Source organism: Oncorhynchus masou, unplaced genomic scaffold, assembly GCF_036934945.1.
Source record: "Oncorhynchus masou masou isolate Uvic2021 unplaced genomic scaffold, UVic_Omas_1.1 unplaced_scaffold_1971, whole genome shotgun sequence".
Classification (NCBI taxonomy): domain Eukaryota; kingdom Metazoa; phylum Chordata; class Actinopteri; order Salmoniformes; family Salmonidae; genus Oncorhynchus; species Oncorhynchus masou.
The window spans coordinates 27751-97108 of record NW_027008464.1 but is presented as its reverse complement, the minus strand read 5'-3'; the positions used below and the strand labels follow the sequence as shown (position 1 = coordinate 97108).

The 69358-nt window shown below is 41.6% G+C and overlaps 2 protein-coding genes across 4 annotated transcripts; one reads left to right on the top strand and one right to left on the bottom strand.

Moving 5' to 3' along the window:
• Positions 1-11103: 11103 nt before the first annotated feature.
• On the bottom strand, positions 11104-17726 carry LOC135532652 (lysosomal cobalamin transport escort protein LMBD1-like). Its single transcript, XM_064960118.1, has 3 exons — positions 17619-17726; positions 15158-15334; positions 11104-11175 (listed from the first exon to the last, which is right to left on the bottom strand). Exons 1-3 carry the CDS (start codon positions 17682-17684, stop codon positions 11104-11106), a joined length of 315 nt encoding a protein of 104 aa, XP_064816190.1. The 5' UTR covers positions 17685-17726.
• On the top strand, positions 16677-66666 carry LOC135532655 (collagen alpha-1(XIX) chain). 3 transcript variants are annotated; one of them, XM_064960119.1, is made up of 11 exons: positions 16677-16809; positions 31912-31989; positions 32089-32180; positions 39000-39124; positions 40571-40651; positions 41301-41400; positions 56766-56889; positions 57299-57574; positions 62377-62457; positions 65283-65450; positions 66176-66666. In XM_064960119.1, exons 4-11 carry the CDS (start codon positions 39013-39015, stop codon positions 66272-66274), a joined length of 1041 nt encoding a protein of 346 aa, XP_064816191.1. In that variant the 5' UTR covers positions 16677-16809; positions 31912-31989; positions 32089-32180; positions 39000-39012; the 3' UTR covers positions 66275-66666. The 3 variants fall into 3 exon arrangements, with proteins under 3 accessions (XP_064816191.1, XP_064816193.1, XP_064816192.1); XM_064960121.1 differs by lacking the exons at positions 31912-31989; positions 32089-32180; XM_064960120.1 differs by lacking the exons at positions 16677-16809; positions 31912-31989; positions 32089-32180 and adding an exon at positions 37834-37917.
• The last annotated feature ends 2692 nt before the right edge of the window (positions 66667-69358 follow it).

Here is a 69358-nt window from a genome sequence, read left to right as displayed (position 1 = left end):
GTTATATCACAGTAGAGACCTTATATAGAGGATGGTAAAACACTGTCTACAATATCTGATTCTAGTTATATTACAAAACATCTCACTCTCTAAGTCCCTAGTCAGATTTACCTTGACTCATTGAAAGGATTGCAAGCTCTTTGATTCACTAGCTACCAAATAAATGATTTCTCCCTCATAAAAAAAGCTGTTTTCGATTTAAAGACAAAGTGTTGACTCCTCAGTTTATTTTGAGAACTATTTGCTCCTGATACTCCTCCCACTCTGTTTCTGGCTGCCATGACAACATCCATTTTATCAAGACAGCCATTTCAATTGTTCTCACTACAAGGGGACAGACTAGTTCAGCTGAAAGAGTCTAGACACCAAATAAGACACTTGTTATCAGAAACACCAGTGACAGAAAGACACTTGTTATCAGAAACACCAGTGACAGAAAGACACTTGTTATCAGAAACACCAGTGACAAAAAGACACTTGTTATCATAAACACCAGTGACAATAATACACTTGTTATCATAAACACCAGTGACAGAAAGACAATTGTTATCAGAAACACCAGTGACAAAAAGACACTTGTTATCATAAACACCAGTGACAATAATACACTTGTTATCATAAACACCAGTGACAGAAAGACAATTGTTATCATAAACACCAGTGACAAAAAGACACTTGTTATCATAAACACCAGTGACAGAAAGACAATTGTTATCATAAACACCAGTGACAGAAAGACAATTGTTATCATAAACACCAGTGACAAAAAGACACTTGTTATCATAAACACCAGTGACAATAATACACGTGTTATCATAAACACCAGTGACAAAAAGACACTTGTTATCATAAACACCAGTGACAGAAAGACAATTGTTATCATAAACACCAGTGACAGAAAGACAATTGTTATCAGAAACACCAGTGACAAAAAGACACTTGTTATCATAAACACCAGTGACAATAATACACGTGTTATCATAAACACCAGTGACAAAAAGACACTTGTTATCATAAACACCAGTGACAATAATACACGTGTTATCATAAACACCAGTGACAAAAAGACACTTGTTATCATAAACACCAGTGACAATAATACACGTGTTATCATAAACACCAGTGACAAAAATACACTTGTTATCATAAACACCAGTGACAATAATACACGTGTTATCATAAACACCAGTGACAAAAAGACACTTGTTATCATAAACACCAGTGACAATAATACACGTGTTATCATAAACACCAGTGACAAAAAGACACTTGTTATCATAAACAAGAGAAACCAATGCATGTTGCTGATAATGCACATAAGCCTCGTCAATGGCTTTGAAGAGTCACATCATTTATATATGTTTTATGTACTGCATGTTTTTGAACCAACAGCCTTGAACCTTCCTGATCGACTGCCGAAGGTTATTTCCACAGCACAAAACACACACACACACGCTTCTGCAGCATAGACAGGCTCCCTTAGTCACCATCACATTGACACACGATGTCACATGCTAGGGTATGCAAGCTCTTTAAAGCCTGCTCCCCTGCTCCCTCCTCCTTTCTGGGTAAAAAAGGAATTATAGTCTCTCAACCATGACAAAACAAAACAACTGCCAGCCAGCCCAGCGGATCTGTCCAGCTTCTGTCAAACTCAACGCTGTAATTGGAGGAATGACACATCCTCCATTTAAAACTGGACTTTTTATATAGATAATACACAATCACACAGTAAGTTTCTAGAGAGACAATCTCGCTTTAAAGATTAATAATCCTGCTCAACAGGGATTTTACCCCACTGTTCTGTTCTCTCTGCTTCACTTTGCTTTCTACAGCTCTTATTTAACCCATTACATTGTCAGCCCTGTCTAAGCTGGGGCAATGTTGGAATAATCGATATGGAATTGTCATACGAAGGTCATATGAAGGATCATTTTGCCATTTGATTTTGAATTTTAAGACCTTTTGAAGTATCCAAAAAATATATACATTTAATAAAAACATTTGGCCTTACTGCTATTAATTAGCCTAAACAAAACGCATTGAATAACAGATTCACAACACTGAACAAGAGATAGTCCCCAAACGTTTGTTCTGAAGTGTCTGTCCTATATATCTGAGAGATAAAAGAAAGATCAGGAAACATGTTATTTTATTTTTTTACTTGAATTCATCCCCTTATTTTTGGAACTAAACGGTCTCCATATATACAGTGGGTATGGAAAGTCACCAACCCTTCCATAATGTTCACCTTTTGTTGCCTTACAGCCTGAAATGAAAACACATCAAATCAGACTTTATTTACACACAAAAACTCCAAAAACGTATTCAAATTAAAACAGTAAAATGCCCTATTTGGATAAGTGAACACTGCCCCTTAGAATTGTAATTGCAAAACTTGCTGAGGTATAACAAACCACCTTCCAGATCACAAATCTAAATTGGCTTCTATCTGTGATCAATTGAATTGACTTTGATTAGTTCAGAATAAAAACAGGATGTTCATGGAGGACTCCACTACTTAGTAGTGCAATTCAAAGCAAAGAGCCCAAACTGTTCGGACTCTACAGACAGAAGTTGGACTGTTCGGACTCTACAGACAGAAGTTGGACTGTTCGGCAGCTACAGACAGAAGTTGGACTGTTCGGAAGCTACAGACAGAAGTTGGACTGTTCGGACTCTACAGACAGAAGTTGGACTGTTCGGACTCTACAGACAGAAGTTGGACTGTTCGGAAGCTAGACAGAAGTTGGACTGTTCGGACTCTACAGACAGAAGTTGGACTGTTCGGACTCTACAGACAGAAGTTGGACTGTTCGGAATCTACAGACAGAAGTTGGACTGTTCGGAATCTACAGACAGAAGTTGGACTGTTCGGAAGCTACAGACAGAAGTTGGACTGTTCGGACTCTACAGACAGAAGTTGGACTGTTCGGCAGCTACAGACAGAAGTTGGACTGTTCGGAAGCTACAGACAGAAGTTGGACTGTTCGGACTCTACAGACAGAAGTTGGACTGTTCGGACTCTACAGACAGAAGTTGGACTGTTCGGAAGCTACAGACAGAAGTTGGACTGTTCGGAAGCTACAGACAGAAGTTGGACTGTTCGGAAGCTACAGACAGAAGTTGGACTATTCGGAAGCTACAGACAGAAGTTGGACTGTTCGGAAGCTACAGACAGAAGTTGGACTGTTCGGAAGCTACAGACAGAAGTTGGACTGTTCGGCAGCTACAGACAGAAGTTGGACTGTTCGGAAGCTACAGACAGAAGTTGGACTGTTCGGACTCTACAGACAGAAGTTGGACTGTTCGGAAGCTAGACAGAAGTTTGACTGTTCGGACTCTACAGACAGAAGTTGGACTGTTCGGACTCTACAGACAGAAGTTGGACTGTTCGGAATCTACAGACAGAAGTTGGACTGTTCGGAAGCTACAGACAGAAGTTGGACTGTTCGGCAGCTACAGACAGAAGTTGGACTGTTCGGCAGCTACAGACAGAAGTTGGACTGTTCGGCAGCTACAGACAGAAGTTGGACTGTTCGGAAGCTACAGACAGAAGTTGGACTGTTCGGAAGCTACAGACAGAAGTTGGACTGTTCGGACTCTACAGACAGAAGTTGGACTGTTCGGAAGCTACAGACAGAAGTTGGACTGTTCGGACTCTACAGACAGAAGTTGGACTGTTCGGAAGCTAGACAGAAGTTGGACTGTTCGGAATCTACAGACAGAAGTTGGACTGTTCGGAATCTACAGACAGAAGTTGGACTGTTCGAATCTACAGACAGAAGTTGGACTGTTCGAATCTACAGACAGAAGTTGGACTGTTCGAATCTACAGACAGAAGTTGGACTGTTCGAATCTACAGACAGAAGTTGGACTGTTCGAATCTACAGACAGAAGTTGGACTGTTCGGACTCTACAGACAGAAGTTGGACTGTTCGGACTCTACAGACAGAAGTTGGACTGTTCGGACTCTACAGACAGAAGTTGGACTGTTCGGAAGCTACAGACAGAAGTTGGACTGTTCGGAAGCTACAGACAGAAGTTGGACTGTTCGGACTCTACAGACAGAAGTTGGACTGTTCGGAAGCTACAGACAGAAGTTGGACTGTTCGGAAGCTACAGACAGAAGTTGGACTGTTCGGACTCTACAGACAGAAGTTGGACTGTTCGGACTCTACAGACAGAAGTTGGACTGTTCGGAAGCTACAGACAGAAGTTGGACTGTTCGGCAGCTACAGACAGAAGTTGGACTGTTCGGCAGCTACAGACAGAAGTTGGACTGTTCGGCAGCTACAGACAGAAGTTGGACTGTTCGGCAGCTACAGACAGAAGTTGGACTGTTCGGAAGCTACAGACAGAAGTTGGACTGTTCGGACTCTACAGACAGAAGTTGGACTGTTCGGAATCTACAGACAGAAGTTGGACTGTTCGGACTCTACAGACAGAAGTTGGACTGTTCGGAATCTACAGACAGAAGTTGGACTGTTCGGAAGCTACAGACAGAAGTTGGACTGTTCGGACTCTACAGACAGAAGTTGGACTGTTCGGAAGCTACAGACAGAAGTTGGACTGTTCGGAAGCTACAGACAGAAGTTGGACTGTTCGGCAGCTACAGACAGAAGTTGGACTGTTCGGCAGCTACAGACAGAAGTTGGACTGTTCGGCAGCTACAGACAGAAGTTGGACTGTTCGGCAGCTACAGACAGAAGTTGGACTGTTCGGCAGCTACAGACAGAAGTTGGACTGTTCGGAAGCTACAGACAGAAGTTGGACTGTTCGGACTCTACAGACAGAAGTTGGACTGTTCGGAAGCTAGACAGACGTTGGACTGTTCGGACTCTACAGACATAAGTTGGACTGTTCGGAAGCTAGACAGAAGTTGGACTGTTTGGACTCTACAGACATAAGTTGGACTGTTCGGAATCTACAGACAGAAGTTGGACTGTTCGGAAGCTACAGACAGAAGTTGGACTGTTCGGACTCTACAGACAGAAGTTGGACTGTTCGGAAGCTACAGACAGAAGTTGGACTGTTCGGAAGCTACAGACAGAAGTTGGACTGTTCGGCAGCTACAGACAGAAGTTGGACTGTTCGGCAGCTACAGACAGAAGTTGGACTGTTCGGCAGCTACAGACAGAAGTTGGACTGTTCGGCAGCTACAGACAGAAGTTGGACTGTTCGGCAGCTACAGACAGAAGTTGGACTGTTCGGCAGCTACAGACAGAAGTTGGACTGTTCGGCAGCTACAGACAGAAGTTGGACTGTTTGGAATCTACAGACAGAAGTTGGACTGTTCGGAATCTACAGACAGAAGTTGGACTGTTCGGAATCTACAGACAGAAGTTGGACTGTTCGGACTCTACAGACAGAAGTTGGACTGTTCGGACTCTACAGACAGAAGTTGGACTGTTTGGAATCTACAGACAGAAGTTGGCAGATTGGCTGTATCGACTTCAGACGTGGGGGTCGACTTCAGACGTGGGGGTTGACTTCAGACGTGGGGGTCGACTTCAGCTTGTGGGGATCGACTTCAGCTTGTGGGGGTCGTGGAGAAAAACGGTTTGTAAGCCAAACCGTTAGGACGCTGCAGGCGATTTTGTAAGAAGAACGATTTTGGGATATCTCAGGGTCTAACAAACACCACTCTACCTCTGTCCCCTTTCACCGAAGATGCAGAAGTGCAACATTGGCAGATGCAGTGGACTGAGACGCATCCAATGCAAAAAAACAGACATCTAAAGTTTAAACAGACTGTTTTTATGGGAATGGTATTATGCTAATTAGATTGCGCAGACATCACCTCTAGGGGTTAAAGAGTGGATGATTACACCCTGGGATGATGACCCCATGGTGTTAGCGAGGCTTGGTGTTAGCGAGGCTTGGTGTGAGAGAGGCTTGGTGTGAGAGAGGCTTGGTGTGAGAGAGGCTTGGTGGGAGAGAGGCTTGGTGGGAGAGAGGCTTGGTGGGAGAGAGGCTTGGTGTGAGAGAGGCTTGGTGTGAGAGAGGCATGGTGTGAGAGCTAGGCTTGGTGTGAGCTAGGCTTGGTGTGAGCTAGGCTTGGTGTGAGAGAGGCTTGGTGTGAGAGAGGCTTGGTGTGAGAGAGGCTTGGTGTGAGAGAGGCTTGGTGTGAGAGAGGCTTGGTGTGAGAGAGGCTTGGTGTGAGAGAGGCTTGGTGAGAGAGAGGCTTGGTGTGAGCGAGGCTTGGTGAGAGCGGTCTGCAGGAAATCAAGTCTTCCCGCAGGCTTTGTGTTTTGATGTGCTGTGATGCTGAGTCAATCACACAAATAGGCTTCCTTGTGGGAGACAAATCAGCAGCTGCGAGTTCTCTCTCTCATTCAGCCTCTCTTTCTCATTCTCTCCCCCTCACCTCTACTTCTATCCACTCTGTCCTCTCCACCATCCACTCTGTCCTCTCCACCATCCACTCTGTCCTCTCCACCATCCACTCTGTCCTCTCCACCATCCACTCTGTCCTCTCCACCATCCACTCCACCCTCTCCTGCCTTCATTCTACACTGTCCTCTCCTCCCTCCCACCACTCTACGCCGTCCTCTCCTCTCCTCCCTACTCTACGCCGTCCTCTCCTCTCCTCCCTCCCACCACTCTACTCTGTTCTCTCCTCCCCCTACTCTGTTCTCTCCTCCCCCTCCCTGCACTCTGTCCTCCCTCCTTCCCTCCACTCTATACTGTCTTCCCTCCCTACCTCCCTCCCTCCCCTCTGTCCTCTCCTCCCCCTCCCTCCACTCTGTCCCCCCCCCTCTCTCCACTTTGTCCTCCCCCCCTCCCTCCACTATGTCCTCCCCCCTCTCTCCACTATGTCCTCCCCCCCTCCCTCCACTATGTCCTCCCCCCCTCTCCCACTATGACCACCCCCCTCTCTCCACTATGTCCTCCCCCTCCCTCCACTATGTCCTCCCCCTCCCTCCACTATGTCCTCCCCCTCTCTCCACTTTGTCCTCCCCCCTCCCTCCACTATGTCCTCCCCCCCCCCTCCACTATGTCCTCCCCCCTCTCTCCACTTTATCCTCCCCCTCCCTCCACTATGTCCTCCCCCTCCCTCCACTATGTCCTCCCCCTCCCTCCACTATGTCCTCCCCCTCTCTCCACTTTGTCCTCCCCCTCCCTCCACTATGTCCTCCCCCCCTCCCTCCACTATGTCCTCCCCCTCTCTCCACTTTATCCTCCCCCCCCTCCACTATGTCCTCCCCCTCCCTCCACTATGTCCTCCCCCCTCCCTCCACTATGTCCTCCCCCCTCTCTCCACTTTGTCCTCCCCCTCTCTCCACTATGTCCTCCCCCTCCCTCCACTATGTCCTCCCCCTCCCTCCACTATGTCCTCCCCCCCCTCCCTCCACTATGTCCTCCCCCCCTCCCTCCACTATGTCCTCCCCCTCTCTCCACTATGTCCTCCCCCTCCCTCCACTATGTCCTCCCCCCTCTCTCCACTATGTCCTCCCCCTCTCTCCACTATGTCCTCCCCCTCTCTCCACTTTGTCCTCCCCCTCCCTCCACTATGTCCTCCCCCCTCCCTCCACTATGTCCTCCCCCTCCCTCCACTATGTCCTCCCCCCTCCCTCCACTATGTCCTCCCCCCTCCCTCCACTATGTCCTCCCCCCCCTCCCTCCACTATGTCCTCCCCCCCCTCCCTCCACTATGTCCTCCCCCTCCCTCCACTATGTCCTCCCCCTCTCTCCACTATGTCCTCCCCCTCCCTCCACTATGTCCTCCCCCCTCCCTCCACTATGTCCTCCCCCTCTCTCCACTTTGTCCTCCCCCTCTCTCCACTATGTCCTCCCCCCTCCCTCCACTATGTCCTCCCCCCTCCCTCCACTATGTCCTCCCCCCTCCCTCCACTATGTCCTCCCCCTCCCTCCACTATGTCCTCCCCCCCCCTCCACTATGTCCTCCCCCCTCCCTCCACTATGTCCTCCCCCCCTCTCTCCACTATGTCCTCCCCCCCTCTCTCCACTATGTCCTCCCCCTCCCTCCACTATGTCCTCCCCCTCCCTCCACTATGTCCTCCCCCCTCCCTCCACTATGTCCTCCCCCTCCCTCCACTATGTCCTCCCCCCCCCCTCCACTATGTCCTCCCCCTCCCTCCACTATGTCCTCCCCCCTCCCTCCACTATGTCCTCCCCCCTCTCTCCACTTTGTCCTCCCCCTCCCTCCACTATGTCCTCCCCCTCCCTCCACTATGTCCTCCCCCTCCCTCCACTATGTCCTCCCCCTCCCTCCAATATGTCCTCCCCCTCCCTCCACTATGTCCTCCCCCTCTCTCCACTATGTCCTCCCCCTCTCTCCACTATGTCCTTCCCCCTCCCTCCACTATGTCCTCCCCCTCCCTCCACTATGTCCTCCCCCTCCCTCCACTATGTCCTCCCCCCCTCCCTCCACTATGTCCTCCCCCCCTCTCTCCACTATGTCCTCCCCCTCTCTCCACTTTGTCCTCCCCCCCTCTCTCCACTTTGTATGCGTCGAGAGATATGATGCTTCCACATACTGTAAGCTAGGTACCTTGAGATAGAACTGACAAATCTGAGTAGAACTGCTGTAACATACACAAGACAAAATATATCCAGGCCATTTGGCCATTAAATCAATTACATTCCTGATAGGATCCAAATCTGCATTTAAGACCTCACTACTTCTGCATTATATAAGACGCTGTAAATGCAACCCTTCCTTTGAGTGCATTTTTCATCCAAATCTTTGACAGCAACACAGAAAATCATATTAGTGGCGTCTACGACTCAGTCTAGAGGACAAAGTCAAGTAACGCATGGTGGGCAGGTGAATTGAAGTGCATGCTGGGATTTACATGCACAGTGTTGTACCTTGTCTGTCAAAGAGAAGTTATGATGACCTTATACGACTGATGAAAGTAGATTCTCTGATTGGGTAGGGTCTGGGCTGAGGAAACTAACGGCTCATGATCAAATAGGCTAACGGAGATTAATACAGTTTGTATTACTGCCTAGGTAGGCTAACTGAGATTAATACATATTGTATTACTGCCTAGGTAGGCTAACTGAGATTAATACAGATTGCATTACTGCCTAGGTAGGCTAACTGAGATTAATACAGTTTGTATTACTGCCTAGGTAGGCTAACTGAGATTAATACATATTGTATTACTGCCTAGGTAGGCTAACTGAGATTAATACAGATTGTATTACTGCCTAGGTAGGCTAACTGAGATTAATACAGATTGTATTACTGCCTAGGTAGGCTAACTGAGATTAATACAGATTGTATTACTGCCTAGGTAGGCTAACTGAGATTAATACAGATTGCATTACTGCCTAGGTAGGCTAACTGAGATTAATACAGATTGCATTACTGCCTAGGTAGGCTAACTGAGATTAATACAGATTGCATTACTGCCTAGGTAGGCTAACTGAGATTAATACAGATTGTATTACTGCCTAAGTAGGCTAACTGAGATTAATACATATTGTATTACTGCCTAGGTAGGCTAACTGAGATTAATACATATTGCATTACTGCCTAGGTAGGCTAACTGAGATTAATACATATTGCATTACTGCCTAGGTAGGCTAACTGAGATTAATACATATTGTATTACTGCCTAGGTAGGCTAACTGAGATTAATACATATTGTATTACTGCCTAGGTAGGCTAACTGAGATTAATACATATTGCATTACTGCCTAGGTAGGCTAACTGAGATTAATACATATTGCATTACTGCCTAGGTAGGCTAACTGAGATTAATACAGATTGTATTACTGCCTAGGTAGGCTAACTGAGATTAATACAGATTGTATTACTGCCTAGGTAGGCTAACTGAGATTAATACAGATTGTATTACTGCCTAGGTAGGCTAACTGAGATTAATACAGATTGCATTACTGCCTAGGTAGGCTAACTGAGATTAATACAGATTGTATTACTGCCTAGGTAGGCTAACTGAGATTAATACAGATTGTATTACTGCCTAGGTAGGCTAACTGAGATTAATACAGTATTGCATTACTGCCTAGGTAGGCTAACTGAGATTAATACAGTTTGTATTACTGCCTAGGTAGGCTAACTGAGATTAATACAGATTGTATTACTGCCTAGGTAGGCTAACTGAGATTAATACAGATTGTATTACTGCCTAGGTAGGCTAACTGAGATTAATACAGATTGTATTACTGCCTAGGTAGGCTAACTGAGATTAATACAGATTGTATTACTGCCTAGGTAGGCTTACTGAGATTAATACAGATTGTATTACTGCCTAGGTAGGCTAACTGAGATTAATACAGATTGCATTACTGCCTAGGTAGGCTAACTGAGATTAATACAGATTGTATTACTGCCTAGGTAGGCTAACTGAGATTAATACAGTTTGTATTACTGCCTAGGTAGGCTAACTGAGATTAATACAGATTGTATTACTGCCTAGGTAGGCTAACTGAGATTAATACAGATTGTATTACTGCCTAGGTAGGCTAACTGAGATTAATACAGATTGCATTACTACCTAGGTAGGCTAACTGAGATTAATACAGATTGTATTACTGCCTAGGTAGGCTAACTGAGATTAATACAGTTTGTATTACTGCCTAGGTAGGCTAACTGAGATCAATACAGATTGTATTCATGTCAGTGTTATTGACCAGGCAACCAGAGACACAAATAAATCCAACCATTCATTAGTTCATTATGGAGAAGGTCGGGACACTCTGTCCCTTACAGCTTAATGGCTAGTTTCCTGGACACAGATTAATCCAACCATTCATTAGTTCATTAATGGCTACAGCTTTCCTGGACACAGATTAATCCAACCATTCATTAGTTCATTATGGAGAAGGTGGGGACCCTCTGTCGCTGACAGCTTAATGGCTAGTTTCTCAGACACAGATGAATCCTAGACCTGGACAAAAACCATCTATTCCTACAGAGATTCTCACTCCATACAAAATCACTCTCTACCAATCAGGAATTAGTTGATTTGTTCTAAAGTCACAACGGGTACAAACATAAATCAATGGTAAATATTTGACTGTAAACAAAAGGTTTAGCAAACAGAAAATGATTTGCTGGCACTGTGCCTTGATAAACATGCCTATATGAATACAAATAGTATCCTACTCACAGTAATAAGCATACAGCACAGTGTCTTCGATTTGGCCTCGTGTCTCATTGTTTTCTGCCCACTCCTGTATTGAGAAGAAATAGGACATTGATTACAATAAAGACAACAGACCTTACACAACAACATCAGAACATATTAAAACACTAAACAGACCTTACACAACAACATCTGAACAGATTAAAACACTAAACAGACCTTACACAACAACATCAGAACATATTAAAACACTAAACAGACCTTACACAACAACATCTGAACAGATTAAAACACTAAACAGACCTTACACAACAACATCTGAACACATTAAAACACTAAACAGACCTTACACAACAACATCTGAACAGATTAAAACACTAAACAGACCTTACACAACATCTGAACAGATTAAAACACTAAACAGACCTTACACAACAACATCTGAACAGATTAAAACACTAAACAGACCTTCACAGCAACATTGATTGCAAAGCTATTTATGAAGGAGTCACAAACTAAACATACAGCTAAACATTAGTGTATAATTCCATAATCCTAGATTCACAGAGATTTCTGAGACATAGGTAATATTAAACGATAAAAGCCAGGCTAGGACTATGATGAAACGGCCGCTAAGACTATTTGCAAGGCTAAGACTATGATGAAAACGGGCACAGGGCTATTTGCCAGGCTAGGACTATGCTGAAAACGGGCACAGGGCTATTTGCCAGGCTAGGACTATGCTGAAAACGGGCACAGGGCTATTTGCCAGGCTAGGACTATGATGAAACGGCCGTTAGGACTATTTGCCAGGCTAGGACTATGATGAAACGGCCGTTAGGACTATTTGCCAGGCTAGGACTATGATGAAACGGCCGTTAGGACTATTTGTCAGGCTAGGACTATGATGAAATGGCCACAGGGCTATTTGTTTTATGGAAAAAGAAAGAGATCTTGATTCATTAAGATAAGGATATCATGAAAAAGAGTCATAAAATATGATTCACATACCAGCGGTAGTGCCTATATGATGACACTATCCCTGGTATAATGTTAATCATGTGTCTTCTTACTTTATTCATCAATCATGAACCATCTCTGCTCTCTTCGTTTTACAAAAAAACATATGGCTGTTGCATCACTGGCCTTGCTTTTATAGTAGGGGGTTAGGTATTTCAGTAGTAGCTGTATATTAGACTGGATGTATTTATTTAGTCACTTACGTAGCAGAGATTCTAAGATGTGACTTGACACAGGTTATGATAAAACGGTCACAGGGCTATTTTGTTGAAGCACCTTCAGCAGCGATGACAGCCTTAGATCTTCTTGGGTAGGACACTACAAGCTTGGCACACCTGTATATGGGGGGTTTCTCCCATTCTTCTCTGCAGATTCTCTCAAGCACTGTCAGGTTAGATGGGGAGCATCGCTGCACAGCTATTTTCAGGTCTCTCCAGAGATGTTCAGATATTAGTGCTGACGCCACTCCTGCATTGTCTTGGCTGTGTGCTCAGGGTCGTTGTCCTGTTGGAAGGTGAACCTTTGCCTTCCAAAATCCTCAGGACCTCCCCAGTCTGAGTATTTTTTCATCAAGGATTTCTCTGTACTTTGCTCTGTTCGTTTTTCCCTCGAACCTGACTACTCTCCCAGTCCCTGCCACTGAAAAACATCCCCACAGCATGATGCTGCCATCACCATGCTTCACCGTAGAGATGGTGCCAGGTTTCCTCCAGACGTGACACTTGGCATTCAGGCCAAATCTTGGTTTCATCAGACCAGAGAATCTTCTTTCTCATGGTCTGAGAGTAATTTGGCAAACTCCAAAGGGGCTGTCTTTTACTAAGTAGTGGCCACTCTACCATAAAGGCCTTTATGGAGGAGTGATGCAGAGATGGGAGAACCTTCCAGAAGGACAACTATCTCCACAGAGGAACTCTGGAGCTCTTGCAGAGTGACCATTGGGTTCTTGGTCACCTCCCTGACCAAGGCCCTTCTCCCCCGATTGCTCAATTTGGCCGGGCGGCCAGCTCGAGAAGATTCTTGGTGGTTCCAAACTTCTTCCATTTAAGAATGATGGAGGCCACTTTGTTCTTGTGGACCTTCAATGCTGTAGACATGTTTTGGTATCCTTCCCCAGACCTATGCCTCGACATAATCCTGTCTCTGAGGTCTACGGACAATTGCTTCGACCTCATGGCTTGTTTTTTCTTTTTAGACCACTGCTAGTCAGTTATTAGAGTCATTACCATTATCTCTTTGAGGTAGAGTAGACCACTGCTAGTCAGTTATTAACATAATCTATTTAAGGTAGAGTAGACCACTGGTAGTCAGTTATTACAGTCATTACCATCATCTTTAAGGTAGAGTAGACCACTGGTAGTCAGTTATTACAGTCATTACCATCATCTTTAAGGTAGAGTAGACCCCTGGTAGTCAGTTATTACAGTCATTACCATCATCTTTAAGGTAGAGTAGACCCCTGGTAGTCAGTTATTACAGTCATTACCATCATCTTTAAGGTAGAGTAGACCACTGGTACTGTTAGTTATTACAGTCATTACCATCATCTTTAAGGTAGAGTAGACCCCTGGTAGTCAGTTATTACAGTCATTACCATCATCTTTAAGGTAGAGTAGACCCCTGGTAGTCAGTTATTACAGTCATTACCATCATCTTTAAGGTAGAGTAGACCCCTGGTAGTCAGTTATTACAGTCATTACCATCATCTTTAAGGTAGAGTAGACCACTGGTAGTCAGTTATTACAGTCATTACCATCATCTTTAAGGTAGAGTAGACCCCTGGTAGTCAGTTATTACAGTCATTACCATCATCTTTAAGGTAGAGTAGACCCCTGGTAGTCAGTTATTACAGTCATTACCATCATCTTTAAGGTAGAGTAGACCCCTGGTAGTCAGTTATTACAGTCATTACCATCATCTTTAAGGTAGAGTAGACCCCTGGTAGTCAGTTATTACAGTCATTACCATCATCTTTAAGGTAGAGTAGACCACTGGTAGTCAGTTATTACAGTCATTACCATCATCTTTAAGGTAGAGTAGACCACTGGTACTGTTAGTTATTACAGTCATTACCATCATCTTTAAGGTAGAGTAGACCCCTGGTAGTCAGTTATTACAGTCATTACCATCATCTTTTAGGTAGAGTAGACCCCTGGTACTGTTAGTTATTACAGTCATTACCATCATCTTTAAGGTAGAGTAGAACCCTGGTAGTGTTAGTTATTACAGTCATTACCATCATCTTTAAGGTAGAGTAGACCCCTGGTAGTCAGTTATTACAGTCATTACCATCATCTTTAAGGTAGAGTAGACCCCTGGTAGTCAGTTATTACAGTCATTACCATCATCTTTAAGGTAGAGTAGACCCCTGGTAGTCAGTTATTACAGTCATTACCATCATCTTTAAGGTAGAGTAGACCCCTGGTAGTCAGTTATTACAGTCATTACCATCATCTTTAAGGTAGAGTAGACCCCTGGTAGTCAGTTATTACAGTCATTACCATCATCAATAAGGTAGAGTAGACCCCTGGTAGTCAGTTATTACAGTCATTACCATCATCTTTAAGGTAGAGTAGACCCCTGGTAGTCAGTTATTACAGTCATTACCATCATCTTTAAGGTAGAGTAGAGCCCTGATCTGTTCATGCTTTTGCCAACTCCATTGTCAAGCTAAACATGTTTGGCATGACAGTTCCATCAGGAGTTGTCAGGAGAGCAGAAACAGACCGTCTCCCAGGCTAGTATCGTTCACAAGCATGTCATGCTTGAATCATCAAGGATATCTGACTAGCGTAAATCATCAAATATCACCTCTTTGCAGACATATTCCTTGGTCTCTGACAATGAGTTGAAAACTAAGGACTGGTTTCCCAGACTAAAGATTATCCATCAAGCATGCTTTTTAGCCCAGGAGTAGGTCTAATGGCTTGTTATGTTTCAAATGGACAACAACATGAGCTACTATTATAAGCTGCTATATCATTGAACTCAAATTGTGTTAACTGACAGAGGCCTAAGTCTCAGGCCTTATGAAGCAGCTGAATACAGACCTTGTAAGTACCGTTGGGGTGCTTCATGTAAGACACTAGGAATATATCCACTGGAAGAAGTGCAGAGGTTATCAGTGCAATGGCCAATGCGCATATTGCAGTGATGGTTGAGATGACCTCACTCTCTTGGCGGCTCTGGTACTTCCTGATGTAGACCCAACAGAAGGACAGGATCACCTGTGGATGGAAAAACAATGGTTAGAGTTATCACATAAAATATCCTAAAGTTATTGTTAAGTTATCAGCTGTCAGAACATCTGAGTGTTTACAGTTCATTGTTATTGTAATGACTCTTAGCTAAGTAGGCTCATTATGATATCCCACTTCTGACACCAATGCAGCCAACAGCGAGACTCAGATGTTTTCGATTTACAATATTCACAAATTAAATCTCACCACTACAAATGAATTACCTTGCAAAAGTGTTGTTGAAAACTTGTTTTAATTGCCACTCGCATCAACCCTATTCACGCAGGCCATTATCAAATAAAATCCATTTATAAATACGTTTTTACATTAGCAGGTGTCACAAAGTGCTGTACAGAAACCCAGCCTAAAACCACAAACAGCAAGCAATGCAAATGTAGAGGCACGGTGGCTAGGAAAACCTCCCTAGAAAAGCAGGAACCTAGGAAGAAACCTAGAGAGGAACCAGGCTCTGATGGGTGGCCAGTCCTCTTCTGGCTGTACTGGTTAGAGAGGAACCAGGCTCTGAGGGGTGGCCAGTCCTCTTCTGGCTGTACTGGGTAGAGAGGAACCAGGCTCTGAGGTGTGGCCAGTCCTCTTCGGGCTGTACTGGTTAGAGTGCAAACAGGCTCTGAGGTGTGGCCAGTCCTCTTCGGGCTGTACTGGTTAGAGTGCAAACAGGCTCTGAGGTGTGGCCAGTCCTCTTCTGGCTGTACTGGTTAGGAACCAGGCTCTGAGGTGTGGCCAGTCCTCTTCTGGCTGTGCTGGGTGGAGATTTTAAGAGTACATGGCCATTAAGGCCAGGTTGCACTAATAAAGCCCTTTTTCATTTCAATGAAGACCCATCCACTGAGATGGGATTTGATCATCAATCCTTTTCAATGTAAAATTAAAAAGGACATCAGAGATGGGGTTGTTGTTGTGATGATGGTTTGTCAACTCGTTAGAAAGAGCAGCACAGTCACAGGCTTGCATCCCAAATGGCACCCTATTCCCCATTGGGGTCTGGTCAAACGCAGTGCACTATGGGCCCTAGTCAAAAATAATGCACTACATATAGAACAGGGTGTTATTTGGGACACACGGACCCAAAGGGAACAGGGTGTTATTTGGGACACACAGACACATAGGGAATAGGGTGTTATTTGGAACACACAGACACATAGGGAACAGGGTGTTATTTTGGGACACACAACACACAGGGAACAGGGTGTTATTTGGGACACACAGACACATGGGGAACAGGGTGTTATTTGGGACACACAGACACACAGGGAACAGGGTGTTATTTGGGACACACATGGTGCTGGAGCTCCAGAATCACAAGGTTGTATTCCAGGCACACACGGTGCCTAGTCCTAAACTGTGAGGACACTGCTAAAGCCCATTGGCTGCTCAGATCCTGAAGGGATGCCATCCAGAGACCGGATCAATTAACACTAGCCCACGCCTGCGTGTTTTGCCAGGTAATGACACAAGCTTTGCATCTAAACTAAGACCCATTGAGAGGATTGCGTTGCATAATAAATAGAGAGGGGGAGCAATTCAGAGACCAATCTGGTGTTTCAGCTTGTTAGCTAAAAGAGCAAAAACAAATTTCTCTAAGCTATATTGGCTATTATAATCACTAGCTAGGTACAAAGCCTTCCTGATTGATATGAAAACGGAAATTACTGAAGCAGGCAGGTTCAGCAGCGCCTCTGTAAATGTAGCTGTCTGCAGTCATGTGACATTGTGTATTGTAACTAGTTAGCTAACTAACAATTGATAATGTATGTTGTTAGTTATGTAGTTAGCATGTAGTTAGTTATTCTTTACAAATAAGGCAGGAGAAGTCTACTTCAAGTTAAACTTTGACATTTAACTTAGAAGCAGGCATGATCCAATAGCTACATGTTAGCAACTAGCTAACTTCATGCAAACTACTCTAAACTAGCTAGCATTGCTTGGTAAAACTGATAGATACGACCATGACAACCACAATGAGTCACTATAACACTGTAAACCAATTAATTAGCTACAACAGTTAGCTATTGATATGGTATTAGCGAGGCTATTAGAGGCAGGTTAGTTAAACTCTAACTGAGTTAGCTACAACGTTAGCTAACTAAGCCATGACAGCTGTCAAACTAGCTAACGTTAGCTAGCTAGATTGCTAGCTACGTAAAGCTGTAGCGAACAGAGCGTGACAAAGACAACTGTGGCCAAAGGAAAGTCATCCAGTACATACACAGGGTAATATTTCGAGATTCTGCAGCGACTTAAGTGTGCTTACCAAAAATACAAGGGCGAATATAGACCACCCGAGAGCAGACTCAGATAGCAACGACTGGTCCGCCATCTTCACTTCCTGCAACAAACACGGACCATGTGCTTCTATTGACATCACGGAAGGGGCGATGCAGTGGACACAAAGTTACCAAACAGAGAGACAGACCACATCAGACAGATAGATAGATACGCTACAATGATCATGTGGTAGAGTAGACCTACTGTTGAGTTGGCCTTCTTTAAATGAGGTTGTTGAATCAGTCTTTTGGATGTTTCCTCCCAAGCTCAGACAGGCAAAAAAACAACACTTATCTATTTTGCAAAGCATGAGTGCAATGAGTGTTGCAGTTTTGTGGTGCCCATCCCAAATGTCACCCTATTCCCAATATGCGCAGTACCTTTGACCAGGGCTGTAGTGCAAAAGTACAGGCTAGTGCACTGCCAATTGGGACGTAAACCATGGTAATTTAATGAGACCCTCCAGTCATTTCAGATTAGAATGTTCATGTTGTTGAAGGATGTCTTGCCCTTCATGGTGTCCCTGCGTTCTAGGCTGGAACGTAGCATTCATTTGGGACTGAAAACGATCAAGGAAATGTATCTGTCTTGGCGAGAGAGTTTATCTGTCAAGTTTTAGCTGAGTGACACCCATTTAAATCCTGACCTCTTAATCACCGATATTCCATTACTAAATATTAGAAACTTCTATTGGGTGTTAAATTGGTTTAGTCCAAAGCTCCAGTGTAGCTACATTTTAATTTTCACTCTGGTAATGAATGATCTGGTCATTTCGAGTCTGATAAGATAGTGAACCCGGTAGCCTGGGGCTCCCAAGTGGTGCAGCGGTCTAAGGCACTGCATCTCAGTGCTAGAGAGGTCACTACAGACACCCTGTTTTAAATCCGGGCTGTATCACAATCGGCCGTGATTGGGAGTCTCATAGGTCGGCGCACAATTGGCCCAGCGTCTCCGGGTTTGGACGGTGTAGGCCGTCATTGTAAATAAGAATGTGTTAACTGACTTGCCTATCAATAAAGGTTAAATAAAAAATGTTTAGTTGGTGTGGAGCCCAAGCCAGTAGATCAGGTGCAAAATAAGTGGTATTTATTTAGACTGCAAATAAGAAAAGGTGTGAAACCTGTGGGTAAAGCCAAATGTTCTATAGGATTGAGGTCAGGGCTTTGTGATGGTCACTCCAATACCTTGACTTTATTGTCCTTAAGCCATTTTGCCACAAATTTGGATGTACGCTTGGGATCATTGTCCATTTGTAAGACCCATTTGTGACCAAGCATTAACTTCCTAAGTGGTGTCTTGAGATGTAGCTTCAATATATCCACAAAATTTTCCTTCCTTATGATGCCATAAACATTATGATTCATGTTTGAATTAGGACTAGGGATAACATAGTTAATGAGATATACATGTCTGAATTAGGACTAGGGATAACATAGTTAATAATATATACATGTCTGAATTAGGACTAGGGATAACATAGTTAATGAGATATACATGTCTGAATTAGGACTAGGGATAACATAGTTAATGAGATATACATGTTTTAGAATTAGTTAATAATATATACATGTTTGAATTAGGACTAGGGATAACATAGTTAATGAGATATACATGTCTGAATTAGGACTAGGGATAACATAGTTAATAATATATACATGTTTGAATTAGGACTAGGGATAACATAGTTAATGAGATATACATGCCTGAATTAGGACTTAGGACTAGGGATAACATAGTTAATGAGATATACATGTCTGAATTAGGACTAGGGATAACATAGTTAATGAGATATATTACATGTTTGAATTAGGACTAGGGATAACATAGTTAATGAGATATACATGTCATAGTTAATGAGATATACATGTCTGAATTAGGACTAGGGATAACATAGTTAATGAGATATACATGTTTGAATTAGGACGAGGGATAACATAGTTAATGAGATATACATGTTTGAATTAGGACTAGGGATAACATAGTTAATAATATATACATGTTTGAATTAGGACTAGGGATAACATAGTTAATGATATATACATGTCTGAATTAGGACTAGGGATAACATAGTTAATGAGATATACATGTCTTTGAATTAGGACTAACATAGTTAATGAGATAACATGTTTGAATTAGTTAATGAATGATATACATGTCTGAATTAGGACTAGGGATAACATAGTTAATACATGTTTGAATTAGGATATAACATGTCTGAATTAGGACTAGGGATAACATAGTTAATGAGATATACATGTCTGAATTAGGACTAGGGATAACATAGTTAATGAGATATACATGTCTGAATTAGGACTATAACATAGTTAATGAGATATACATGATACTAGGGATAACATAGTTAATGAGATATACATGTCTGAATTAGGACTAGGGATAACATTAATGAGTTAATGAGATATACATAGTCATGAATTAGGACTAGGGATAACATAGTTAATGAGATATACATGTCTGAATTAGGACTAGGGATAACATAGTTAATGAGATATACATGTCTGAATTTAATGGATATACATGTTTGAATTAGGGATAACATAGTTAATGAGATATACATGTCTGAATTAGGACTAGGGATAACATAGTTAATGAGATATACATGTTTGAATTAGGACTAGGGATAACATAGTTAATGAATGATATACATGTTTGAATTAGGACTAGGGATAACATAGTTAATGAGATATACATGTCTGAATTAGGACTAGGGATAACATAATTAGTTAATGTTAATGATATACATGTTTGAATTAGGACTAGGGATAACATAGTTAATAGATATACATGTCTGAATTAGGACTAGGGATAACATAGTTAATGAGATATACATGTCTGAATTAGGACTAGGGATAACATAGTTAATGAGATATATCATGTTTGAATTAGGACATGTTTGAATTAGGACTAGGGATAACATAGTTAATGAGATATACATGTTTGAATTAGGATATAACATGTCTAGAATTAGGACTAGGGATAACATAGTTAATGAGATATACATGTTTGAATTAGGACTAGGGATAACATAGTTAATTAGAGATATACATGTTTGAATTAGGACATAGTTAATGAGATATACATGTTTGAATTAGGATATACATGTTTGAATTAGGATTAACATAGTTAATGAGATATACATGTTTGAATTAGTTAATGACATGTTTGAATTAGGACTAGATAACATAGTTAATGAGATATACATGTTTGAATTAGGACTGAATTAGGAGATATACATGTTTGAATTAGGGATAACATTAATGTTAATGTTTGAATTAGATATACATGTTAATGAGATATACATGAATTAGGACTAGGGATAACATAGTTAATGAGATATACATGTCTGAATTAGGACTAGGGATAACATAGTTAATAATATACATGTTTGATATACATGTCTGAATTAGGACTAGGGATAACATAGTTAATGAGATATACATGTTTGAATTAGGACTAGGGATAACATAGTTAATAATATATGTTTGACATGTTAATGAGATATACTGAATTAGGACTAGGGATAACATAGTTAATGAGATATACATGTTTGAATTAGGACTAGGGATAACATAGTTAATGAGATATACATGTCTGAATTAGGACTAGGTTAATGAGATATACATGAATTAGGACATAACATAGTTAATAAATTAGGATATACATGTTTGAATTAGGAATTAGGACTAGGGATAACATAGTTAATGAGATATACATGTCTGAATATATACATGTCTGAATTAGGACTAGGGATAACATAGTTAATGAGATATACATGTTTGAATTAGGACTAGGGATAACATAGTTAATGAGATATACATGTCTGAATTAGGATGGGATAACATAGGGATAACATAGTTAATAGTTAATATATACATGTTTGAATTAGGACTAGGGATAACATAGTTAATGAATTAGGACTAGGGATATATGTTTGAATTAGGATAGGGATAACATAGTTAATGAGATATACATGTCTGAATTAGGATGAGGGATAACATAGTTAATGAATATACATGTTTGAATTAGGACTAGGGATAACATAGTTAATGAGATATACATGCCTGAATTAGGACAAGGGATAACATAGTTAATGAGATATACATGTTTGAATTAGGATGAGGGATAACATAGTTAATGAGATATACATGTTTGAATTAGGACTAGGGATAACATAGTTAATGAGATATAATGTTTGAATTAGGATATAACATGTTAATGAGATATACTGAATTAGGACAATTAGGGATATACATAGTTAATGTTAATGAGATATACATGTTTGAATTAGGACTAACATAGGGATAACATGTTTGAATTAGTTAATAGAGATATACATGTTTGAATTAGGACTAGGGATAACATAGTTAATGAGATATACATGTTTGAATTAGGACTAGGGATAACATAGTTAATGAGATATACATGTTAATGAGATATACATGTTTGAATTAGGACTAGGGATAACATAGTTAATGAGATATACATGTTTGAATTAGGACTGAATTAGGACTAGGGATAACATAGTTAATGAGATATACATGTTTGAATTAGGACATAGTTAATGAGATATACATGTTTGAATTAGTTAATGTTAATGATATACATGTTTGAATTAGGACTTAATGGGATAACATAGTTAATGAGATATACATGTTTGAATTAGGACTAGGTTAATGATAACATGTTTGAATTAGTTAATGTTAATGATATACATGTTTGAATTAGGACTGGGATAACATAGTTAATGAGATATACATGTTTGAATTAGGACTAGGGATAACATAGTTAATAATATATACATGTTTGAATTAGGACTGAATTAATGGATATACTAATTAGGACTAGATAACATAGTTAATGAGATATACATGTTTGAATTAGGACATGTCTGAATTAGGACTAGGGATAACATAGTTAATGAGATATACATGTCTGAATTAGGACTAGGGATAACATAGTTAATGAGATATACATGTTTGAATTAGGACTATATAATTAGGACTAGGGATAACATAGTTAATGAGATATACATGTTTGAATTAGGACTAGGGATAACATAGTTAATGAATACATGTTTGAATTAGGACTAGGGATAACATAGTTAATGAGATATACATGTTTGAATTAGGACTAGGGATAACATAGTTAATGAGATATACATGTTTGAATTAGGACTAGGGATAACATAGTTAATGAGATATACATGTTTGAATTAGGACAGGGATAACATAGTTAATGAGATATACATGTCTGAATTAGGACTAGGGATAACATAGTTAATGAGATATACATGTAACATAGTTAATGGTTTGAATTAGGACTAGGGATAACATAGTTAATGAGATATACATGTTTGAATTAGGACTAGGGATAACATAGTTAATGAGATATACATGTTTGAATTAGGACTAGGGATAACATAGTTAATGAGATATACATGTTTGAATTAGGACTAGGGATAACATAGTTAATAACATGTTTGAATTAGTTAATAACATAGTTAATGAGATATACATGTCTGAATTAGGACTAGGGATAACATAGTTAATGAGATATACATGTTTGAATTAGGACATAGTTAATGAGATATACATGTCTGTTAATGAGGGATAACATAGTTAATAGATATACATGTCTGAATTTGGACTAGGGATAACATAGTTAATGAGATATACATGTCTGAATTAGGACTAGGGATAACATAGGATATACATGTTTGATAACATAGTTAATGAGATATACATGTTTGAATTAGGACATGTTAATGAGATATACATGTTTGAATTAGGACTAGGGATAACTGAATTTGGACTAGGGATAACATAGTTAATGAGATATACATGTTTGAATTAGGACTAGGGATAACATAGTTAATGAGATATACATGTTTGAATTAGGACTAGGGATAACATAGTTAATGAGATGTACATAGAATAGAATAGAATAAAAATGTCCATCCAGGATGGACATGTTTCTCTGGAATCACCTTCCATTAAAAGGATCACAGACACAGACAGTCTCACATCAGACACATTTAAACCAGTCAGTCCATCATGTTGCAAACACTAACAACATAGAGGACATTAATACATTCACTCACAACCGATCACTGTTCCAACTGCACTAGATAGATCAGTACATATACAGATACAATGTACTTGGCATTTAGTAGTCCAACAGCACAAGGAACAAATGAATGTTTGAACACATGATTCTTGGCCATGGGCATTCTGAAGCTTCTCAACCTGAGGGTGTAAAGGGTGGGAGTAGTCGCCAACGACAACCACTGCCTTCTTTTTGTTTGTCTTGTGGAACAGACTGCTCAAATGTGCCTGTGGTCGACCAATTACTTTGCTGGCTGTGTTTACTATTCTTGTCAGTTTGGTTTTGCTCCTCACGCTCAGATTACCATACCAGACTGTCATATTGAACTTGAGGATGCTCTCCACCAAGCTGCTGTACACCCTCTCCAGAACATTCAGGCTGACCCCAAACCCCTTCATTTTCCTAATTAAAAACAGGTACTGGCTTGCTTTAAAAAAAATACAGTCTGAATTCTCTGTAAAACTCAGGTTGTTAGCAATTTGTGTCCCTAGGTATTTGAAACACTCAACCACCTCCACTGGTTGGTCGTTCAGAGAGCATGATTGGGACACTGGTAAGTTGTTTCAATTGATGATCAGATCCTTTGTCTTTTCCACATTGATGTGAAGGGCACTTGACCAGCACCATTCTTGACAGCACCATTCTTGACAGTTATTGGTCTGTTTACAATAGCTGTCCACATCTGATGTAAATAATAAAGTACATTTCAGATACCCCAAAAACTACTTAAATAGTACTTTAAAGTATTTTTACTTAAGTTCTTTACACCACTGCTTCTTATGGTCGACACCTTCCAGGAGTTTGGCACTGTGCAGGTGCTCAGCAGGAGGTGAACAGTCGTGTGAAGACTCCCTTGACCTGGTCGGCGCAGAACTTCAGTACTTTGCCCTGTAGTCCTCCTGGGCCTGGTGCATTGTGTGGCTAAGAATTTGACAAGCATGAGGCCTCCTCGTTCTCTGTTATCTGGACAGGAGAGGATTTGGAGATGCTCTCACGTATTTGTTTACATTCGTCTTTAAAATCGACAGTGTCAAATCTTCCATAACAACAGTTTAGGTCGTTTACAATTAGGACGAGGGAAACAAAAGATATACTGTACAGGTTTGTACTTTGTAACAAACAATGAGTCAATTTGTTTGGGGGAAAAATGGAGGCAAGCAGTAGGCCCAGACCACAGAGATTGATATAGGACTCAAAAGTCTGTTGTAGTATGGGCAGCGCCATTGAGGACTTACACCATTTTGAAGTAGTCAACTGGGTGGGACTTCCTATGGGTTGAGGAAGAATCATATAATTCCATCCAGTTCAGCAGGAAGGAACAGTAATAAATTATACTTGTGAGGAAAAAAATCCATAACTAGATGGCAGTGAATCTGTAGATGACAGTGAATATGTAGATGGCAGTGAATCTGTTGATGGCAGTGAATCTGTAGATGGCAGTGAATCTGTAGATGGCAGTGAATCGGTAGATGGCAGTGAATCGGTAGATGGCAGTGAATCGGTAGATGGCAGTGAATCTGTAGATGGCAGTGAATCGGTAGATGGCAGAATGTAGATGGCAGTGAATCGGTAGATGGCAGTGAATCTGTAGATGGCAGTGAATCTGTAGATGGCAGTGAATCTTAGATGGCAGATGGTAGATGGCAGTGAATTTGTAGATGGCAGAATCTGTAGATGGCATGATGGCAGTGATTGCTGTAGATGGCAGTGATCGGTAGATGGCATCTGTCTGTAGATGGCAGTGGCGAATGGCTGGCAGTGAATAGATGGCAGTGAATCTGTAGATGGCAGTGAATCGGTAGATGGCAGTGAATAGGTAGATGGCAGTGAATCTGTAGATGGCAGTGAATTTGTAGATGGCAGTGAATCTGTAGATGGCAGTGAATCTGTAGATGGCAGTGAATCTGTAGATGGCAGTGAATCTGTAGATGGCAGTGAATTTGTAGATGGCAGTGAATCTGTAGATGGCAGTGAATCTGTAGATGGCAGTGAATCTGTTGATGGCAGTGAATCTGTAGATGGCAGTGAATCTGTATGATGTAGATGGCAGTGAATCTGTAGATGGCTGTCGGTAGATGGCAGTGAATTTGTAGATGGCAGTGAATCTGATGGCAGTGAATGGATGGCAGTGAATCTTTGATGGCAGTCTGTAATGGCTGAATTGATGGCAGTGAATCTGTAGATGGCAGTGAATCGTGTAGATGGCAGTGAATCTGTAGATGGCAGTGAATCTGTTGATGGCAGTGAATCGTAGATGGCAGATGGATGGCAGTGAATCTGTAGATGGCAGTGAATCTGTAGATGGCAGTGAATCGGTAGATGGCAGTGAATCTGTAGATGGCAGTGAATCTGTAGATGGCAGTGAATTTGTAGATGGCAGTGAATCTGTAGATGGCAGTGAATCTGTAGATGGCAGTGAATCTGTAGATGGCAGTGAATTTGTAGATGGCAGTGAATCTGTTGATGGCAGTGAATCAATAGATGGCAGTGAATCTGTAGATGGAAGTGAATCACTAACCTTGGCTTTATAACTGTTCAAACAACACACTCTAGGTAGCAGTGTGCACCCTTTCAGTTTGTTTGCCAACTCATTGAGGTAATAGAAGAAGAACATTGAATACTTCAAAATGGAGGGGCCTCAATGGCGCTGCCCATGCTCTCACAGACGCCATAATGGGACAGATACAATGAGGCGATGTCTATCTAAATGTATGGCATAGGGCCCTCATGACGTCAAATTCATCTCCAGCACCACTCCAACATCAACATATGTGAAAATGGCGCATTTCTATTGTTTGTAATAATAAAGATATGTTTCCAATGATATCATCAACCAATTAGTAGGCAGTCAGTAGGCCATGCCTTCTCACAACTGGTCAAAATGACATGATGCACACCGATGATGTCATTGGAAACACTTATCTTCCTCTATCTTGTTTACTACAAATCATAGAAACATGCCATTTTAACATACGTTGATGTTGGGGTGGTGCTGGAGATTCATATGATGTTGAAAAATGTTGTAGTATCCCTTTAAAAACATGCCACTTCCATACAGCTATGACTAGAAGTGTTTTTTGTTGTTGTAGCAGGTAAGGAGAATTAGGTTAAGGTTAGGAAAAGGGTTAGAGTCAGCGAAAATGTTTTCCTGATCTGCTACACAAAGTAACTTCCGGTCGTTGCTGTATCGAAGTGCCTGTTTCTAGAGAATCCCATGGCCTATTTGAAGCCACCGTGCCTCCATCTTGGCACTCTGCCACCATTCTAAAAAAAATTTTGGAATCTATAAAAATGCATTTATTAATGTCTACATTTGTTTTTGACACATTTATTCTATTACAGAAGCTTTAAAACATGCTTTTGAATTAAATTATGAGAGCTAAACATTTTTTTTTAAATGTCCCCACTACAACAAAACAATACTTAAATACATGTAATTTTGTTCTTGAAACATTTAATTGAAATACTGTAGAATTCCATTAATTCTTATAGAGGACTGCTTATCGAGTTCTAATATGGCTGGTGGTTTCAAAGCCTCTCATTGGCTAATATATAGCATAAGCAATTCAGGGATTATACAGGAAACATCATTGGACTGAATGTATCGACTCCACATGTTTCTCTCTTGCTCATTAAGAAACATTTGATTTCAGTCTTTGGGGTTGTGGTTTGATGTGGCAGTTATTGATGTGTGTCCCCCATGAGACACCATAGGAACAAAGCCAATGTCACTTCCTCAAAGTAGTCAGAATGAATTTAAGATAACACAAGAAATCTGTAATTACTTTTGAAGTTTTTGCTGAGGAGGTTTTAGTTGTATATGTACAGTAGCTAAGGTGTTTGGTGCACTATTTCTCAAGTTAAACAATGTGTGGTATGTTGTCTTATGTAAAAAACAGTTTGTTCCGCTGCTGTGTTCGGCAGGTTTATCTCACTGTCTGTGTGTTCTGCGTAAAATTGGAGAGATCGCAACTGTGTATCCTATGCAAGTAATCAAGTGAGCATTGTCGAAATCAAAAACCCAACCCTCAAGTCATGACGAACTCACTTACACAACTCAGTTTTGAACGAGACTGACTTTATAACTAAAATTATACTATTTACACTCACTTTTTGGACACTAGAATAAATGTTTGAGTAATATCGATGCCACACAGGCATTTTCTATCAGAGAAGTTGTATATTGCCTTCAGTTGCGTGATAATTCAGATTGATAAAAGTCTGAGATCACTCCTGCTAAATTACAGTTAATCATTCCGGTCATATCCTCCATGCTGCTAAGAGGACACTAAAATGTCAGCTCTCCTCTTTTACATTATCTCCTCGAGAAATTCTATTATCTTACACCTTTCACATAAGTAATTATGCTCATTAAATCAAATTGCATTCGTTTTTATTCTTATTGTAAGCCTAGACTTGGCACGTACGGAGAAACGGAGAAAAGTCATTAAAAAGGATGAGAGTGACTGAATGGGGATGTCTGCTGCATGTCAATGGAAATGTACAACATTATTGATGTTCGTTAGTTACTTTTTAAACTTTGCAGTCTGTGAAAGAAGCAGGTGGACATTTAAAGTAACAGTTGCATGGCAAAGTCCCAATGATCTCTTCTTACTCCCAAAGCTGCACTTGTTATCTACCCTTCGCTGGCTTGAAAGGAAATGACTGGTAGTATATGAAATATGGTGGAAACTCATGCTCACCCATGTCTCCGCTAATCCAATGATTTTAGATTTGTTGGGAAGTAGTGAACATGTGCACACTTGTGAGGAAGGAGAGATGATTGAGACAGAGCCCTTCACTGCTGGGTTACAGAACAGCTGTGGTACCTGTTCATTTATTTTACTGAAAAGGAATACAATTATCCAATTACATTTTTCTTTACTATACCATGTATGTTTTAGCACCTTTCTTCCTGAGAGTGTCGGCTATCTAGAACCTAAAATGGTCATTCGTTTCTCCCCATAGGAGAGACCTTTGAAGAACCCTTTTTGGTTTCATGATTTCTCGATTTCATGTAAAACACTTTTCACATAGGGTTCTACATGGGACCCAAAAGAGTTCTACCTGGAACCAAAAAGGGTTCTCCTATGGAGACAGCCAAACAACCATTTTGGAACCCTCTTTTCTAAGAGTATAGACCTGAATGGAATTGGTAAACAAGCAGTCAAAATGGAGAGGACAAGTGAAATAGACTGGAAATTGGAGAAGGCATGTGGTGGCCCTCTTGAATAATGCACAGCCCACTTTTCTTCATACATTTCATATTTGATGAGCTTGTTGAGGTTGGACACTGCTGCATAGCTGCATCCCAGCTGGAAAGTTCCAGGAAAATAAGACGTTGCTTATTGTCATAGGATTTCTAACCCAGACAAAACATGTACAGTTCATTGAGGTGAATGTAACTGCTAACTGTCAAATCAAATATTAACCCTTTCGGAGACCTTTTAATTCAGAATCAGGTTCAATGAGAGTTAAGAGTGAGTTATACAATCAGTGATTCACAACACGCTCTGCCTAAATTACTTCCATTCTTTTAGCAGTCGTATCGGTTTATTGACAGGGTTTTTCACCTGTGTTATTATTAGTGTCTTGTCCAAGCTGCCTAATGCTACAGAAACAGGAGACAGGATTCTGCCCTGTGGTCCATTCCGGCTCAGACAAGGCTTTATGTACCATTAGTTCTTGGGAAGACAGATGAACAGCACAGAGACACATGTTGTTTTTAATGTCAGTCATGCAGTGCTTTGCTCTTTGTATCATCTTACCTAACTGAAATCCATCTTGAACATCATTCCAACAGTTCCTATAGAGATCAGCCCCAGTGCTCCGTGGGAAAACGATCATGATGGAGAGATACACGATCTGATAATGACTTCTGACACATTAAACTAAATGAGTGCCGGTTGCTAGCTACACTAGGGGTCAAATGCTAGATGAGGTTACAACGTTATAGCACTGATTTGATTCAAAGCTGTATGTGATAGACAGACATTTTCCCACAGACATTTTCTGTGTTAAATTTAAATTAGAAGGCACAGTGACGCTGAACCGTTGGTGATTTACCCATTACAGTGCCTTGCAAAAGTATTCACCCCGCTTGGCATTTTTCCTATTTTGTTGCATTACAACCTGTAATTAAAATGGATTTTTATTTTTATTTCATGCAATGGACATACACAAAATAGTCCAAATTGTGGTGAAGTGAAATGAAAAAAATGACTTGTTTCAAAAAATACTAAAATATAAAAAATGGAAAAGTGGTGTGTGCATATGTATTCACCCCCTTTGCTCTGAAGCCCCTAGATAAGATCTGGTGCAACCAATTACCTTCAGAAGTCACATAATTAGATAAATAAAGTCCACATGTGTGCAATCTAAGTGGCACATGATCTGTCACATGATCTCAGTATATATACACCTTTTCTGAGTCTGCAACACCACTAAGCAAGAAGCACCACCAAGCCAGTGACACCATGAAGACCAAGGAGCGTGCCAAACAGGTCAGGGACAAAGTTGTGGAGAAGTACAGATCAGGATTGGGTTATAAAAAAATATCAGAAACTTTTAACATCCCACGGAGCACCATTAAATCCATTATTAAAAAATGGAAAGAATATGGCACCACAACAAACCTGCCAAGAGAGGGCCGCCCACCAAAACGCACGGACCAGGCAAGGAGGGCATTAATCAGAGAGGCAACAAAGAAACCAAAGATAATCCTGAAGGAGCTGCAAAGCTCCACAGCGGAGATTGGAGTATCTGTCCATAGGACCACTTTAAGCCATACACTCCACAGAGCTGGGATTTACGGAAGAATGGCCATTAAAAAGCCATTGCAAACACATTTGGTGTTCACCAAAAGGCATGTGGTAGACTCCCCAAACATATGGAAGAAGGTACTCTGGTCAGATGAGACTAAAACTGAGCTTTTTGGCAATCAAGGAAAATGCTATGTCTGGTACAAGCCCAACACCTCTCGTCACCCCGAGAACACAATCCCCAAAGTGAAGCATGGTGGTGGCAGCATCATGCTGTGGGGATGTTTTTCATCGGCAGGGCCTGGGAAACTGTTCAGAATTGAAGGAATGATGGAGGGTTAGATTTAAAATGTTCTCCGTGATACGTCACGATTTTATTCTTAACAGGTGTCCATTACAGAAAAGCTCTTAAAGAGGCTGCGAATTTTCGCAGCTTTTTGTTAAAAATCACGCAAAATTTCATAGTCCTGCTAGTCATGCCAGGAATATAGTATATGCATATGATTAGTATGTGTGGATAGAAAACACTCTGAAGTTTATAAAACTGGTTAAATCATGTCTGTGACTATAACAGAACGTGTGTAGGAGGCAAAATCCCAAGGAAAACTGTTCACAAAAAACACACAAAAAATATCAATCCGCCAGTATTGTCTATGGCAAGGGAAAAGAGATAGCGTCCGGTTTACAGTTCCTACAGCTTCCACACGATTTCGCCAGTGTTGGGAATTGTGTTGAAGTTAATCCTTGGTCAAATGGGAAATAGGCACTTCCTGTCGTTGAGTACACCGGAGGAAGTTATGAAAGGGAGAATATGAACCATGATTTCAAGACTTGCTGCTATTGAATACAGATCGCCCCGTGATCAATTTGATCGATTATTATTGTTTACTAATACCTAAAGTTGGATTACAAAAGTAGTTTGAAGTGTTTTGTCAAAGTTTATAGGCAACCTTTTTAATTTACAAAAATGACGTTGTGTTTTGAAACATAGAGTTTTTTCCTGGATCTTACGGTGTTCATAAATGGACATTTTGGGTATACATGGACCGATTTAATCGGAAAAAAAAGACCCAATTGTGATGTTTATGGGACATATAGGAGTGCCAACAAAGAAGCTCGTCAAAGGAAATGAATGTTTTATATTTTATTTCTGCGTTTTGTGTAGCGCCGGCTACGTTAATTACTTTGTTTACGTCCCCTTTGGGTATTTCGGGGGTTGCATGCTATCAGATAATAGCTTCTCATGCTTTCACCGAAAAGCATTTTAAAAATCTGACACGTTGGCTAGATTCACAGCGAGTGTACCTTGCACGTGTGTTTTAATGAAAGTTTGAAATGTATCGAGTACTATTAGTTGGCGCTCTGGAATTTCCGCTGATTTTGATCCCTGTACAGGGACCGCAGCCATAGGAGGAGGAAACCCAATGAGTGGATTGCCCTCTGTCCTGGACTAGAACATTAGACTGATATAAGGTAAGGAAACATACATGTCATTTGTGATTTGAATGAACGATCCCTTTAAAATGGAGGTATTCATAAAGTTATAAATATCCCTTCCTGTGTACATTTTAGGACGTCCCTCTGCCCTGACAGGACAATGTCAACCCTGGTTGTTCATTGTGACTCCTGGAGGACGAACATCAACCTATCAGGATTCTCCTCAAGTAAGGACCATTGTTCCAAATGAGACGTTAGGTTCAGGAATAAGGAACTGATTAACCACTGTCCTGCAGAAACCTGTCACACACACACACACACACACACAATGAGTTTAATGTCGTGTTCTACTGCATTGATTAAGCACACTGACGGTATTCTTCATTTGAAGTTGGCTGCATCGAAACAGACAACAGAAGCAGCCAGTGGACTCTAAGCTAACAAAACATTTCTGGCATCGGGTTTCCTCTTTACTTTATCTTTGTTTCTATGTATTGAGCTTTTATTCAATAAATGTCTGTATGGGCACTCTCCCCCAACAGTAAAATGAATTGATCTTGTTTAGGATTTGCGGTTAGGCCATTACCTGTTTCTCTATGCACCATGGCAGGCAGCGGTGACCTCAACATAACTCATGTCTGCATTTGCATTTCTGAGACAAAGTATGCTTTTTACCATATCATTTTATCACTATAACCATTTGCTTTGTCACATGCAGGGCCCAGGGCAATACGGGTTGAGCTTCCATGTGAGTGACTAAACATTTTACTGGGTATACAAGCAGACTGTATAATATTTTTAGAATACAGGATTTAATACATCAACCATAGATAAAGATGTTCCTATGCATTTCATATCCAGTTAAAAGGCAGGTGTTGAACATCAGCCTCAAGGCAATAATAACCTGAAAGGCACAATGAGGGCTCATATAGGCACAGTGTACGGTACAATGCATAAAGGCAGGTGTTGAACATCAGCCACAAGGCAATAATAACCTGAAAGGCACAATGAGAGCTCATATAGGCACAGTGTACGGTACAATGCATAAAGGCAGGTGTTGAACATCAGCCACAAGGCAATAATAACCTAAAAGGCACAATGAGAGCTCATATAGGCACAGTGTACGGTACAATGCATAAAGGCAGGTGTTGAACATCAGCCACAAGGCAATAATAACCTGAAAGGCACAATGAGAGCTCATATAGGCACAGTGTACGGTACAATGCATAAAGGCAGGTGTTGAACATCAGCCTCAAGGCAATAATAACCTAAAAGGCACAATGAGAGCTCATATAGGCACAGTGTACGGTACAATGCATAAAGGCAGGTGGACCACCACACAATGCAGCCATGCTAATGTGTTTGCTTAGAAAACACCTATTTTCAGGCCTCTTTGAAGTATAAAGCTAATCATACACATGTCCCAGATCCATGCCTACTGATTGGATGATGTCCCAGATCCATGCCTACTGATTGGACGATGTCCCATATCCATGCCTACTGATTGGATGATGTCCCATATCCATGCCTACTGATTGGATGATGTCCCAGATCCATGCCTACTGATTGGATGATGTCCCAGATCCATGCCTACTGATTGGATGATGTCCCAGATCCATGCCTACTGATTGGATGATGTCCCAGATCCATGCCTACTGATTGGATGATGTCCCAGATCCATGCCTACTGATTGGATGATGTCCCATATCCGTGCCTACTGACTGGATGATGTCTCAGATCCATGCCTACTGATTGGATGATGTCCCAGATCCCTGCCTACTGATTGGATGATGTCCCATATCCATGCCTACTGACTGGATGATGTCCCAGATCCATGCCTACTGATTGGATGATGTCCCAGATCCCTGCCTACTGATTGGATGATGTCCCAGATCCATGCCTGGTGATCGGATGATGTCCCAGATCCCTGCCTACTGGTTGGATGATGTCCTGTCCCAGATCCACACCTACTGATTGTTTTAAAGACATGTCAGGCATCAGAGTCCACAGATAAAATGGATTAGTGTTTGTCTAATTCAACATGAAGCAGCAATAACGCAACACACACACACAGAAACTTCTTATTGAAAGTAAGGAATTAACAAATCAGCTAGAACAGAATAGCATATAACACAATAGAAAAGACTAGAATAGAAGACTAGAACAAAATAGAATAGAACAGAACAGAGTAGAACATAATTTTTATTTATTTATTTATTTCACCTTTATTTAACCAGGTAGGCTAGTTGAGAACAAGTTCTCATTTGCAATTGCAACCTGGCCAAGACAAAGCATAGCAGTTCTACACATACAACAACACAGAGTTACACATGGAATAAACAAACATACAGTCAATATTACAGTAGAAAAAAAGGAAAACAAAAAGTATATATGCAGTGAGTACAAATGATGTAGGATGAGGGAGTTAAGGGAATAAATAGGCCATGGTGGTGAAGTAATTACAATATAGCAATTAAACACTGGAATGGGAGATGTGCAGAAGATGAATGTGCAAGTAAAGATACTGGGGTGCAAAGGAGCAAGATAAATGCAGTATGGGGATGAGGTAGTTGAATGGTCTGTTTACAGATTGGCTATGTACAGGTGCAGAATAGAGCACAATCGAATTTAATAGAACCGAATAGAACAGAACAGAATAGAACACAATAAAATAGAATAGAATAAAACAGACTAGAATAACATATAAATACCTCATAAATGGCTGCTGGTATGAAGGGAGGTACCAAGGAAGGTAAGGGAGGTAACTCGTGTTTACTTCAATGGCATGACTTACTTGTGTGGAGGTGGAGTTCTTTATCTGTTGCCGAAGTTCGTGAAACTATTTTTACTCTGACCATGTATTACTGTTTAAACGTACATACTACATGACCAAAAGTATGTGGACACCTGCTTGTCGAACATCTCATTCCAAAATCACGGGCATTAATATGGAGTTGCCCACCCTTTGCTGCTATTACAGCCTCCACTTTTCTGGGAAGACTTTCCACTAGATGTTGGAACATTGCTGCGGGGACTTGCTTCCATTCAGCCACAAGAGCATTAGTGAGGTCAGGCACTGATGTTGGGTGATTAGGCCTGGCTCGCAGTCGGCATTCCAATTCATCTGAAATGTGTTCGATATGGTTGAGGTCAGGGCTCTGTGCAGGCCAGTCAAGTTCTTCCACACCGATCTCAATAAACCATTTCTGTATGGACCTCGCTTTCTGCACAGGGGCATTGTCATGTTGAAACAGGAAAGGGCCTTTACCAAACTGTTGCTACAAAGTTAGAAACCCAGAATTGTCTAGAATGTAATTGTATGCTGTATCGTTAAGATTTCACTTCACTGGAACTAAGGGGCCTAGCCCGAACCATGAAAAACAGCCCCAGACCATTATTCCTCCTCCACCAAACCTTACAGTTGGCACTACGCATTGGGGCAGGTAGCGTTCTCCTGGCATCTGCCAAACCCAGATTTGTCCGTCGGACTGCCAGATGGTGAAGAGCCATGGAAACCCATTTCATAAGTGTTGCAACCGAGGATGGACGATTTTTATGCATTACACATTTCAGCACTTGGCGGTCCCGTTTCGTGAGCTTGTGTGGCCTACCACTTCGCGGCTGAGCCGTTGTTGCTCCTAGACGTTTCCACTTCACAATAACAGCACTTGGAGTTGACCGGGGCAAATTTTAAGAACTGACTTTTTGGAAAAGTGGCATCCTATGACAGTGCCACGTTGAAAGTCACTGAGCTCTTCAGTAAGGCCATTCTGCTGCCAATGTTTGTCTATGGAGATTGCATGGCTATGTTCTCCATTTAATACATCTGTCAGCAACGGTGTGACTGAAATAGCCAAATCCACCAATGATGGCGTGTCCACATACTCTTGTATATATAGTGTATATGAATATCTCTTTGAATATTTAATATCTTCTTTACCAATAGCTATGGTGGAGACTGGAGAGAAGGAATAAAATACCAGTTTAGATTTAACAATGTAGTTTTCAGGTATTCCATGTAGTTTTTCCATCATATATTTATCATGCAATTAGCATAATCTCTGTACTCACTTGTTATGTCTTTTACAGAATGTGTTGAAGTTGTATGGGGTCAATGGGGTGCCTGCAGATGAAAAGATATCACAGGCTTTTCTTCATTCTTAGATCAGTTGTGAATAAACCATGAAGTTACAAACAAGGCTAGATGTCCATTATCACTGTGATGCTGCTGGCCCTCCACTTCAACTCCACTTCACCTTGGGCTTTGGTTCTATTAGGCTGACAATATCTCAGAATAAAGATAGGCCTACTTATTATTATCAAACTACACTGAACAAAAATATTAACACAACATGTAAAGTGTTGTTCCCATGTTTCATGAGCTGAAATAAAAGATCCCAGAAATGTTCCATACGCAGAAAAAGCTTATTTCTCTCAAATTTTGTGCACACATTTGTTTACATTCTGGCTAGTGAGCATTTCTCTTTTTCCAAGATAATCTATCCAACTGACATGTGTGGCATATCAAGAAGCAGATTAAACAGCATAATCATTACACAGGTGCACCTTGTGCTGGAGACAAACGGCTACTCTAAAATATACAATTTTGTCACACAACACAATGCCACGGACATATCTCAAGTTTTGAGGGTGTGTGCAATTGGCGTGCTGACTTCAGCAATGTCCACCAGAGCTGTTGCCAGATAAGTGATTGTTAATTTCTCTACCATGGGGCGCCTCCAACGTCGTTTTAGAGAATAAAACTGAGGAGTATTTCTGTCTGTAATACAGGCTTTTTGTGGGGAAAAACTCATTCTGATTGGCTGGGCCTGGCTCCCCAGTGGGTGAACCTGGCTCCCCAGTGGGTGGGCCTGTGCCCTCCCAGGCCCAACCATGACTGCGCCTCTGCCCAGTTATGTGAAATCCATAGATTTGGCGCTAATACTTTTTTTCAATTGAATGATTTCCTAATATGAACTGTGACTCAGTAAAATTGTTGGTATTGTTGTATTTTGCCTTTATATTTTTGTTCAGTATATATTAAAGATATATCTTAAATAACTATTCTTTATGTTCCTTGTGAAAAGATTTTGGATAAACATTTCAAGCACCATAGAGTTCATTCTAACTTAGTATAAAACTCTACATGAGCCCTTCAGCACCATAGGGTTCATTCTAACTTGGTGTAAAACTCTACATGAGCCCTTCATCACCATCCTCAAGGAGATTGCAAAACATTCTGTTGTGGCATTTGAGTCTGAGACTAAAATAGACCCCAACTCCTATGGAACTATCTAGCAAAGCCTAGGTACAATTCAAGGTGTTGATCAAACTCATCAAGAAAAAACATAATATTGACTATCAGGCAACATTGAGTTGGAGGTTATAGCTAGCAAAGTACTGTATTTCATCACCAGTTCATGTTCTCGATCAATAAATCAATATTTAATCCATACATTATGAACATTATTGTTGGCAGAGGAAATGTTTTGCTCCCAATTCTAATTTAACACAGTGTGGATAGAAGAAAACAGAAAAAATAATGAAAATAATTGAATTACTCCATTACATAATTTGAGCACCAGTTTATTTTCACATGAATGATGTACTACTGTATGTGATGTTCTCAGTCAAACAACAATAATCGCATAACTAAACAAGTCATTTTCTCATTCATAAATATTATTTTCTTATCCAAATTGTGGAGCGTTTCCATTGTAATGCCTCCACCGGTGGCGGACTTGGGGTCCTCCATGCATTCCAGTAGCCTAATGAGAGAGTGGGAGGGTCAGTCAATCGGTGCGACTAATAAGGACACGAGGATCTAGTAAGAGATCCCATTCTCACTTTTATTTCTTTACAAGTGTACTTTGGAATAGTAACCGACTATTTTTTCCAAACATGCGTTCATAAACGTTCATGGATTAATGCGTTTTTATGCTGGAGGAAACTTTCTCACCAATTGTAAGTAGACCGGTTTGGTTTGATATTCATAATTTACAGTTTGAATAATAATGGCTGCTTGAAATCCTCCTCTGTAATGCCATGTATCGATACGAACTTATAAGTAGGGGTCCTTGGTCTAGCCTTGTCGTAGTTTGGCACTTTAGTGGTTTTGCGCACAGCTTTAGTTCATGTTCTGGAACTTGTCTGGCTTTACGGGACGGCTTCAGTCACTCGAAATGATTTATGAACATTCCGTTATGTTCGTGTAAATAGGCTATACTGTGTGTAACACTTGTGTAGCATGCAGTTTTTCCATATGCTCGCAAGAACCGTATTAGGCTGCAGTGAACGGAATGCATAATTACGCGTAATTTGGTAAGTATATCTAATGATTGAGGAGCCTTGAAAATGTGAAAATATGAATACCGCATAAATGGAATAGACTATCATGGAATGTCTAGTCTGCTAGTTCCAAACAATCTGAGTTATAGCTGTGGCGTTTTTCAATGTCCAACAGACATTATCACTGGTTTGAATTGTGAGATTGGCACGTTTGAGGAATTTGGCATCTCTCCATCGAAGTTGTATTTTGTCAGTTGGCATCATGCGCGTGATCTCATCTCACTATGAACGTGATCTGTGTCACACTGACCCGGGACAGTTATGTTCAGGTTCAAATTCATAATTTAGACTAGTTCTACATAGCCGACCCCATTCTATTTGTTTCAGTTTGGTATAGCCTACAAAGTGTGACTCTTCTGTTTAGCATATTTTCCTGGTGATATGATTGCGCCATAATAACGCAGCAACTCTTGCAGTGGACCTGTCGCACCTTGCTCTCACACCTTCAGTTGAGGTCTGCAGCGGAGCATTGGTTATTTTCAACTGTGATACGACACACATTACATACGCAGTACACACTTTTCGTTACGTGGTAGAAAAGGCGCGTCTCATTTGACAGTTTTCTGTGTAATAGATTACTAATACTTCACATATTTGATTAATTTAATTAATTTCAAAACAAATGTATGAAATTCATTCATATGTTACTGTAAGATGTAGGCGTACTATTTGAATAACTAACTTGTGTTTTATTTTAGGTTTTGAAGAAGTATGTTCTCTTGCATCAGAGAAGACATGAGTTGCTTGCTAAAATGGGCAGCTTTCCTCTGGATCGTACATACCATTCCTTGCACTGCTGGAATGGCATTGAATGAAAGAATAGGTATGTATCTAACACAGGCTGCTGAGGGGAGGACAGCCCATAATAATGGCTGGAATGGAGTGAATGGAATGGCATCAAACACATGGAAACCCTGTGATTGATGAGTTAGATACCATTCCATAACAAAAATAACATGTTTTATTGTCACATACACCAGGTAGGTCTGGTGAAATGTGTTGTTTTACAGGGTCTGTCATAGTAATACGGTGCCCTTGGAGCAAATTAGGGATCAGTGCCTTGCTCAAGGGCACATCGGCATATTTCTCCCCTTGTCGGCATGGGTATGTGAACTAGTGACTTTGAGTTACTGGCCCAACGCTCTAACCGCTAGGCTTCCAATGAGCCACAATCCTCCTGTGGCATGTAAGGACACTGTCACCAACACCAAGATGACTTTGATCTCACAGACACTCTCCTTAGGCTTAGTTTACAGTGGGAAGACATTTTGGGAGCTATGTGGTACACACAGTTTTGGAATTTATATTTCATACCACGCACTAGGCTAGGCTATGTGGCTGTGCTCAAGATATTGTCTGAAACAGGCAGTATTGTTTACATCCCTTGAAATACATATAGCTAAAAGATAACTACATTACAGGTTGTTGCTACCCGTTTGAGTTGACTTTTGAGTGGTAGTAGCATGCCCTTCCAATAACGTTGGGCTAACATTGGTGTTGTCACAGTAGATGATCATGGTCAGATTTTGCAGACAGGAACATGGCAAGTCATTTGTTTGCAGTTTTAGCTACAGTATACGGTCTGGGTCATGTTCAGTTGGCACGAAACTGAAGAAAACCATCACAAAAAGACAAACTGGGAAGTGGTATTATTTGAAGTTGTCTAATAAGAAACACCCGTTAGTGTTTTCCATTGCATGACGTTGTGAAACGTTTTGCTGCACGACCCCGTAGCCGTGCCCCAGTCTCCAAGAGGAAACATGGCTCAATAGAAAAAGGGTCAAAGTTGAGCCCAGTTATAGTTAGGTCTCTTTCACCAACTCTAATTAACAACACTTCTGCATCCCTGTCTGGGCTGTGTGAGGCTGCGGCCCAAATGGCACCCTGTTCCCCATAGGGCACTGGTCAAAAGTAGTGCACTATATAAGGACTAGGGTACCATTGGGAACGCGGATTGAATCTTAATGAATGGATGGATAGTGATGACTAACAACCACTGATGTGGTGAGTGACTGAAGTGCCCCTCCACATGGAAAGACACTAGTCACGTCACAGGCTAACTACTATATTGCAGTCCTGCTGAGCACATCAACAAATGGTTATGTGCCAAGTCCTCAATCTCGCTGTCGGACATCAGATCTCAACGTTTTCGTCTTTGATGACTGAAGTGTTTAGAAGGTATTCTGCACTTGTTTGCTGTCTGCATCTTCATTTTTCCTTCCATGAATATGAACCTTGTATGGCTGATGATGTTATCCCTGTTTTCTAGACAACTCTAGATGTCCTCCATTGAAAGTAGACAAGGACCTGTTTTCCTACAGTTTAAATGGTCCACAGCCAGAATTCACCGGTAAGAATTACAGTGTTTTGGTGTGCAAGTCCCTCAATTGAAATAAATCCATCTCTCTCTCAATGGTTACATACCAAATGGCACCCTATTCCCAATATAGTGCACTAATTTTGAACAGGGCTCATAGGGCTCTGGTCGAAAGTAGTGCACTATATTGAGCATATGGTGCCATTTAGGACACACAAATCTGTTTGGCTCTGATCCAAGGGGGTAATAACGTTCATGTCTCAGACGTGTGGTGAAAAACATGAATATGTTCACAGGTTATGTAACACAGAACAGAAATACTCTGTAATTGAGCCTGCGCTAACAGACGTGCACCAATTTGTTTGAGGGAGCACTGATGGTCAAATCTATTGTCTTTGAAGTAATTATGCATACATTAACTATATTGTACCATAGGAATGGATCAAACTGGACAGGAGTTTGATGCAAATCTAGAAAGTCCTGACTCAATCCATATTTTTGGATCACCGCACTGGAGTTTAAAACAACACCTTGTAACACCTAGTGCCAGTTTGCTGAGCACAGATCATCTCCATAGAAAGTGTTTTTATTCCAGGTCAGGACGAGGCTGAATCTATGTCAGTGAAGCCGACTTCCTGAGTTTAAACCAGCCCTTCTTGTCCTGTTGTCTCTTTTCTTTCAGGTTTTGATCTGACAGAAAAGTTTCTCCTGAGAAAGGGGGCAGTGACAGAGGAGCGGCCATCATTCCGGCTGGGGAGCAGCCCCCTCATCAAGCCAACAGAGTGAGTAGTGCCCGGCTGGGCCAGGGGGACACTTGGGTGTGACTGGGGGGTAGTTTCATTACTCTGGCCTCACACTTGTTGAGATAATCACAGATCGAGTCATTCAGATCTCCCTTCACAGTTGTATCCTTTAAACAGTATGCATGACAGCAGTTTTGTTGTTCGCCAAAGCTTGCTAGTATCCATGAAATGGGCGTTATCTCTCTAGTCGCTGAGCGTCAAGTCTGTGTGTTTCCTCTGTTCCCTCTCCTTTCATTGAAACTAAGTGCTCACTGATAGCTAGAGGAGGGAGATGGGCCTGCTGGGTCAGGGACATCTTGGGTGTGACTAGAGGGTAGTCTGGCCAGGTCTATTTGGGCACTAGTTACTGTACGAGTCTGTCAGTCAGTGTGTGATCATGTTGCTTTGTTTTGGAATTGACTGAAGTCCTGATCCCTCAGGCCATGTGGCTGTGCTCTGTTGGAGCGGTTTCCATTAAGCTCTGGCTTAACAGCATACAGTACAGCACAGGTGTAGGATCTTAATTTGAGCCAGTTTGCTACAGCAGGAGAAGAATCCTGCAGCAACAGGAAAATCTGAATCATTATATTGTGGATTATAATGAATGGATGTTTTTTTAGGCGTTGATACATTTTTGTGGTAAAGAATCAAGTCTGAAATTTCAAAGTGGAAATTTCAAACTTCAGAATCCTTTTAAAATATCAAATACACTACACGTTCTAGTTCTCCTGCAACAGGGTGATCACGTTAAGATCCAACATCTGTAGGTTGTGTACTAATGATCAAGCTAATGGCCGCGTAGTGTTCTTTACTTGAGATAATTGGAATTGCCAGTCAGAGTAGAGGCTGTGTGACTGAACACTTTGTTGAAACAGGCTCTGGCTTTAGGAGATATACTATAGAGACACGAGAGTAGGCTTACATGAATGTAGTAATGGACTTTTACTATATTAAGTGTGCTAGTGGTTATACTAATGGATGCATTGTGCTTTACTTGAGCTACTGTAAGTCAAAGATAAATATATGCTGGTGGTTTGTATTATGTGAGAACCAGAGGTGAGGTCATGGACGTGCTGGTGTTTATAGTCATGAGAGATAATACCTCAAGCGAACCACCTGATTCGGTTCTGTTTGTCCAGCTTGTTCCAATGGATCTCTATAGACTCTGAAGGAGAGACATACTGCACAACATTCACAGAGTTGTTTAGAGAGTTTATCCACCTATTAAATGGACAAACTCACTCACATAAATCAGTCCCCCACATGGCATAGACCGCCTGGACTGGCCTGAGATTTGAAAACAAGCCAGGATGATATCGGATTTCCGTTGCAGCAAACAAATATTTTCTCAGGGTGTAGGTTTGCCGCCTCCTGTTCAGCTGATATGTGGAATAAACTAAGGTTCCACGCTGGCTCACTGCAGGATGACATCTCGTGTCATCAAGACAGAGAGATCAGAAAGAGAGAGAGACCAGAGAGGGACAGAAAGCTTACCAGAGAGAGAGAGACCAGAAAAAGAGAGACCAGAGAGATAGAGAGACCAGAGAGAGAGAGAGACCAGAGAGACAGAAAGAGATACCAGAGAGAGAGAGAACAGAAAAAGAGAGACCAGAGAGACAGAAAGAGATACCAGAGAGAGAGAGAGAAAGAGAGAGAGAGACCAGAGAGACAGAAAGAGATACCAGAGAGACCAGAAAGAGAGAGACCAGAAAGATATACCAGAGAGAGAGAACAGAGACAGACAGAAAGAGAGAGACCAGAAAGAGAGAGAGAGCGAGACCAGAGATAGGGAGACTAGAAAGAGAGAGAGGCCAGAAAGAGAGAGACCAGAAAGAGGGAGACCAGAAAGAGAGAGAGAGAGACCAGGGAGAGAGAGAAAGATATGCAAGAGAGAGAGAGAGAGAGAAACCAGAAAGAGAGAGAGAGACCAGAAAGAAAGAGAGAGATACCAGAGAGAGATAGCTGAAAGAGAGGGAGGGAGGGAGGGAGAGAGAGAAAAAGAGAGAGAAGGAGGGAGAGAGAGACATGGGGTGAACCCAGATAATTCCATTTGCTTTGGTTAACAAGGGCAAACAGAGATGGACTAGGCTACTGCAAGACGTGTAGAATAATTTGTACAGAATATTGATATACATTCTGATTTGAGGGAGGACAATTACTCAAGGGTAAAGATAGCCACCGCTGGTGGCTATAGCTTGAAAGGGTGCGTCCCAAACAGCACCATATTGCCTACGGACCTGGTCAAAGGTAGTGCACTATATAGGGAATAGAGTACCATTTGGGATGACCCTGCTATGTATGTATGGCCTCCCGGTGATGTTTAAGGCGCAGGGTTTTTTAATAGCCATTTTAATAGATTGTCTAGAGATGAAGGACTACGTCATATTGATTTAAGGTCAACAGCGGCGGGGGAAACAGTGTCACACCTGTACATTTTTTGTTTGTGTAGAGACCTGGTCATGTGATATACTACTGTGGTATATATACAGGTATATGATGCTACTGTGGTATATATACAGGTATATGATGCTACTGTGGTATATGTACAGGTATATGATGCTACTGTGGTATATGTACAGGTATATGATGCTACTGTGGTATATATAAAGGTATATGATGCTACTGTGGTATATGTACAGGTATATGATGCTACTGTGGTATATACAGGTATATGATGCTACTGTGGTATATGTACAGGTATATGATGCTACTGTGGTATATATACAGGTATATGATGCTATATGTACTATATGATGCTACTGTGGTATATATACAGGTATATGATGCTACTGTGGTATATATACAGGTATATGATGCCACTGTGGTATATATACAGGTATATGAATTCCTACTTTATGTTTGGGCTCCCCCCCTACACCCCTCTGAGGGTTAACCTGTGCTGAACATGGAGTATAGGACTCTTCTTCACTTCTACTTGCTCTGCGCTGTGACCGTCCTGTGTGGCTCAGTTGGTAGAGTGTGGTGCTTGCAACACCAGAGTTGTGGGTTTGATTCCCACGGGGGACCAGTATGAACTTGTATGTACTCACTATTGTAAGTCTCTCTGGATAAGAGTGTCTGCTAAATGACTACTAATGTAACCTGTTTGGTTTTTACTGCAGAGACTCATGTGGAATCATCAGCAGAACTGGAATGATAAGCAGTATTCACATTATACAGGATCTTATCAAATGAAAGTGTGTAACAACGAGATGTCTATGAGATGGATGGACGATACCCCGCACGTTTAGTGGCAGCAGTGGGACGGTTTCCCCAGCTGGTTTAGGAAGACCAGTGTTTTTCACAATATCCATTATTCCATCCGTATGGTTTTGGCTTTGCTAAAGAACGACCTGACCTGTCGTCCTCTTGGGGAAGACAAGACGCAGGATATTCTTTGTGTTTTACAGTACATTACACAACTGTAAACACACACACTCACACACACTGTCCTGTCCTCTCTGGTCAGTGAGAGGAATCACTGAGGCAACATGTTTCTCCAGCCAGTCCCTGTATATCCTCTTCCTCCTCTATGGCCTGGGCTGGCCTGCTGTGCCTGAACCTGTTGGAAGGAGATCAGAGTGAAGGAAGGCAGAGAAACAGAGAGAGAAGGGGAGAGTGAGAGAGGGAGGGGAGGGGGAGGAAAGTGACTGACAGACAGACAGACAGATAAATGGGAGGGGGAAGGGGGAGAGAGAGATCGATGCTGAGAGAGATAAAGCGGGAGAAGAAAGAATGCAAGAGAGAGAGAGGGTGTGAGAAAGAGGGGGAAGAGAGAAGGGAGAGGGAAGAGAGTTTGTGTGAGAGGGGGAGGGAGAGGGAAGGGAAGGGAGGGAGGGAAGGGAGAGGGAAGAGAGAGTGTGTGTGAGAGGGGGAGAGAGAGAGGCGAGACACCGCATTCATCTCCAATTATCTGAGTACTTTGACAGGTGATGTTGCCTGTCAGCTGGGAGGTCCGGTGGAGGGGGACTTGAGAAGGAGGTGGGGGGACAGCATGAGGTGCAGAGGACCTCCCCTTTCTCCCCTTTCTCCCCTCCTCCCCTCCTCCCTTTCCTTCCCCCTACCACCACAACCTCCAAACATCTCTCTTTTACTCAGGAAAGGCAGAGGGGCTCGACTGGCAGCTCCCAGGCCAAACTGATACTCTTAGTGGACTGATTGTGTGAGGATCTCTCCTCTCTTAGTGGACTGATTGTGTGATTAATACTGTTCCACAGAGATGGAGGGGTCTCTCCTCTCTTAGTGGACTGATTGTGTGATTAATACTGTTCCACAGAGATGGAGGGGTCTCTCCTCTCTTAGTGGACTGATTGTGTGATTAATACTGTTCCACAGAGATGGAGGGGTCTCTCCTCTCTTAGTGGACTGATTGGATTAATACTGTTCCACAGAGATGGAGGGGTCTCTCCTCTCTTAGTGGACTGATTGTGTGATTAATACTGTTCCACAGAGATGGAGGGGTCTCTCCTCTCTTACTGTTGTGACTGTTCCACATGGAGGGGTCTGTGGACTGTGATTAATACTGTTCCACAGAGATGGAGGGGTCTCTCCTCTCTTAGTGGACTGATTGTGTGATTGTACATTGCGTCTGTATGCCAAGATCAATGACAGGTTCTGGAGTTCACAATGAAATCACATACCACTGTCTGTCTGTCTATCTGTCTGTCTGTCTGTCTGTCTGTCTGTCTGTCTGTCTGTCTGTCTGTCTGTCTGTCTGTGGTGATGTATGTCTGTCTGTCCGTCTATGATGCTGTCTGTCTGTGGTGCTGTCTGTCTGTGGCGGTGTCTGTCTGTCTGTCTGTCTGTCTGTGGTGATGTATGTCTGTCTGTCCGTCTATGATGATGTCTGTCTTTGGTGCTGTCTGTCTGTGGTGGTGTCTGTCTGTGCTGTCTGTCTGTCTGTCTGTCTGTGGCGGTGTCTGTCTGTCTGTCTGTCTGTCTGTCTGTCTGTCTGTCTGTTTGTCTGTCTGTCTGTCTGTGGTGATGTATATCTGTCTGTCCGTCTATGATGCTGTCTGTCTGTGGTGCTGTCTGTCTGTGGTCCTGTCTGTCTGTGGAGGTGTCTGTCTGTCTGTCTGTCTGTCTGTCTGTCTGTCTGTCTGTCTGTCTGTCTGTGGTGGTGTCAGTCTGTCTGTCTGTCTGTCTGTCTGTCTGTGATGCTGTCTGTCTGTCTGTCTGTCTGTCTGTCTGTCTGTCTGTCTGTCTGTCTGTCTGTCTGTGTGTGGTGCTGTTTGTCTGTGGTGCACTTTTGTATGTTGGTGCTATGTCAGTGAGTTATGGATGGTGCTGCTGGATGGTTGTGTTGTTGTCTATTCATGAGTGGGTTTGGAGTTGTTGCATTTCTATATCTGTGTGTTGCTGTACTCTAGCCTGTAATGTTAGTCTTAGTGTGTTACTGTAATCTGCCCTGTAATATAAGTATGTGTGTTACTGTATTCTACCCTGTAATGTTAGTCTTAGTGTGTTACTGTATTCTACCCTGTAATGTTAGTCTCAGTGTCTTACTGTATTCTGCCCTGTAATGTTAGTCTTAGTGTGTTACTGTATTCTGCCCTGTAATATAAGTATGTGTGTTACTGTATTCTACCCTGTAATGTTAGTCTTAGTGTGTTACTGTATTCTACCCTGTAATGTTAGTCTCAGTGTGTTATTGTATTCTGCCCTGTAATGTAAGTCTCAGTGTGTTACTGTATTCTACCCTGTAATGTTAGTCTCAGTGTGTTATTGTATTCTGCCCTGTAATATAAGTATCAGTGTGTTACTGTATTCTACCCTGTAATGTTAGTCTTAGTGTGTTACTGTATTCTTCCTGTAATATAAGTATGCGTATTACTGTATTCTACTCTGTAATTTTAGTCTCAGTGTCTAACTGTATTCTGCCCTGTAATATAAGTTTGTGTGTTACTGTATTCTACCCTGTAATATAAGTATCAGTGTGTTACTGTATTCTACCCTGTAATGTAAGTCTCAGTGTGTTACTGTATTCTACCCTGTAATATAAGTATCAGTGTGTTACTGTATTCTACCCTGTAATGTAAGTCTCAGTGTGTTACTGTATTCTACCCTGTAATATAAGTCTCAGTGTGTTGCTGTATTCTACCCTGTAATATAAGTCTCAGTGTGTTACTGTATTCTACCCTGTAATGTAAGTCTCAGTGTGTTACTGTATTCTACCCTGTAATGTAAGTCTCAGTGTGTTACTGTATTCTACCCTGTAATATAAGTCTCAGTGTGTTGCTGTATTCTACCCTGTAATGTAAGTCTCAGTGTGTTACTGTATTCTACCCTGTAATGTAAGTCTCAGTGTGTTATTGTATTCTACCCTGTAATATAAGTCTCAGTGTGTTGCTGTATTCTACCCTGTAATGTAAGTCTCAGTGTGTTACTGTATTCTACCCTGTAGTGTGTTATGTATTCTGCCCTGTAGTAAGTCTCAGTGTGTTACTGTATTCTGCCCTGTAATATAAGTTTGTGTGTTATTGTATTCTACCCTGTAATATAAGTATCAGTGTGTTACTGTAATCCTATAATGTAAGACACAGTGTGGTACTGTAATTTATCCTGTAGTGTTAGTCTCAGTGTCTTATTGTAATCTATCCTATAATGTAAGTCTCAGTGTGTTACTGTATCCTACCCTGTAATGTTAGTCTCAGTGTGTTACTGTAATCTAGCCTGTTATGTTAGTCTCAGTGTGTTACTGTAATGTATCCTATAATGTAAGTCTCAGTGTGTTACAGTATTCTACCCTGTAATGTAAGACTCAGTGTGTTACTGTAATCTACCCTGTAGTGTTAGTCTCAGTGTGTTATTGTAATATATCCTATAATGTAAGGCTCAGTGTGTTACTGTATTCTACCCTGTAATGTTAGTCTCAGTGTGTTACTGTAATCTACCCTGTAGTGTTAGTCTCAGTGTGTTACTGTAATCTATCATATAATGTAAGTCTGTGTGTTACTGTATTCTAGCCTGTAATGTTAGTCTTAGTGTGTTACTGTAATCTATCCTATAATGTAAGTCTCAGTGTGTTACTGTATTCTACCCTGTAATGTAAGACTCAGTGTGTTACTGTAATCTACCCTGTAATGTAAGTCTCAGTGTGTTATTGTAATCTATCCTATAATGTAAGTCTCAGTGTGTTACTGTATTCTACCCTGTAATGTTAGTCTCAGTGTGTTACTGTAATCTACCCTGTAGTGTTAGTCTCAGTGTGTTACTGCATGTAATGTAAGTCTCAGTGTGTTACTGTATTCTACCCTGTAATATAAGTCTCAGTGTGTTGCTGTATTCTACCCTGTAATATAAGTCTCAGTGTGTTGCTGTATTCTACCCTGTAATGTAAGTCTCAGTGTGTTACTGTATTCTACCCTGTAATGTAAGTCTCAGTGTGTTACTGTATTCTACCCTGTAATATAAGTCTCAGTGTGTTGCTGTATTCTACCCTGTAATATAAGTCTCAGTGTGTTACTGTATTCTACCCTGTAATGTAAGTCTCAGTGTGTTACTGTATTCCCCTGTAATATAAGTCTCAGTGTGTTGCTGTATTCTACCCTGTAATGTAAGTCTGTGTTACTGTATTCTACCCTGTAATGTAAGTCTCAGTGTGTTACTGTATTCTACCCTGTAATATAAGTCTCAGTGTGTTGCTGTATTCTACCCTGTAATGTAAGTCTCAGTGTGTTACTGTATTCTACCCTGTAATGTAAGTCTCAGTGTGTTACTGTATTCTACCCTGTAATATAAGTCTCAGTGTGTTGCTGTATTCTACCCTGTAATGTAAGTCTCAGTGTGTTACTGTATTCTACCCTGTAATATAAGTCTCAGTGTGTTGCTGTATTCTACCCTGTAATGTAAGTCTCAGTGTGTTACTGTATTCTACCCTGTAATGTAAGTCTCAGTGTGTTATTGTATTCTGCCCTGTAATGTAAGTCTCAGTGTGTTACTGTATTCTGCCCTGTAATATAAGTTTGTGTGTTATTGTATTCTACCCTGTAATATAAGTATCAGTGTGTTACTGTAATCCTATAATGTAAGACACAGTGTGGTACTGTAATTTATCCTGTAGTGTTAGTCTCAGTGTCTTATTGTAATCTATCCTATAATGTAAGTCTCAGTGTGTTACTGTATCCTACCCTGTAATGTTAGTCTCAGTGTGTTACTGTAATCTAGCCTGTTATGTTAGTCTCAGTGTGTTACTGTAATGTATCCTATAATGTAAGTCTCAGTGTGTTACAGTATTCTACCCTGTAATGTAAGACTCAGTGTGTTACTGTAATCTACCCTGTAGTGTTAGTCTCAGTGTGTTATTGTAATATATCCTATAATGTAAGGCTCAGTGTGTTACTGTATTCTACCCTGTAATGTTAGTCTCAGTGTGTTACTGTAATCTACCCTGTAGTGTTAGTCTCAGTGTGTTACTGTAATTCATATAATGTAAGTCTGTGTGTTACTGTATTCTAGCCTGTAATGTTAGTCTTAGTGTGTTACTGTAATCTATCCTATAATGTAAGTCTCAGTGTGTTACTGTATTCTACCCTGTAATGTAAGACTCAGTGTGTTACTGTAATCTACCCTGTAATGTAAGTCTCAGTGTGTTATTGTAATCTATCCTATAATGTAAGTCTCAGTGTGTTACTGTATTCTACCCTGTAATGTTAGTCTCAATGTGTTACTGTAATCTACCCTGTAGTGTTAGTCTCAGTGTGTTACTTTCTACCCTGTAATGTAAGTCTCAGTGTGTTACTGTATTCTACCCTGTAATATAAGTCTCAGTGTGTTGCTGTATTCTACCCTGTAATATAAGTCTCAGTGTGTTGCTGTATTCTACCCTGTAATGTAAGTCTCAGTGTGTTACTGTATTCTACCCTGTAATGTAAGTCTCAGTGTGTTACTGTATTCTACCCTGTAATATAAGTCTCAGTGTGTTGCTGTATTCTACCCTGTAATATAAGTCTCAGTGTGTTACTGTATTCTACCCTGTAATGTAAGTCTCAGTGTGTTACTGTATTCTACCCTGTAATATAAGTCTCAGTGTGTTGCTGTATTCTACCCTGTAATGTAAGTCTCAGTGTGTTACTGTATTCTACCCTGTAATGTAAGTCTCAGTGTGTTACTGTATTCTACCCTGTAATATAAGTCTCAGTGTGTTGCTGTATTCTACCCTGTAATGTAAGTCTCAGTGTGTTACTGTATTCTACCCTGTAATGTAAGTCTCAGTGTGTTACTGTATTCTACCCTGTAATATAAGTCTCAGTGTGTTGCTGTATTCTACCCTGTAATGTAAGTCTCAGTGTGTTACTATATTCTACCCTGTAATATACGTCTCAGTGTGTTGCTGTATTCTACCCTGTAATGTAAGTCTGAGTGTGTTACTGTATTCTACCCTGTAATGTAAGTCTCAGTGTGTTACTGTATTCTACCCTGTAATGTAAGTCTCAGTGTGTTACTGTATTCTACCCTGTAATGTAAGTACAATTTCTATCTTTCTTTTTAACTTTCTTTTTATCTCTCTCAATATTCTGTTTCTTATGACACCACTGAACACATCAGTGAAATTGCAAATTTATTGTTTCCAACTGAGGTTATTCTCTCGCTCTCTGTATTCTCTCTTTCTATTCTTTGTTCTCTCTCTCTATTCTCTCTTTCTATTCTTTGTTCTCTCTCTCTCTCTATTCCACCCACACACACACTTTTGAGTTTGAAAGAAAGTGCTTGCGTTCACACTTTCTTTGATTGTTTGCATATTCATACTCTATGCATCAACGAGGTAACATATTCGTTCCGAGCTTGATCTGGTTGTGCTTCTTGTTTGTTTCTTGAACACGAGCTGACGATGCAAGTCATTTTGGAATCCATGATTAGATTTCTGTCAGACTCACTTTGTCAAAGAGTGAAAGAAGAGGGCAAATAAAATAGTTTTCAGAAAGTTTTGTCACTAAAGTGGAACCTTGTTTTTCCCCACAACCCCCCAGCAGTAAGAGGGAAACCTTTTTAAATCAATGTTTTGACGATCAATCTTTCTGTGGGTGAATGAGAAATATTCATCAAATGAAGCACTTCTACACCAGAGGCTAAAACAAAGGGTCCTAGTTTTGAACTAGAGGATTCAAACAGGTACCACTGGACAGGCACCACTAGACAGACACCACTGGACAGGCACCACTAGACAGGCACCACTAGACAGACACCACTAGACAGGCACCACTAGACAGGCACCACTAGACAGGCACCACTGGACAGGTACCACTAGACAGGCACCACTAGACAGGTACCACTAGACAGGCATCACTAGATAGGTACCACTAGACAGGTACCACTAGACAGGCACCACTAGACAGGTACCACTAGACAGGCACCACTAGACAGGTACCACTAGACAGGTACCACTGGACAGGCACCACTAGACAGGCATCACTAGATAGGTACCACTAGACAGGTACCACTAGACAGGCACCACTGGACAGGTACCACTGGACAGGTACCACTAGACAGGCACCACTAGACAGGCACCACTAGACAGGCACCACTGGACAGGCACCACTAGACAGGCACCACTGGACAGGCACCACTGGACAGGCACCACTGGACAGGCACCACTGGACAGGCACCACTGGACAGGCACCACTAGACAGGCACCACTGGACAGGTACCACTGGACAGGCACCACTAGACAGGCACCACTGGACAGGCACCACTGGACAGGCACCACTAGACAGGCACCACTGGACAGGCACCACTGGACAGGCACCACTGGACAGGCACCACTAGACAGGCACCACTGGACAGGCACCACTAGACAGGCACCACTAGACAGGTACCACTAGACAGGTACCACTAGACAGGCACCACTGGACAGGCACCACTAGACAGGCACCACTAGACAGGCACCACTAGACAGGCACCACTGGACAGGCACCACTGGACAGGCACCACTAGACAGGCACCACTAGACAGGCACCACTAGACAGGCACCACTGGACAGGCACCACTGGACAGGCACCACTGGACAGGCACCACTGGACAGGGACCACTGGACTGGCATTCAGAAAGGAGAGGACTTTAAATGTGTTTGGGGGGGGAAAGCAAACCAAGTCCAAAACCAAGTCCACTTGATAGGAGCATGTGTTTGAGCCACAGATGGTAAGCTGTGGAGGAGGGGTGTGTGGGGTGGTGTCAGTAACGTATAACCCTTGACATCTAACCCTTAGGGTTCAAGTGTTCCAGTGTAGATAATGTGTGTAAATGACCTCAACAGGCTCATTTACACATACAGTGGAAATACAGTGGCATGCGAATGTATTCACCCTCCTTGGCATTTTTCCTATTTTGTTGCCTTACACCCTGGAATTAAAATATATTTGTGGGGGGGTTGTATCATTTGTTTTACACAACATGCCTACCACTTTGAAGATGCAGAAGGGTTTCATAGCAAAGGGGGTGAATACATACGTATGCACGCACCACTTTTCAGTTGTTTTTTTAAACAAGTTATTTTTTTCATTTCACTTCCCCCATTTGGACTATTTTGTGTATGTCCATTACAATGACATTGAGATGAAAATCTACTTAAATTATAGGTTGTAAGGCATCAAAATAGGAAAAATGCCAAGGAGGGTGAATACATTCGCATGCCACTGTATTTCTATCTAATGTTAGTATGTGTAAATGAGCCTGTGAATACCTTTGCAAGGCCCTGCACCGTGAAGAACAGCTCTCCCCTGGAGAACAGCTTGCAGTTCAGTGAGACCTGTGATATTAAAGGTTCCATGGAAATTAAAAGTACATGTTTTAGTCCCCTCTCTGGGTTCAATTAGTCAAATTCCTTCATTGTATCTCTCTCCTTATTCCGTACACATAACTATCCCACTGGGAACACATTAGTCAGTATTGTTTTCACCAACGTGGAATAGATGTGGAATTGGCGTCTGTGCCCAGATGGGATCTCTGCTGTTTTATTCAGGAATTCCAGATCATTCTTTTAGGTGGAATCTCAGGGAATAAACCTCTAGTTTTATGAATAGTCCTGCTCATCTCTCTCCATTTAGTTGCAATATAAATGTTCTCTTTTTGCCCCAAGGCGACGATTCACCTTCCCAGTCTCTCTCTTTCTCTCGCCTACCCTCAGAAAGCATTTGATCTTTCTGTGGCTTTAACCTCGCTGCATATATATTTTAATCATATGCTGTGTCAACGTTCTGTGAGAATTCAAGGGACACACACGGCAGGAGGGGTATGTCTCTGAGAGAATAGGTCATGATCTATGAAGAGGAGAACTCATTTCCGGCCTATCTGAAGTGAGCTTAGTCTCTTGCTTACTCTTTAGTTACCTCTCTCTCTCTCTCTCTCTCTCTCTCTCCCCCCTTTCTCTCTGTCGCTTGCTGAATGTCTCTCTCCATCTCTCCCACCTCTGTCTCTCTCTCTCTCCTTCCTTCCTTGATCTCTCAGTCCATCTCTATTCCGCTGTCTGTTGCCCTCTCCTTCTCTCTCTCTTTCTCTCCCCATGTCTTTGAATGGCCTTGTCATTGCATCATTGCGATTTCTGCTAAACTTGAAAGATTGTGTTTCTGGTGCTTCACTTTCAGCTGTTAATGCATTACTATAGTCAAATCTGAGGTTCAGTTTGAGGGGTTCAAGTGTTGATTCAACAGGATGGAAATAGGAAATAGGAGGAGAGAAGTATCAGTGAAGAAATGGAAGAGGAATAGTGTGTTAGTGTTTCTATAATGAATGAGGTTCCATCTACAGTGGGGAGAACAAGTATTTGATACACTGCCGATTTTTCAGGTTTTCCTACTTACAGAGCATGTAGAGGTCTGTAATGTTTATCATATGTACACTTCAACTGTGAGACGGAATGTAAAACAAAAATCCAGAAAATCACATTGTATGATTTTTAAGTAATTAATTTGCATTTTATTGCATGACATAAGTATTTGATCACCTACCAACCAGTAAGAATTCCGGTTCTCACAGACCTGTTAGTTTTTCTTTAAGAATCCCTCCTGTTCTCCACTCATTACCTGTATTAACTGCACCTGTTTGAACTCGTTACCTGTATAAAAGACACCTGTCCACACACTCAATCAAACAGACTCCAACCTCTCCACAATGGTCAAGACCAGAGAGCTATGTAAGGACATCTGGAATACAATTGTAGACCTACACAAGGCTGGGATGGGCTACAGGACAATAGGCAAGCAGCTTGGTGAGAAGGCAACAACTGTTGGCGCAATTATTAGAAAATGGAAGAAGTTCAAGATGACGGGCAATCACCCTTGGTCTGGGGCTTCATGCAAGCCTCATCAATGATCATGAGGAAGGTGAGGGATTAGCCCAGAACTACACAGCAGGACCTGGTCAATGACCTGAAGAGAGCTGGGACCACAGCCTCAAAGAAAACCATTAGTAACACACTACGCCATCATGGATTAAAATCCTGCAGCGCACGCAAGGTCCCCTGCTCAAGCCAGCGAATGTCCAGGCCTGTCTGAACTTTGCCAATGACCATCTGGATGATCCAGAGGAGGAATGGGAGAATGTCATGTGGTCTGATGAGACAAAAATAGAGCTTTTTGGTCTAAACTCCAATTGCCGTGTTTGGAGGAAGAAGAAGGATGAGTTCAACCCCAAGAACACCATCCCAACCGTGAAGCATGGAGGTGGAAACATCATTCTTTGGGGATGCTTTTCTGCAAAGGGGACAGGCCGACTGCACCATATTGAGGGGAGGATGGATGGGGCCATTATCGCGAGATCTTGGCCAACAACCTCCTTCCCTCAGTAAGAGCATTGAAGATTGGTGGTGGCTGGGTCTTCCAGCATGACAACTCCCAAAACACACAGCCAGGGCAACTAAGGAGTGGCTCCGTAAGAAGCATCTCAAGGTCCCTGAGTGGCCTAGTCTCCAGACCTGAAGCCAAAAGAAAGTCTTTGGAGGGAGCTGAAAGTCAATATTGCCCAGCGACAGCCCTGAAACCTGAAGGATCTGGAGAAGGTCTGTATGAAGGAGTGGGCCAAAATTCCTGCTGCAGTGTGTGCAAACCTGGTCAAGAACTACAGGAAACGTATGATATCTGTAATTGCAAACAAAGGTTTCTGTACCAAATATTAAGTTCTGCTTTTCTGATGTATCAAATACTTATGTCATGCAATAAAATGCAAAGGAATTACTTAAAAATCATACAATGTGATTTTCTGGATTTTTGTTTTACATCCCGTCTCTCACAGTTGAAGTGTACCTATGATAAAAATTACAGACCTCTACATGCTTTGTAAGTAGGGAAACCTGAAAAATCGGCAGTGTATCAAATATTTGTTCTCCCCACTGTATGTTGGTGGTACCATCCCCATTACATTCAGTGTTCACAATGTGCTAGAGAGGTTCTGCCAGCAGTGTTGAACTGAAACGTCTTGTCTTCTTTGTTAATAAAAATAACAATGTTTTCTTTCTAAGCTATATACTGTAGTTAGTCATGGTCTTGTGTTTTCTAGTCGAGACCTGTATGTGAAGTAAGTGGAATTTAATTGAAGTTTGAATAAATTTTTTTTTGATTTGGAATGACAGCGATGCTGAAATAAATTGTCACGCCCTGGTCTATATTTATTATGTTATTTTCATTTATTTGGTCAGGCCAGGGTGTGACATGGGTTTATTTGTAGTGTGTTTCGTCTTGGGGTTGTGTGGGGTGTATAGATTGGTCTGTGGCTGCCTGAGGCGGATCTCAATCAGAGTCAGGTGATTATCGTTGTCTCTGATTGGGAACCATATTTAGGTAGCCTGGGTTTCACTGTGTGTTTGTGGGTGATTGTTCCTGTCTCTATGTTTGTTGCACCAGTCAGGGCTGTTTCGGTTTTCGACGTTTGTTGTTTTGTATTGTTTGTGTTTCGTCATAATTAAAGATGTATCGAACGAACCACGTTGCATTTTGGTCCGATCCTTATTCCACCTCTTCGTCAGAGGAGGTAGAAGAAAGCCGTTACATAAATGTAATCTGGCTGGATGAATCATGTTTGGCATAAAATTCTAGCTTTATATGTAAGCGGCCATTTTGCGCTAGGCGGCTATAGAAGAACGTTGTCAAGTGATTCAATTTGATTGGTTTTCTTACTACACAGTCATAGAAAGCTATAAGTCATCCAGCATGATTATTCATATTCATTCTGAATGTTTATTTTTGACAGTCCATTTAGCAAATTTATATACTAATTTTATGGGTAAAATCTTCTACGTTAGCTATTAATGCTCTTCCAACCAAGACTGAAAGTTCCGAAACAATATTTTCACTGTTAGGCCCATTGTTAAGTTTCATATATTTTTGTGATTCAATTTCACAATATGCAGCTCGAACAATGTACATTTTTACTTTCAGATTGGTGTTCCCCAACGGTCTGTCCAGTGAATATTCTCTAGTTACCACCTTCCGGCTGAGGAAAACCACTAAGAAAGACCGCTGGTATCTGTGGCAGATATTTGACCAGACGGGAGGTACCCAGGTAGGTCTGAATGTCCACTATAAGGATATTCATGATGTCTGGATGTAAAGCATTGAATTGGGTTTGGATCTATATTGATTTATTGGTTGGTTGATTGACTGATCAGTCGATCGCTCACTGACTCTGCCAGTTCGCCCGGCAGGTCAGTCGGTCCATCGGCTGGTTGGCTGGTAGGGCGCTTGGCTGGTAGATCAGTCAAGTCGGTTGGCCGTGTGGTCAGTAGGTCGGTCTGTCGGTTGGTTAACCATTGGTTAATTGATCAACGTTTTCATGCCATGACTGATGCTTGTATCTACCATGACCCTGATGGTAATGAATGGAAGGCAACACTTTACCAGCAGGTATAAAGCTTTACAACTTGTTATGAGACAATATAATGTCTTACAATCTCCTCCGGCTCTATCTTCAGGTGTCTGTAGTGTTGGACGGTGCTAAACGAGCAGTGGAGTTCTCAGCCCGGGGCCTTCTGAAGAACAGCCTCCACTACACCTTTAAGAGCCGAGACCTGCACACCCTGTTTGACCGCCAATGGCACAAGCTGGGTGTGGCGGTCCAGAGCAGCATCGTCTCCATTTACATGGACTGTAAACTAATAGAGAGGAGGCTGACAGACGAGAAGCATGAAATCGACCCCAGTGGATATACGCTGATTACAACCCGGGTGGAGGATGGACGGCCTGTAGATGTACGTTTAGGCCTAAAGCCACAATCTGGACATATAACCGCTCTGAAATACATAGACGGAGCATGACTGACAGTCCATGAGATCGACATTATACTTTTAAACATACAGTAACTATATATGGTTGCATTCAAGGGCAATGTCTAGAAGGGTCCCAGCAAACCGGGAACATTCCCAGAACATTAGCTAAGATTCCCATTAAGTTCTAGTTAGGGTTTTATCTAACACTAGGATGATAACATTCCTTTTAATAACAAAATATTTTATTTTTCAAAAAATATTTTTAAATTAAATATCGTTGGAATATTCTCCTTACATTCACTAAAATGTTGTGCACAACACCTGTAACAATCATCACAGAACATTCCTCAATAGTTCTCATTAGTCTTCCAGGTAATGAAATAACACAGTGTACCAGTAATGTTTTCCAAGCAAACCAAAATTGGCTCTGTGAAAGTTCCTAGAACATCTGTTAGGTTGTCGCAAATGTTCTCGTGACACAAAAACGGTCCATTCATGGTGATGAATGTTTAACATTTGCCTGATGTTGCGAGAGCATTCCTACAACACATTTCATCTGTTCGTTAAAGGTTCCCAGAATGTTTCATTAGGTTGTGGGAACAGTCTGGTGGGATCATTGAGGGTTGTCGTGTCTTTGGCTATACCGGATTAAGTGTTATGACATGCTGTTCTATAAAATCATTTCTCTGTAATTAATATTACCTAATTGAGCTAATCATATAAATGTAATTAACTAGAAAGTCGGGGCACCACAAAATAATATTTATAGAGCTGTTATCTTCCGAATAAACTCTTAAAGACCTAGTAATATTTTACATCAATAGCAGTCAATATTAATCGTCACCTTATTTCAGTCTCATCTGAAAGTTGTAATTTCTTGGTTATCTTCACAAAATATTTATTTACTAAATACCTAACTAATCACACAGAATTACATATACACATTGATTACATATGATGTCATAAAGGAAAACGTCCCTAGCGGACGGAACAGATATGACAGCTGGTTACACAAAGGACGGGGTTGGGTTTAAGTGAAAGAGCGGGAAGATTTGAGGAACAAAGGGAGAAGCTATGTCTCTATCGGGCTGTAGGCAGCTACTCTATTGTAAATACAGAATCTTATGCATTCTAAATTACCGCCCATTTGGAAAAGAAAAATGCAATAAATATTTACTCTGAGCTGCGCTTCAATAGGTTGGTGGTAGATGGAAGGCCGTGTTGCACAACAGAGTCATTTGTCCATTGAAGAGTGTCCGTGGTGGTGAAACGGTTACGTTGTAGTGTCGTCATAGTGTGGTAGATGGGATACTCTGTCCGTCCTGCCCTAGCCCACGTTTACAGCTGCTGTTGCTAACTCAACGGCTAGGATGTCTCACTTCTTTAGTGAGTAAGAGTTCAAAGTTTATACCATTCACAACCAAAGCTCACGCTGAGGTTGGCTTAGTTCTGTAGTTGACATGTTAGTCCTTTTTAACGTATGGACCGTCGTCCTATCATCCTCGGAACAGGAGGTTACATTTTCGTCAAGGCTTTATATCGTGGAGGGAGAGAAGGGTGTGTTTCATAGTTTACAACCCATGTCTCTTCACAGGGGCGGGCCACTGATTGAGCAGAGCTCTAACCTTATGAAAACCCAAATCTCTCATCTTTTCACAAATAATTTTATATTTAAACATTTGAATTGCACAACAATTCCATATGAATCTGAAAATGTGTAGACTTTCCCAGATATAGTTTAGGTCGTCCTGTCATCAGTCATAATGTCTCAGATGACAACTGAACTGACATCATATTCATGAAGTACCAACGCATATTTTCAACTGGTTCTATTACCGAAATATGGATCCTTTTCCTCCACTTGTTTGATGTTCCCAGACTCTCTATGAGTCAAGAGAGAGGGAGGGAGGAAGGTATTTATGGGGGGTCATAAACCTTACCCACAGGTAACGTTCTCCTAACATTCACTAAAAGGTTATCCAAAGGCCAACATCATGACAGGGTACAAAACAAAATATATGTTCCCAAAACACCAAAACTGTCCAGTTATGTGGATGATTCTACAATGTTTCTTTTAGCGTACAAAACACATTCACCTGATGTTACAGGGATGATCCCAGGTGGAAAGGGTAGGCAACAACACATCTGCCATGCTGATCCTCAACAAGGGGGACCCTCAGGGGTGCATGCTTGGTCCCCTCCTGTACTCCCTGTTCACCCAAGACTGCATGGCCATGCACGATTCCAAAACCATCATCATGGGAATGGCGCCGGAGGGGATGGCTGCCATTTTACAGGCTTCTAACCAACTGTGGAATTTAGTGTGTTTTTTCGCATTGTTTGTAACTTATTTTGCATATAATGTTGCTGCTAGAGTCTATTATGACTCAAAAGAGCTTCTGGATATCAGAACAGTGATTTCTTAACTAGAACTGGACAAAGATTTTTTTAATAGGTCTGACACAAAGGATATACTGCTTCTCCTATACCAGGCCCAAATCCTTGTCATTCACGTGAAGAAAAGATGGAAATACAGGGGACGGAAATAGGGGTGCCTTGTGAGAATTTGTCGGTGAGTGAGTAACCCGCCTCTACCATCCGTTCTATTGGCCAACGTGCAGTGACTGGAAAATAAACTGGATAATCTCCGCTCGAAACTATCCTACCAACGGGACATTAAAACCTGAAATATCTTATGTTTCACCGAGTCGTGGCTGGACCACGACACAGATTTTATACAGTTGGCTGGGTTTTCCATGCATCGGCAGGACAGAACAGATACGATAAGATGAATCACAGCTGGTGTCTAATATTAAAGAGATCTCAAGGTATTGCTCGCCTGAGGGAGAGTACCTCATGATAAGCTGTAGACCACACTATCTACCAAGAGAGTTTTCATCTATATTTTCCGTAGCTGTAGCTATCTATTTACCACAACAAACCGATGCTGGCACTAAGACAGCACTCAATGAACTGTATAAGGCAATAAGCAAACAAGAAAATGCTCATCTAGAAGCGGCGCTCCTAGTGGCTGGGGACTTTAATGCAAGCAATCCTTTTTACCTCATTTCTACCATTATGTCACATATGCAACCAGAGGGAAAAAACTCTAGATCACCTCTGCTCCACACACAGAGATGTATTCAAAGCTCTGCCTCACCCTCCATTTGGCAAATCTGACCATAATTCTATCCTCCTGATTCCTGCTTACAAGCAAAAACTAAAGCAGGAAGTACCTTTGACTTGCTCAATACGGAAGTGGTCAGATGACACGGATGCTACGGTACAGGACTGTTTTGCTAGCACAGACTGGAATATTTTCCGGGATTCATCCAATGGCATTAAGGAGAATACCACCTCAGTCACCGGATTCATCAATAAGTGCATCGACGACGTCGTCCCCACAGTGTCAGTACGTACATTTCCCAACCAGAAGTCATGGATTTACAGGCAACATCCTCATGAGCTAAAGGCTAGAGCTGCTGCTTTCAAGGAGCGGGACACTAATCCAGACGCTTATGAGAAATCCCGCTTTGCCTTCAGACGAACCATTAAACAGGCAAAGCGTGAATACAGGACTAAGATTGAATCCTACTACACCTGCTCTGACGCTCGTTGGATGTGGCAGGGTGTATAAACCATTACAGAATATGAAGGGAAACTGGACAGCTGTGTGATCACGTTGTCCATAGCTGATGTGAGCAAGACCCTTAAACAGATTACCATGACGTGTACTCAGAGCATGCACGGACCAACTGGCAAGTGTCTTCACTGACATTTTCAACCTCTCCCTGACCGAGTCTGTAATACCTACATGTTTGAAGCAGACCACCATAGTCCCTGTGTCCAAGGAAGTGAAGGTAACCTGCCTAAATGACTACCGCCCTGTAGCACTCACGTCGATAGCCATGAAGTGCTTAAAAGGCTGGTCATGGCTCACATCAACCCCATCATCCCAGCAACCCTAGCCTCATTCCAATTCGCGTACAGCCCCAACAGATCCACAGATGACGCAATCTCAATCGCACACCTCACTGCTCTTTCCCACCTGGAGAAAAGGAACACCTATGTGAGAATGCTGTTCATTGACTACAGCTCAGCTTTCAACACCATAGTGCCCTCAAAGCTCATCACTAAGCTAAGGACCCTGGGACTAACAACTCCCTCTCCAACTGGATCCTGGACTTCCTGACAGGCCTGTTGTATTCGGCGCATGTGACAAATAACATTTTATTTGATAACTGAATGTTTGCGTAACTGGACAGTTTTTGTGTTTTGGGAACATATCTCTTGACCAGTCAGTGTTACCACAATCTAATGAAATATTCTTGGAACCTTTAAAGAACAGAGGAAATGTGTTCTGGGAACGTACTTGTAATATCTCATGTTTTTTGCACCCTTAAAGAACCATTCTAGAAGCGGAGGCCCAACTGGACAGCTTTTGTGTTTGGGGAACATATCTTTTGTGATGTACCCAAAAGTTCCCACCAGACTGTTCCCACAACCTAATGAAACATTCTGGCAACCTGTTAAAGAACAGTTCTTGAATGTTCTTGAAACATCAGGCAAATGTTTTCTACAAGCATTCTAAAATAACATTTGCCGCGAACAAACAAATGTTCTGGGAACTTTCACAGAACCAATTTTGGTGTGCTGGGGTTGCTTAGTTTCGGTCAAAGAAACATGTTTCCTATTTCAAAATATACATTGTTAGCTTTTTAAAAAGTATTTTTTCTCTATATCTGAATCATCATAATGTCCCTAACAGATGTCTTTCTCTCCAGATCGAACTGCAACAAATCCTGATCTACTGTGACCCATACCTGGCTGAGATGGAGACCTGCTGTGAGCAGGCAGGATCTACGGTAAGATCTTTTACACTCCTTTCATGTACAGTGCACATTTTAGGACATACATGAGACCTTCCACGTGGCTTGATATACAGTAGAGCTGGGTCATTCAATTCTTTCCCTATGAATTCCAGAGTATTTCTAGTTTTCTGTTCTACCTGAGAATTAATTGCACCCACCTGGTTTCCCAGGTCTAAATCAGTCCCTGATAAAATTTATATATATATATTTTTAAATGTATCTGTTATTTTACCAGGTAAGTTGACTGAGTACATGTTCTCATTTACAGCAACTACCTTAGGGAATAGTTACAGGGGAGAGGAGGGGGATGAATGAGCCAATTGTAAGAGGGGAATATATATTTTTAAAGCAGTGAAACTGGCTTCTTGGTCGATATTTGAATTTAAGGACAATATGTAATATAATCTGGTTGTGTTTGTCCTTCTTGAAAGCTGAATGATGTTTCTTTCATAGGGGACATCTTATCCAGGTTACTGTGCAATATCTTTGTGACAGCTGCTGATGTAAAACGGGATTTATAAATACATTTGATTGATAGATTGATAGATAGATATTCTTCTGTTAGCTCATATTGCAGAACAGGTCAATGACCTTACGACCTGTGGATGAATCCCAAATAGCACCCTTTTCCCAGTATAGTGCACTACGTTTGACCAGAGCCCATAGGAAAAAAGCGTGCAATTTGGACTGCTAACTGTGTTTAAAAGGAGAAGTGACCTTTGACATTTTGACAGTTAGGCCTATATGTATTCATGTCCATGTTGTCATCTCAGTGAGTGTTGGGTTATGTTGATTCAATGTGCTAGGTCACATGTGGTCTATATGGTTGGAAATAGTGTGTATCAGTGACCTCTCACCTTTGGCCTATGCCAGTTATAATATATATCCATAACCAGGATGTTATCTCAGTGTGCATTGAGTTTCAGTACTGGGGCTCAGTCAATATGGTAGGAAATAATGTATTGGCATTCAAAACCTTAAGTATTGTCCTTTCCTCATTCCCCTGGGACAGTCATCTAGTTCCACTGTAATTCAGGTATCTCATTGGGTCAATGAATCATTGGACATTAACTGATTATAAATACGGTAGTGGTACTGGACTGTTATTACATTTCAGACTATTTGAGAACTGCATTTCAACATGTGTTGTATTATAATTGTCCGGTTTCCTATACCCAAATTAAGCCTAATCCTAAACTAAATAGCACTTTGAATGGAGATTTTACATTGCTTTCTAGACCAAAATTCTTTCAAGCACTGGACTCAAGTTCAAGTGAACTAGAAAACATAATTGAATAACAACATGAAATGATTAGGCTTAAGGTGGTTCCAGGAAACTGGCCCTTAAATAACAGAGCAATGTGTCTAAACAGTTTGTATGCAGTGGACATATATAAAATAGTCCAAATTGGTGAAGTGAAAAAAAAAAAAACTTGTTTCAAACCATTTAAAAAAATAAACAACTGAAAAGTGGTGCGTGTATATGTATTCAGCCCCTAAATAAGATCTGGTGCAACCAGTTACCTTCAGAACTAATTAACAAATGAAATTAAGTCCACCTGTGTGCAAGTGCCACATGATCTGTCACATGATCTCAGTATATGTACACCTGTTCTGAAAGGCCCCAGAGTCTGCAACATGACTAAGCAAGAGGCACCACCAAGCAAGCGGCATCATGAATACCAAGGAGCTCCAAACAGGTCAGGGAGTGGAGAAGTACAGATCAGGGTTCGGTTATAAAAATCCATTATTATAAAATTGAAAGAATATGGCACTACAACAAACCTGCCAAGAGAGGGCCGCCCACCGAACTCACAAACCATGCAAGGAGGGCATTAATCAGAGATAACCCTGAAGGAGCTGCAAAGCTCCACAACGGAGATTGGAGTATCTGTCCATAGGACAACTTTAAGCCATACATTCCACAGAGCTGGGCTTTATGGAAGAGTGGCCAGAAAAAAGACATTGCTTAAAGAAAAAAATAAGGAAGCACGTTTGGTGTTTGCCAAAAGGCACGTAGGAGACTCCCCAAATATATGGAAGAAGGTACTCTGGTCAAACAAGACTAAAATTGAAATTTTTGGCCATCAAGGAAAGCGCTATGTCTGGCGCAAACCCAACACCTTTCATCACCTCAAGAATACAATCTCCACAGTTAAAGCATGGTAGTAGCAGCATCATACTGTGGGGATGTTTTCAACGGCAGGATCTGGGAAACTGGTCAGATATGAAGGAATGATGGATGGCGCTAAATACAGGGACATTTTTTAGGAAAACCTGTTTCAGTCTTCCAGAGATTTGAGACTGGTACAGAGGTTCACCTTCCAGCAGGACAATGACCTTAAGCATACTGCTAAAGCAACACTTGAGTGATTTCAGGGGAAACATTTACATGTCTTGGAATGGCCTTGTCAAAGACCAGACCTCAATCCATTTGAGAATCTGTGGTATGACTTTGTACACCAGCGGAACCCATCCAACTTGAAGGAGCTGCAGCAGTTTTGCCTTAAAGAATAGGCAAAAATCTCAGTGGCTAGATAGAGACATTCCCCAAGAGACTTGCAGCTGTAATTGCTGCAAAAGGTGGCTCTACAAAGTATTGACTTTGGGGGGGGGTGAATAGTTATGCATGCTCAAGTTCTGTTTTATTGTCTTATTTCGTGTTTGTTTCACAATAAAAATATTTTGCATCTTCAAAGTGGTAGGCATGTCGTGTGAATCAAATGATACAAACCCCCCAAAAATCTATTTTAATTCCAGGTTGTAAGGCAACAAAATAGTAAAAATCCCAACTGTAAATCTTTGTATTGATCCTACAGTGTGAGCCTAGCAGGGAGGGCCCTGGTGCTGGAGGGGTGACTCCCAATCCCTTGGATACAGATGGAGCAGGCCAGCTCCCCCGGATGCTCTCCCAGCCCGTCCAGCCAGCTCGGGTCCAGCGGGTCCAGCATTCCAGCAGTGACAGATGTCAATGTTCAGCAGAAAAGGTACAGTCCATAGAAATATCCTGCGTCCCAAACAGCACTATTCTCTCTTTTGTGCACTACTTTTGACCAAGGCCAATAGGGAATAGGGTGCCATTGTATTCAATAAACATTTTTAGTAAAAGTATGAATTTCAGCACCCTTCGGAAGGACTTCTTGTTGTACAGGACAAAAATAGGTACAGGTAAGCGTTTTCAGAATTTCAAGTATCGACTGGTGGCAACTCAATGTTGTTGCCAGCAAATCGTGCGACCCCTTATCAATACTCAACTCAACCTCGATATAGGAGATCGGAGTTGAGCAATCCTCAGCTACAATCTGTCCAAACAGCAAATATAATCCTAATGGGTTGGAGGGTTCTGTTCTAATGGAACCATGCATTCAGATATCCCACTGCTGACACCAAACGTATTAAACAAGAAAATAAATACCAAATTAAAGCACATTTATGCCAATGGGTTTTCTTGGATGCCAACCAAAGGCAGGAAATAAAAGCTTATTAGCAGTAATTTGGCACAAATATGTAGTTGCTTTGTTTGAGGCATGGCCGCCATCTCCAGAGGTGGTTCCACTAATGTCCATGGAAGTGTGCTGAAAGCAGACTTCAGACAGAGGGACACCTTGGGGAATTTCTCAGGTCTTTGGGGAGTTTTTAATGTGTGGATGGACAGTCATTAGCAAGCTAGTTCAGGTAAATTACATCAATTAAATGTTCTTGTTCTTTGTAGGGTGATCAAGGTCTACCAGGCTTGGCAGGACTTCCAGGACAGAAAGGCGATCAAGGAGACAAGGTAAAGGAGATGTTGAATATCTATCTGGCTCAATAAATACCATCATGACTGTGCAAGTGTACACAAGTATTGTACCTGTAGAATTCAGTTACAATTCTAACAGACATAAAGCTGTTGTGCTTCCTTAGTTACATATTTCAGGGAGAGAGACAAAGACGGAGACGGAGAAAAGACAGACGGAGAAAAGACAGACAGAGACAGAGAAAAGACAGACAGAGAAAAGACAGACAGAGAAAAGACAGACAGAGAAAAGACAGACAGAGAAAAGACAGACAGAGACAGAGAAAAGACAGACACAGAGAGAGAAAAGACAGACAGAGAAAAGACAGACAGAGAAAAGACAGACAGAGAAAAGACAGACAGAGAAAAGACAGACAGAGAAAAGACAGACAGAGAAAAGACAGACAGAGAAAAGACAGACAGAGAAAAGACAGACAGAGACAGAGAAAAGACAGACACAGACAGAGAAAAGACAGACACAGACAGAGAAAAGACAGACAGAGACAGAGAAAAGACAAACAGAGAAAAGACAGACAGACAGAGATGGAGACAGACAAAGACGGAGACGGAGAAAAGACAGACAGAGATGGAGAAAAGACAGACAGAGACAGAGAAAAGACAGACATAGACGGAGAAAAGACAGACATAGACGGAGAAAAGACAGACAGAGACAGAGAAAAGACAAACAGACAGACAGACATAGAAAAGAAGACAGAGAAAAGACAGACACAGACGGAGACAGAGAAAAGACAGACATAGAAAAGACAGACAGACGGAGGATTTAACAGACATAAGTCCCAGACGGAGACATGATTTAACAATGGAAATAAGACAGACCAGACAGACAGAGAAAAATGACAGACACAGACGGAGACAGAGAACAATGGAAATAAGTCCCAGACTGTATTGTGTGTTATCCTCCATGATTTAACAATGGAAATAAGAGCCTGACTGTATTGTGTGTTATCCTCCATGATTTAACAATGGAAATAAGTCCTGACTGTATTGTGTGTTATCCTCCATGATTTAACAATGGAAATAAGTCCCAGACTGTATTGTGTGTTATCCTCCATGATTTAACAATGGAAATAATCCCATACTGTATAGTTTGTTATCCTCCATGATTTAACAATGGAAATAAGTCCCAGACTGTATTGTGTGTTATCCTCCATGATTTAACAATGGAAATATGTCCCAGACTTCAACATTGTTTTTGCAAATTCAGATTCCCCCTGTCCTTTTAAATATATAACCGTCAGTATCAGTTCAACATTTATTTGCCGTGTTTCAAGCCTTGAAATCAGACATAAACAAGTACAGGTGGCTCTCCATTACGCCTCTCCATTACGCCTCTCTCCATTACGCCTCTCCATTACGGCTCTCCATTACGCCTCTCCATTACGCCTCTCCGTTGTTTTGTGTGAAATTGTGCTCTGAAGCCTTTGAAGTGGCTATCGGAGGGTCTAATACATCCTCCATAATTTTCACTCCCTCAGCATAGGGACACTTGTGTATATTGCAGATGAGCGTGTGAATGCACAAATAGAGGGCTGAGGCCGAAGGGAATGAAAGAGAGAGAAGAAGAGCCAGTGTGTTTGACAGAAAGAAAGAGAGAAGAAGAGCCAGTGTGTTTGACAGAGAGCGAGAGAGAGAGAAGTGCCAGTGTGTTTGACAGAAAGAGAGAGAAGGGCCAGTGTGTTTGACAGAAAGAAAGAGAGAAGAGCCAGTGTGTTTGACAGAAAGAAAGAGAGAAGAAGAGCCAGTGTGTTTGACAGAGAGCGAGAGAGAGAGAAGTGCCAGTGTGTTTGACAGAGAGCGAGAGAGAGAGAAGTGCCAGTGTGTTTGACAGCGAGAGAGAGAAGAGCCAGTGTGTTTGACAGCGAGAGAGAGAAGAGCCAGTGTGTTTGACAGAAAGAGAGAAAGAGAAGAAAAGCCAGTGTGTTTGACAGAAAGAGAGAGAAGGGCCAGTGTGTTTGACAGAAAGAAAGAGAGAAGAAGAGCCAGTGTGTTTGACAGAGAGCGAGAGAGAGAGAAGTGCCGGTGTGTTTGACAGAGAGCGAGAGAGAGAAGTGCCAGTGTGTTTGACAGCGAGAGAGAGGAGCCAGTGTGTTTGACAGCGAGAGAGAGAAGAGCCAGTGTGTTTGACAGAAAGAGAGAAAGAGAAAGAAAAGCCAGTGTGTTTGACAGAAAGAGAGAGAGAAGAAGACCCAGTGTGTTTGACAGAAAGAGAGAAGAAGAGGCCAGTGTCTTTGACAGAAAGAGAGAGAGAAGAGCCAGTGTCTTTGACAGAAAGAGAGAGAGAAGTGCCAGTGTGTTTGACAGAAAGAGAGACAGAGAGAAGAGCCAGTGTGTTTGACAGAAAGAGAGAGAAGAGCCAGTGTGTTTGACAGAGAGAGAGAAGTACCAGTGTGTTTGACAGAAAGAGAGAGAAGAGCCAGTGTGTTTGACAGAAAGAGAGAGAAGAGCCAGTGTGTTTGACAGAAGAGAGAGAAGTGCCAGTGTGTTTGACAGAAAGGGAGAGAAGTGCCAGTGTGTTTGACAGAAAGAGAGAAGTGCCAGTGTGTTTGACAGAAAGGGAGAGAAGTGCCAGTGTGTTTGACAGAAAGAGAGAGAAGTGCCAGTGTGTTTGACAGAAAGGAGAGAAAGAGCCAGTGTGTTGTGACAGAAAGGGAGAGAAAGAGCCAGTGTGTTTGACAGAAAGAGAAGAAGAGCCAGTGTGTTTGACAGAAAGAGAGAGAGAAAGAAGATCCAGTGTGTTTGACAGAAAGAGAAGTAAAGAAGATCCAGTGTGTTTGACAGAGAGAGAGAGAAGAAGAAGAGCCAGTGTGTTTGACAGAAAGAGAGAGAGTAAAGAAGATCCAGTGTGTTTGACAGAAAGAGAGAGTAAAGAAGATCCAGTGTGTTTGACAGAGAGAGAAGAAGAGCCAGTGTGTTTGACAGAAAGAGAGAGAGAAAGAAGATCCAGTGTGTTTGACAGAAGAAGAAGAGCCAGTGTGTTTGACAGAGAGAGAGAGAGAGAGAAGAGCCAGTGTGTTTGACAGAGAGAGAGAGAAAGAAGATCCAGTGTGTTTGACAGAGAGAGAGAGAGAGAGAAGAGCCAGTGTGTTTGACAGAGAGAGA

Coding starts and splice junctions, on each gene's coding strand:
- LOC135532652 (XM_064960118.1), bottom strand. CDS start 17,684: ATGGCGGACCAGTCGTTGCTATCTGAGTCTGCTCTCGGGTGGTCTATA. Junction 15,335..17,618: donor TATTCGCCCTTGTATTTTTG/GTAAGCACACTT, acceptor TTCCATCCACAG/GTGATCCTGTCCTTCTGTTG. Junction 11,176..15,157: donor ACCCCAACGGTACTTACAAG/GTCTGTATTCAG, acceptor TTCTCAATACAG/GAGTGGGCAGAAAACAATGA.
- LOC135532655 (XM_064960121.1), top strand. CDS start 39,013: ATGTTCTCTTGCATCAGAGAAGACATGAGTTGCTTGCTAAAATGGGCA. Junction 39,125..40,570: donor GGCATTGAATGAAAGAATAG/GTATGTATCTAA, acceptor CCTGTTTTCTAG/ACAACTCTAGATGTCCTCCA. Junction 41,401..56,765: donor CCCCTCATCAAGCCAACAGA/GTGAGTAGTGCC, acceptor TTTTACTTTCAG/ATTGGTGTTCCCCAACGGTC.